Source organism: Aptenodytes patagonicus, chromosome 3 (assembly GCF_965638725.1).
Source record: "Aptenodytes patagonicus chromosome 3, bAptPat1.pri.cur, whole genome shotgun sequence".
NCBI classification, from domain to species: Eukaryota; Metazoa; Chordata; class Aves; order Sphenisciformes; family Spheniscidae; genus Aptenodytes; species Aptenodytes patagonicus.
This window is the reverse complement of record NC_134951.1, coordinates 102,767,853-102,838,282: the sequence shown is the minus strand read 5'-3', so window position 1 is coordinate 102,838,282 and position 70,430 is coordinate 102,767,853. Positions and strand designations below refer to the sequence as shown.

Below are 70,430 nucleotides of genomic sequence, written 5' to 3'. Positions count from 1 at the left end.
CTGCCATGAATAAACACAAAGCGAAAACTAACAAATTCCTTATCAGCAAGATACATTTCTTCTGCATTTTCAAGAATATCTGTAGAAGTCTGAAGGGCAGAAATCAGACCCCTGGAAAACAGTTTGCCATGGCTAGTTCTCTGAAAAAGAAAAAAAAACTCAAATGTATTTAAGAAGGCTAGGAGACTGTTAGAAGTTTTGCTGTAAGCCTCAAAGATTTAGTTTTAAGAGAATTCAGCTAAGGATTGTGCATTCTTAACAATTCTAAATAATCAGGTCCTGATGTCTGAAATCAATGATTATGAAAAATTAGACCCTAAAATTTATCCATGAGCTTTACATGAACGCCTGATATTTCCCTCTCCTTGTTTTTAATTTTATACCCAGTCCACTGTTCACATTTCTAGGCATTAGTAGACATTTGATTTTACCTCCCCTTATGTTCAGATTTTTAGGTCCTGGGCCAACCTGTGGCCTCAGCTGTGTTACTGTAAACCAAGCAACTCTATTCACTTGAGTGAGTTTCCATTAGCGAAAGCGTAAGCAAGACTTGGCTCTCACACCTGATGTGCCTTAGCACTGTAATAATCTCATGCTGGGATCTCAGAAATACTCAAGTGTTCATAACACTGTGCTAAATATGTGTCTAAGCCTATTCCTGCTCAGGCTTTTACTGAAGCACCATTTAAGAATTGTTTGGCAAAAAAAGAGCTAGATACTTTGACCTAAGTTTCTAAATTTACCATTTGACTATATTTTTCTTTAAGTGTGCTGTGACTCAGACATGCATTCACTTGCAATCTGTGTACACAGTGAATAGCTATACACATTTCGTCTGACCAGCCCTGTTTGCTTTCTGTGTAAAACAGAAGAGGTCACTGTATCTGAAACAAACCTGGACTTGAAGCTAGAGTAATAAGTAACTTGAATGCAAACAAATCAAGCAATCTCGCCCTGAAGTCGGCGTGAACCAGTTGATTTTCCTCACTGAAACCCTGCAAATGAGCTAAGTGGGAAAAAGAAAGCATCTACTTTTGGGAAGCCAAAGTGGAGTTTTTAGTCTGACACATTCAAACCTGCACAGGACCCACCCTGCCTTACCAGGTGACCCCCACTTCTCCCCCCCCAACACCGGCATGCTCCAGCAGTCTCCGAGTCCCCTCTCCCAGCTCTTGGGAAGGAGGGGAGAAGTTTGCTACGGGGAGAAAGAGTTTACAGCTTACCAGCTGCGTGAACAGACTCAGACTTATTGGGCTTCTGTGAACTGGGCTAAATCAATGAAACATCAGAGCTCAAACTTGATGCTTTATTTCCTTTGGTCTGAGGTTCTGCTCGCTATAAACGTGATCTGGAACAGCACGTGTGAGATTGTGAAGCAAAAAAGAAATGAAAACAGAATGTGATTGTACGTGAGATCAGTTCCATGCTGATGTGATAATACGTTCAAAATTCTCATTTCTGTAGAAAGCTGACCACAGGCACTTCATCAATCAGTATTTCAATTTGTAATGTGTTCCGTATGGTTCTCTGTCATTACTTAATGGGGAACATCCCCTCTGAAAACATCTGACTCGGAGCTCTGCATCGAGAGAGCTGCTCATGTTTCAACCACGTTTCCCAGAAACTGAACACTCAGCAACATATTCATTTTAGTGACAGCCACCACTAATGAGAAACAGCCATGCGTTCATTGACTCTTTTACAACCCAGAGAATTTTATATTAACAACAACAAAAAAAAATCTCAGATTCATTTACATGACAACTGAATCTCTAGAATCTCAATTTTAACATCCTAAGCTCATACTGAATTGGTGTTTGTACTTCTTCCTTACATCTTATAGTTTCTCTCACTATTTTTCATCTCTAGTTAGGCCAGTTGTTCTGACATGTGTTCTGCATATCAAAAACAGGAAGCTGGGGCATAAATTGGAGGGTTTATCAGAAGCTGAGAGATAGTGAAAAAAAAAATATCAGCAAGTCCATCAGAAGTAAAAGGCTCACACAACCCTTGTGGTTGCGTTAGAACAGAAAGGCCTGAAGAAAGCAATTAGAAAAGCTGAGGCATTTTATTGGAGAGCTAAATTATTTTCCTGCATCAGTTTTCTTTGCTCAGAACATCAGGGGATTACTAATCTCAAACCTTCTTGTTGGTTTGTTTGGGTTTTTTTTGTCTGTTTGGTTTTGTAATAAAGAAGAACAGCTATCCAAGATTTTGAATTGCCAATATATGAAACAAAAAAAAAAATTACCAGACCCACAAGGCATGCAAGTTGTGAAGAAACTAAAATTTTAGACTGCATGAAAACGACTGTTCCAGAAGACTGGAGGTAGCAAGCGCTGTACCTTTATTTAGAAAAGTCTCTACTGGTTATTCAGGGCATTACTTTGAAATGGTCATTAAAAGCAAAATAATAAAACAGCTGGACGTTCAGTATGCCACAGAGTCTAATCAGCAGGATTTCTGCAGAGAAAACCTGTGTCTTGCTAATCTGCTAAGAATTATTTAAATCTACCAACAACATGCTGACAAAGGATAATTTATTTTCATAATGAACCTGACAGAGACAAAGCAGGATACCAGGCAGGACAGAGCTATGGTAAGAATGAGAGTAGCAACTCTCCCAGCTCGAGGGCCAGGTGGTTTACTCCCTTACTCCCAGGGACTTCAGCAGGATTTGTTCCAGGAGTAAATGCTTAGAAATGGAAGGAAGAGTTTTACAACTGCTTAAATTTATGTTATGATCTTCATCAAGGCAACTTATAAAGAATTTTTTAATTTTTTTTTTTAAAAGAGTATTTTAATTAATAGTATTTTACCAGCTAATTAAGTCAAGGTCAGAGTTGAAAAGTCAACTCATATACTAAGTTCAAAGCATGATTAATTAGCACTTCTCATTTTTTAAAACACACTTCACAGGAGTGTATTATGTTTCATCTCACTAAGAAAGTTTACATTTGCCTCCTAAATTCACTGCTTTTAAGACTATGGTCCCTCAGTTTAGCTTGAATGGCTCATACTTTTCATCTTCACTATAGAAACCAATTATGATCTTGGCTGTTGGTAAAAGAAGAAAGAAATGAAATTCTAAATCCTAAACTCACAAGTGACACAAATGCCCCCTAACTTTCGTTAGATTACTTACCAGATTCAAATAGAAGAGACAGAAACTCCCTCCGTTGGGATAGTAATCACTGAAATAAAAAAATCTCTTAGAAAATACACAGTGTGAGAAGCTGAGTCTCTGAAAAAGCATGTCTAAGGCAAGGGCTGCGATAAGCAGGGTCAGAGAGTTTCAAGCACTTTGAAATACAAGAGAGAACAAAGTTAGAAATTAAAAGTCCTACTATCTGAAGCAAAGCACTTGAGATAGAAGATGAGGAAAATATTGTAACTAGAAATTAAAATAAAGTAGCTAATTCAGAGAAAGGGATTAAACAGAGCTCGAAGAATTTTGAGCAGAATTTGCAGGTTTAATAAAGGACAGTTACTGAGCTTCAAGACATGACAGGTATCCTTTTACAGAAGAAAAAATGGCAGATGATGAAAAAAAAAAAGATTAAGAGGTTTGTTGACGGATTTCTGGAAGCAAAGCCAAGGAAATAGGAATGTAGGTGTTGTAATGCATAAGCAAAGCACGCAGCACCCTGAGCCCAAGCTCTAAGCACCAAGGCCAGGTGTCAGCACAGGCAGCCCTGGCAGGAAGGAGAGTGAAGCAGCAGGGCACATGTTAAGTATTAGGCTAATCCAGGTAACTAGCTTGCAGGTGCAAAAAATAAGGTTGAAATGACGTTTTCTCAAAACAAGAAGCTGATTGGCAGCACATCTGAAAATGACTTTTAGCATGTGCCTCACTACATTGCTTATCGCTCAGATTATTCTCTTGGCCTTTTAGTTGACTTCATTCAGAAAGTGCATGTGTGTGCTTTGTTGAATTCAGTCTTTTTTATTTCATCTCATCCTTAGCTGTCACAGAATGACTTTTACACCCGGTAAAGAGCTTGTAGGCTTTATGCATGCCTTGTACCTGTGGGTTGTTTCGGTGTGTTTCCCAAAGATGTCGTCAGAGGTAAACTTCAACTACATGTGTTCAGGAGTATTTCCTCCTAAGCACTCACATGTTTATTTCTGAAAAACAAATGATGCCAGATCTGACACTGGCTAAATTTTGAACTGAAACTTTCAGAGATGATCCATTTTTCCCAATATGTTAAAGCTGTCAGGGATGCATCTACCACATTTCAGCTGTTTGGAACCCAAAAAGTGTTGCAATGGCAGCAAAAGGGCTGCTGCTACCAACGTCCTACCTGACCTGGTACAAACGTGAAGATTATCCCAATCCTCCTGCAGTGACAGGGAGCAAGGTAGAAGAGTTGGGCTATTCATACGGATAGTACTTGTCTGTCTAAGAGAAATGAACCAAACTTTAGTATACAAAAAGGTCGTAAAAGTGGGATGAATCGTGAATTATTTTAGTTACATTAATAATTGTTTAGCTAGCTTGCTCAGATGTAATCCAGCTCCCATTTCTTTTGAGAGAATTAAAAAGGCTACATATACGTATGCATGTATTTCTAAATAACAACAGCAGTAAATGGTAATCCCTTGGTACCAGAAAATGCACAAAACATGTTATTTTGCTTTTCTTTGGATTATTGCATTGATGTTAAATGTAATAATACTGCCATCCTCATAGGCATTGAACAGATTGAGACGGCCAAACTCTGGCTAGTTGCTAGTGGGCACAATTCCGGAAAACTAAACTTTGGATAGTGTACCTGTCCAAAACTGTCTTCCTGACGTTAGTAGGAGGTACAGGCCAGGACTTCATTTCTTGCAGGGAAAGCTGAAAACCTGGGTGTTGGTGCAGGTAGGCATGCTGATCCAACCAACATGAGTGGCAACAGCATCAGGCTCGATTTTGGAAAAACAGATTTCAGGGTTCTTTTTAAAAGGGATTTAAAGCTTCTTAATACAGGTGGAGAAGAAGTGCTTGGAAGCACTGCATTTTCAGTTTTACACTGAACTGAATGGGAGCTTGCCCTGCTCCTTCTGGACTTAACTGTGTCCCAGAGAGAAATTGGGACCTTACTGACAGATCGAGGATAAATAAGTGGAAAGAAGGCTTTACAGTGCCATGAATAAGCAGTGACCCCTGTTCCGTTTCAGTAGTTTACACCTCGCGCTCAGCCTGCCGAGGGGAGGAGACACGGTGGTGGTCCCACTGCGCCCCGTTTGCCAGGTACCTGCAGGGCAACCAGTCCTGGGCTCCCGCTGCTACCACGGGCTTCCCATTGCTGATAACTAATTATTTATAACTAACGAGTGCGGTCACTGTGTTCCCATTACTAATAACAACTTATTAGGATTATTGTTGTTACTACTATGCTAGCAGTAGGCTAAATCCCAAGCTCCCAACTCAGTTTTTATTCACACAGAATTATTCTCAGCAGGTAAAACCCAACTTTGGCATGATTATTTGGTCAGTGTTTCTCTTCTGTTTCCAGAGCTATGTGGCTACACCATTTACCATTTACCACTAGTAATAAACTTACCTAGTTATTTTGCAAGAACAGATGAGCTGCCACTCTCTTCCTCCACTCTGAGGGTAGGGAAAGTAATTTCTAATCATATTATTGTTTGGTTTTGGTTTGGTTTTTTTATTTAAGAGTCAGAGAGAGGGTGACTCATGTTTCTGTTTGCAATTCAGCAGCTGCCTCCTGCTGTCCCCCTGAATCATCAGTTCAGATGAAGCATTACTGCCATGGTCTTCATCGTTTGTAGAAAGGGCGTAATTAACCGACCCTTCGTTTCATAGCCTTATAAAACATTCTTGCACAATTGGGCTAGACAGCTTTTGTTTGGAAGGGATGCAGTGAAATCTGAGAATTGGATTGTGAGAGGAATTTCCAGTGTCAAAAGAAATTTAATCACAATTATTCTTTTCACCTCTTTTGGCGTTGATTTAAGAACTTGCTTTGATATGAGGTTAGTATAGGAAAGAAGAATGGTCATTTTAAAGGGATCTTTCTGCAGCCATAGCTGAACATTCTCAATAACTGCCATCTCTGACGTCAGCCTCTCAAGTTTTCTTAACTTTCACTTAATGTAGAATTTGCTCTTAATTCTGGCAGATCAGTATATATCTGCTGCGCAGAAGATTAATAGTGACATAAAAAGTAGAGATACAAACTATGAAAATTTGAAAGCTTTGAAATGACCTTTTGAAATGGAAATTGAAAACTTTGAAAATTATTTGATACAAAAATTCAGGTTTGCCCTCTTGTCACACTCTTATTTTCCATGGTGTCACCAATGAGGACTCCCTATAAACAGTTGCTGATGACGCAGATGAACCAAAACATCTGAAGTGCAGGTTCAGGTCCCATGTGCAAGACTAAAAATGTCATTCCAATCCCCTTTTCATTAAGTGTATTGGGAACAACCTCCTAAACACTTTTCGGTCCTACCATAAGCTAAACTTTTTGAATGCAGTTTTGAGTGCATAAAGTAGTTTAGGGACTTAGTAAAGGCATCCTGATTTCCAATACATTAAATGTTCACTGTGGGGATCTGAGACTTATGCCCCACTATTAAGCCTGACCTTTAGCATGCCCTGATGTTCAGCATCCTTCAGTAACTTTGAGAGGGAATTTATGCCATGCTGCTTGTCATGTGTGACTAACATAGCAATGTGGTCGATTTTCAGCTCTTGTTATGTGCCCTCTGCATAAGAAGGGCTCTACAATAACAGTTATTAGCGACAAAAATTGTAATCACCACCCTGATTTATGTTATTAGTTACGTGGAATTACAGGACATTATTTAACATCACACCTGCCCATAAAAATTATAAGTGTCCCCCCAAAATACAAATTAATTTTAATGCTTAAGGAAGGCTGCTAAGTAACAATAAAAAAATGCCATATTTATTAGGATTAACACACTTAAAAGGAATACACAATGCTTCATAAATCTTATATTGCTTATGCAATATGCAAACACTCATTTAATGAAAAATATGTGACTTGATATTAACAACCTTTTTACTGTGTCAAAGCAGATGTCTCTATTGAAGAGCAATTATTGAATATATTCCTCAAAATATGAAAAAAAAGAAAATCTTAAATTGGTAAAATACAGGCAAACGTCTTCTTGGCTATCACTGTTCTACTGATCAGACACTAATGCCAGAGTACATGAAAATTTATGGTTGCTGTAATTTCATGACATGTTATATAAATGTAATATATCAGTGATATAAGTATAGCAATAGCTATTTCTTATTTAATGTTATCATTCCATAGGCTAAGAAAAAGGCATAAAGGCAGAAAAATGTACAGATATCTTTATTTGTGCTTACAGAGGTCCGCATAAGATAACCAAGTTGTGATCAAAAGCACTATTGTACTTGATCAACATAACATCTTTTAGTATACAAGCAGTACAGTACTTCTGATGTCTTTTAATCGTTCTGTTCTCTGTTTTTAAAATACTTAGGTATTAAAAAAATGTGATGTTAGGTGCTTTAGTTAGACTGGTGTCACCTAATAAGCTTTATTAGATTTCAAAACACTGCTTTTTCATCTCTCTCTAATCATTCCCTGAGTACAACATATGAATAATTCATTACAGACAAATAAACTAAATCATTCCCTGAGATGTTGCATATTTATTCAGGACTCAAAATCCCTTCCTTTAACAACCGTAAGTATATTTCACTGAATTTGAGCTAGGGAAGTTAATGCACAAAAATCGGCATTTTCCACAGCAGCCCGTGGATGGTGTTTAGCTGAAGGCACAGCTGTTTGAACAGCTCTTTGTGCGGGTTACCAGGGAATGCCCACAGAAAGCCTGTTTGTGTGCTTTACTGGGGGAACTGGGGGGGAGGGCTTCTCTACATGCGCCGAAATGTATTTTCTACTCACGTTGTAACAATCTCCTTCCAAGTTTTGAATCTCCTGGCACATTTTTATGCTCCCTGTTGACCTCATCATCATCATATAAAACATGACTTGAAGAAAGAGAAAACAGGTGGAGGCTCAATTTTAGTGCTTCCCGTTCTGCCCTCATTGCTTCTTCCCACCTGGCTGCCCTCCCTCTCCTCCTCCCTCCCCCACTTCAGTTACCCAACAAAAAGCAACAAGTGAAAAACTAACCAAGGAAATGTTTCGCAAAAAAAATTCCATGGCACCCTCTCCCCGACACACAGACACACAAAAGGCAGCCTTAGTAATAACCACAACCATCCAGCAAATCCAAAAAAGCCTACATAATGAACATATGAAAGTGTGAACTGCTAAACTGTGTTATTCAGTTAGTTCTTGGCAGAACAGTTTTAACATAAATAGGTTTGACATTTGATTAAAAGAGACACTTTTTCTTTCTTTTTCTTTCTCTTGTCTCTTTTTCTTTCTCTTCCTCTCTTTCTTTCTCTTTTTTCTTTCTCTTTTTCTTTCTTTCTCTTTTCCTTTCTCTTTTTCTTTTTTTCTTTCTCTTTCTTCTTTTTCTTACTGGAAATGAATTATATTCAGAGCACGCTGGAGCATAGATAAATGAGAACTAACATATTTTTAACTTGATTACATTCTGAAGTGATGTATAGAGGCGCATAGCTACAGTAAGTGATTCCATGGAGAGAGAGGGGGAGGGAAGGGAAAGCCCTCCACGGATATGATAAGGAAAGCTGGGATGAATTGTGAGCTCTGTTCTCTGTTATCCAAGGGTGGCTAGCTGCTGCTGCACTAAAGGCCTTTATTCCCTGCCTGTGGGAAAGTGGTGGGCGAAGGCTGCGTTCTCAGTTACACTGCACATGCAGATTTTAATTAGCTGGATTAAAAACAAGACCGTATCATGTCCTTTAGCAGTATTCTATCTAGAAACAAAAGATTTTCTTTCCTGGCTTCTGCAAGCAGCACAGTACAGCATTAATAAAAAAAAGGTCATGGCAGTTCAAGACGAAAGGTCACACATGATAGAAACTCTATGTGAGGGGGACATCATGTTTATCTCTGTGATAAAGGAGCTCTGTCCAGGCAGGTCAGCACAACATGCCTCGGCAATAGGAAAATATAAACATATGGGGTGGATAGATGGTGGAGTGGGGAGTTTGGCAAAGCACGTCCAGTTGTGGAAGTAGAGAGGAAAAAAAAAAGAGAATTGTTAGAGAGACAATATAAGCTGAAAGGATCCAGCTTTAAAAAAGTTAAAGAGGGTCAAAAAGAGCCTGAGATGAAGCCTGGGGTGATGGCTGCATAGCACAGCTCAGAGCCTATGCAGTGTGAATAAGCATCAAGCCTGTGGTGATACCCTCTGCCAGCAGGCAGGGAATACCAGCCTGGGCCACTGGGCTACGTCCTCGCACACCACAGGCCGCTCACACATGGGCAGAGCCTGCACCCTTCTGCCCATGAAAAGACCATGGAAATACTCTTCCCTGGGTCAAACTTCAAGCCTCTGTCTAATTCCACTCCCAAACTGAGTGCTTGGTCTGAGATTGGTTTTTTTATGTTTTATTTGGGCCACTACAACTATTGTGTTGGCGTTTTGTGTGTTGGGGTTTTTTGTGTTGTTTTGATTTGGTTGGGTTTTTCAATGGGCAGCTAGGCTTTTCCCCAGTGAAGACAAAGGCACCTGCATGTACTTCCAGAGAAGCGTTAGCAGCTCTCTAACCCGCAGCCTTCAAGGCTTTGCCCTACAACGCACTGAGCACTTTCAACACTGCTGTTCTCAGCAGCAGGGAGATGCAAGACCTCCTCAGCTTCTCTCAAGATCAGACTGCAAAAATAAACACATTATGGCCTTGCAAACCTTATCTGATGCAACGGTCTCAATTGGTCTGAGTAAAGCCACTGCCATATGCAAGCATCCATGGCAGAGTGCTTCAGACTTGAGGGGCGACACGGAAAGGGAAGGGAAAGTGAGCCAAACGTAGATTAAGTCAAATGTTCCTCCTCTGCTTTGGCATGCGTCCTGCTTTTCCAAGTCCAGCTCAGAAAAAAATGATCAATTTCGATGTAAATCATTCTGGGCAACAATTCTATTCTTTTCTTCATAACATTTTCATTAAATAAGATTCACACAGCCCAGGCCAGGTATGACTATGTACATGTTGGGCTCCACAGCCTCTTTTATGAGACTGATCCATGAATAGGTCAATTAAGACACAAAGAGTCTTTTTAAGCTAAAAGGAACATTGGGTGAAAGCACACAATCAAGTTCTCATAGTCCAGCGAGGTGCTGCACATCAAATGACTGCATTAATTAACAGCACACTCTTAGCCTGTAGCAAACCTGAGGCAAAAAATATGTTAGCTTAAATGTCGTTGAAATCGGTACTTGTCAGCTTCAGTAATTCAATCATATGTCTGAGCTCTAAGAAAAGTAAAGGCTAGTGCTAGAAACCAGAAACCTTCTGGATAAAACAATATAGTTTTTCATTTCGAGCAGCAACTCACTATAATAGTTACCTACCAAACTGATAACGCAATGATTAAAATGTCCCAATTCTGCTGCTGCTGCTGAGATCATTGGAAAATCATGGTTTAATTCAATACATCTAAGTCATTTTCTGTAATCTCAGTAACACAGCATGGCCTAATATAATCATTTTGTATGATGAGCTTTTTAAACCAACTTGGCCTTCGCTGCCATTTATCTTTAGAATAGAGAAAAAAGATTATAGCATGAATCGCCTGATTCTTATTTATATTGCTGCAGGCAGAAGTATAACATAGTACTGTGAAGGACAGTGTTACATGGGTTAACGGTGGTACCAGGTACACAGAGTCAGCCCTAGAAACAGAGCACCAGCTCCCCAAACAATCACACACTATAGGACACTTCAGTCATGTCCAAACCCACCCCACTGTTCTGACTGTGAAAACATCTTGATATAGGGGTACACGCACTCGTGTCCATTTTGCAGGGTTTAAAATAAATTCCCTTCCCAGACATGTGAAAAATGTTGCCACAGAAATCAAAGGGAGTTTTATGTTCATATCAGCTTAGCGTGCTTATGTGACCTCGAGCACCTGGTGTGTTTGTGTCTCAACACCTCGCAGCTTTTTACCCTTTTATCCAAACAGGGTGCTGAGTCATAGAAGATCATAGTTACTTGCTCAAAGCCATAGGAGTTCTTCCATCATGGAAATCAGCTGAAGCTGGCTTTTCCAGAACCTCCGCTTGTGTGATAAACCTCTCGGTAGTTCAAAACTAACAAGTTTTGAGCAGGCGACAACCCAATTTTATTACTCTCTGAGATTTAAAAAATGTTTATTTGAGTACTCATTTGGTAAAAAACAGAACGAGAGAAAAAAGAATCCAAATGTTAAGGAGGTGAACAAACTAATGATTGCACTTCTCAGTGGCTTCTGGTCACTGAGGCCAATAGGGGTTTTCTGTTGACTTCTGGCAGTGTTATTGAGGTTTCATTCTGATACTAAATAAAATAAACAGGACCAACAAGGCATAGGCCTGAAACCATCCATGCTACTAAATTGGTCCCTGGCATAGTCTTGGCCCAAGCCTGCTTGTGCTCTTCCAGACAATGCCAAAGCACAGCTTGGGTATTAACCTGGGTCAGGGACCCTCTCCAATAGGTATTTTGGATGTGGCCACTGTGATTTGGAGGGTAAGAGAGTTTAGTTGTGTGAATGCAAGCTCTTTCATGCCAGTTGGCCTCCAGGAAAAGTCTCTGACTGATTTTATTTAATAGTTTAGATGTAGTTAGTGTGTCCAGGTCTTCCTTTCCTTTCCAGTCTTGCCGAAGCCAGCAGTCAGTTCTCAGTCCAAACATTGGCAGTGTGACATGGCATTCAGTAGTGTGACAGGAGTAACATGATTTGACCATGCAGCTCTCATAAATGCAACACAGTTCATTATATTTTAAAGAAAACACTGTTATTTGGGGAGTGGACTGAAGCAGACCTAGAAGCAATAAACAAACCACAACATAAAATGATACAAACAATTGAAGAATGAATAGGTCAATTTGTTTCAATTCATTAGGGGCTAGTTCTCTGTTACTATAAAGCTGTCTACACAATAAATATATATCTGGATAGTCTTTTCATAAATACAAACTGTGATAAGGTACATTGTTAAAAACATTTAAATTGGAAACTCTTACTTTAAGTATTGTAGAAAAAAAGGTGGGTTCTAGATGGAAGAAAACAAGCATTTTAAACAAAGACCTCCTTTAAGGCAATAATCATCAACATGTGGCTTATATGTAGTATGTGGCAGCTGCAACAACATTCATATCTCAATGTGCCTGGTCCTAGGCAGAGCAAGGAAAGTGCTGAAAACAGTAGCATTCCTCATGGATCTGCTCCAGATCCCACAGAAATCAGGGAGAATCTACCCTCCACGCTTGCTTTCACACTCGGGCAGCACGGCTAATGTTGAGCAAATAGACCACAACTATGTGGCTCCCAGCAAGCCAGGCACATAAGAAAAAATTTCTATCCCCTCGCTAAAGTCACAATTTTTTGGGGGGAAAGGCAGAGAGGTAGAGAGGTGGCACCACAGCCACTTGGTTCCTTCAGCAAAGTCTGTCTTGCACTAACCCTGACATCTGTAAAGGCCTTGAAGCCCCCAAGATCCATCGGATAAATAACCATGGTGGAGGTTGTTTTCTGGGGAGACAAGGGAGTATGGGTTTATTTATTATTATCCTTAATATGATGTTGCAAAACATTGTCCCTGCTAGAAATACTCGTAACAGCATATTAAATCATCACAACATGAACGTGAGTGTGGCTCAGCTGGCCTACATGTTCTGGAAAGATCATTAGTTTAAAGTTTCTGCTGCTGGGAACTGAGAAACAATGACCTCTCTCAGGAAAAAAAAAAAAATCTTTCTTTTCACCTCTGCACTGCACTCCTGATGCTTCTGCCCCACTTCAGATTATTTTATGGGGAAAGAAAAGGGAGAAGGCTAGCTGATCTCTTCTCCAAAGAACATGGCCATTGTACTGGATAAGAAGGTAAGGCCTGGCTCACAAAGAAGATAAGATCCTTCTACAGCTTCCCAGTGACAGACCAGCTGCTAAGGACTGTGAAAGGAGAGCTCTGGCAACTTAAGAGATACACCAGAGAGACATCAAAAGCACATGTGTTTTTCCATATCCTCAGTGCACATGAGCTAAAGTTCCTAAAGCAGAGCTCCGGCCGGCATAGCTGTATCTACCTAGCAGTGAAGTGGATTGCAAGTTTATCATGTTTGGCTTGCTTAGCTTTCCCACAGTAAAAATATTTTGTGTCAACATGAGTCAAGCTAAGAACACAGATCCTCATTCCTTGCTCAGATGCATTCACTCAGATATTTTCTCCTATCTGCTCTACGCTAGGAAGTCAATATGAGATAGGAAGTAGCACAGGAGACCTCCTATGGTGATACACGTCAAACTCTGAAGAAATGGTAGTCTATTGTGTGCGAACTTAAAATCACACTTTGGAGAGGTGACAGGAGGTAGACTAATTTCCAAGTAGTTTCTGAAATAACTAAATCTATCTGGTTTGTTGTTGGGTTTTTGGTTTTAAATTTGACAGCATTTTTGAGATTTAATTTCAAGTTGAGGGTGTCTGCTCCAACTAAAAATACACACAAATATGGACTCTGTAAACCTGTAACCTATATTTGATTTGAAACCCCAGGATTACCTTGGTAAATGACAAGGCACTGAAAAAAAAAACCCCCGTAACTGATATTAAATCATAAAAGTAAGGCAACAGATGAGAAACCTAAATAATTTCTCGAAAATCTGTTCTCTATGGATCAAAAATTAATAAACATTTTCTTTAGGGCCTCAGAGCTGATAGTACTCTGGCATGCACAGTGCAAACATGCTTTGCTCCCAAAGACCTGGCACCAGCATTGCTATTGTATAACACAGCTTTAAACCCGCTCTGAAGCAATGCTGTAAATCAGGACTCATTCCACCAAAGTCAATGGAGCTAAATGACCGTAAAACTGGTATGAGAGAGAAATCAGGTTGTTAACCTCTAAGTAGAGCTTGCACTTGTCTCACAACCTCTGTTTGGCCAGGCTATATTTTATTCATTCAGAGTGTGAAATGAGAGCCTCAAGCTAGGAAATGAGTATTTGATTGTAGTTGAGCTATGCTTGATATAACTTAATGATACTAAACTTTTAGCATAAACTTCTTGGCCCATATCCAATAACATTGCCTGAATTGGAATGGAGGTGTCGGATTCTAACCTCAAACAGCAACTTGGACCATCTTCTGCCCACACAGTCTAATGATATGAGAACCCAAAAGCAACTACAGGCATCCTTTCACCTAGAAGTTCCCACAACATTTCCCCAGAAACACTTAAGTATCCACCAGGGAAACAAGAGAGACGACTTACCTATCAGATAGTGGTAGCAGATAGATTCTGGTTCTTTCTTGATATTTTATGTTACACTATTATTGAAAACAGGAAACTGAGGCCAGGAACCAGAGTCTCAGAACATCTACCATCCCCTCCACTTTTAAAAAATGGGCTTTACTTGATGTTTTATTCCTCAGAAGATAATTTTTTTACCTAAATTCTCAGTGGGCTGAGGTGCATATATTGACTGTTGCCTGGCTGGAAGGGACTTCTCCCGCAGGAGCACTGAGGCACCTTCATTGCACTGTAGGATCAAAACACAGGTATGCAATTTAGGTTGTCTAAACTGCTCTGCAGAGGACAAAATCCTCTGAATTCGGGTAATGTGGCCTTATGTATCCATGGGTCAGGAGAATAACTCCTCCTTACAATGGACCTTTAAACTCCATGAAAACGTCATCCTAATGCTCAGTAGCAGTCAGACAGCACACAGGGTGCCAGGAGTCCTTTGGAAGGGAAGGGAGAACAACGCAGAGGATATCATTCTGCCATTTCATAAGTTCACGGTGAATACTGAGAACACCTCTGATCCCCTCACCTCCACGAGGGCACAGCTGAAGGAGGAGAGCCACAACAGGGTGCAACAAGGATTACCTGATGTCTAGAAAAGCTTCTCTACATGGAGAGTTTAGGTCACAGAGGATTCCTCATTTTGGAAAAAAGATGACTGATGAGTAGTTGACATAAAATTATGAAAAAAAAAATGAAGAAAGTATACAGGAAACAATTATTCAGCATTTCTCATAACATAAAAGCTAGGAAGACATACTAGGAAGACTAAGACATGCTAGACTAGGAAAACTAAGGGACACACTGTTTTGTTTTATACAGCCACACAACGTTGAAAAGGTCAAAACTATTAAAAACCCAAACAAAATACAATTAGATATACTCTTAAAAAAAGACCCACAGATGGCTACTGGACATGGAGATATGGACTCCTTCGCTTCACTTTCTTTACCTGCATTTTGAAGATCTGATCATTTCATTCCACTTAGTATATAACGTTGGATAGTCGTGAATCCTAAGGCATTTTTTACAAACTTAATGAAATGATATGGACTTTAGAATCTCTTCTAAGATAGCAGTTTTACGTATATATTCAAAGGAAAAAATATTAACTAGATGTCAAGAAACTGCCACATCCAGATCTGGACTTGAAGTTCTTCACTGTTCAGAAGCATCTGGAACATATTTAACGATTAGTGTTATTAGCTGTATGTTATGTGCTAATTTAATACAAATTGGGGAGCGTGTGCAAAAATTGTTCAGAATGCAGATCCTGATTTCTGATTTTCAGCTACATTGTAATTTTAAGGCATTTATTCATGCTGTTTGGTTTTGGCCCTTGTTTGAGTGGTGGAAAATCATGATAAAAGAGCCATCAAAAAATGTAAGGAAAAATTCCAGGAAAATACACAGTTTTGGGGGGGTTTTGGTTGTTTTTTTTTTTTTCAACCAGAGGTCCCAAAGAGCAAAGGCAACCCCAGAGTTTTTGCAGCTCCAGCTCGTAAGCCTCTGTCGCTGTGTGAAGGGGAGGAAGATGGCAGAGAGGAAAGGGAAGAAGCCCTGGCCTGGGTCAAGCGGGTGCATTTCAAGGGTTTCACTGATCTTGCACCCTGGCTGCCAGGCCACCCTGGCACCAAGTGCTCTTTCCACCCTGTTTCAGTTTCTGTTTTCTCCAGGTGGTAAGGAGCTTTCTGTTTTATCACGGGGTAAATCTGGGTTTGGCAGACAAAAAAAAAAAGAAAGTGCATTTCACTTTCTCTGGGAAATGTAAACAGCATCGCACCCAGCCAGCACTACCAGTTAGTGTAACAGCAGAGAAAGCTCCAGTTCATATCTGGATTTCGCCTTCTGAGTGGCACATACAGATAAAAAGTAAAATAATTAGTTTGAAAAGGTTCATCCATTTATCCCACTGGCACAAAGACCTTCTTTGTTTTATTTTATGGGATCTTAAGGATCTCGTTTCCCATTTTTGATTATGTAAAAAAAAAAAAAAAGATGCTGCTGTGTTAGAAAAGCAGCAAACTCTAAAAGCATTCAGAGAGGGAGCAGTAGTTTTAGCCTGCTGTTTGTGTGATTCCAATAGGTGTATTTAAATGTAAATGCTACCCTTTCACCCTTGAGCCACCTATTCTTGCAGCCAGCAGAAAGAGAGCATTCATGGTATAATGTCTTTATGAGGACAGATCTTATACTTAATTTCTCATGTGAATCAAACTCTTTTATAACACATTTTTGTGAGATTAAAAGAACAATATTAGTCTAGTGGCTCAGCAGACAGATCACTGCTCTGTCACATGGGAGACGTGGGTTCAAAGGGACGGCAGGCAACTTAGCGGGGAAGTGCATGATTGAAACTGCAGCCACGGAAAGACTCAGTCCTCCACTCTCACAGAATTGTTTAACTCTGCATTATCTCCTCCCTCGGGCCAGCCAGAGCCACCCTCCTTCCAGCTCCTTACTGGAAACTGTGTCCAGCTGCTGCTCCCTTGCAGGGACTTATTAGGAGGTGGTCTTGAAACCCCAACTCTTTAAACAACCTACATTTGCTTGCATTTGCACAGTAGGGAGGATTTTCAAGCAAGAGAAGGGGGACTTTTTGAACAGGTATTTCCAGACAAAGTCCCTTTGACTGCCCAGTTTCTCTCAGTGCCCGTGCGCTGAATCATAGCGTGTCCAGGTTACCCGTGCTCGTGGCACGTGGATGTCTGAACTGCACAGCTTGCGAGCAGGCGGCATCTGAGACTCTTATCAGAGGTATGACGTGACAATAAGATTGACAGTAGTTTGGATCCTGTTATGCCAGGGTAGAGTCTCATGGAAGCCTAGGGAGCCCTAAGTGCTCTATATTAAGGGATTTATTTCTCAAGCGGGGAAAAGCCTCAGTTCATTTTGGCTAAATAAGTTGAAAACTAAATTAGTTAAGCGTAGGCCAAGCAAATTGTTGTATCTTACTTTGCCCCCACTGAATCAAAATAAGGTGTCATGTTTTTTTTCAGAATAATTTTTTTTCCTCAGTCTGAAGCGTGGTTGCATGTTACAGACATCAGACTTCAGTTTCACGTCACCTCCACGCAACAACGAATACGATTTGGAGCGTGGCTTTAAGACGGCTGCATCGTGGACTGGTGTATATTCAGCACTGCTGATTACTAGAAGTATTATTCTTTTTGTGATGCTGCTCAGAGGAAGCAGTGATAGGGGGTCTTTGTGCAGAGTGACATTCAAATGCTTAACAATATGATATTTTTCTCCTTGGATCTTACAGCCCAAGTACAAGCCACGTTATTTTCCCATGCTTTACAAGCTGTGTGACGCAAGACAGAGAAGTCTGTGTATGTCGCAAGTGCAAGCACCAATGTCAGGCAGTCCCACTTACTTCCCTCACTTCCCCTTCCCTTGATACAGAGCATATGTCTCATTGTGGCACCAAGCACATGAAAACTGAGGGGAAATAGCCTATTATTTTAGGAGGTGCAGGACCAAGCACCTGGAACAGTGAAATACTTGGAAAGCACGTCTGTAAATGTTTTAGGCTGTAATGTATTAAACAATTAAGAGGTGTTGGTATTTCTGTGCTCGAGGGCATTTAAAACAGGGAAGTCCCCTTTAAAGGCACCAGAGCGGAATGTGTATGGTCATGCTCTTTAAGAGAAAAACTACTTCTTTTTTTTTTCCCCCCTTTCAGCAAAAAGTCCAAGTTTCAGCTGACTTGCTCTTTCAGCAGAGGAAATTAAGCCAGATTATTTTAATGCTGTTTTAAACAGCTAACTCCTCAAAAAAAGAAAAAAATAGAATTAGTTACCTTGAAAGCTGTACTCAGGTAATTTAGAAAATAGTTTTCTAATAACCTTAATGCATTGCTTGTATACCCAGGACTGTCAGCACTACAGGTTACTACACGTTAATCAGTAAATTGCTGATACCAGCTACAACCAACCCTTATGGAATCCAGCGTCTCTTACGTCTTTGCTTCTGTTTTCCTGACAACAATAAATCAGTGTCTGTGCAATATCAAATTAGTATGAAAGAATAAGAACTTAATACTGACAATTCTTAGCTGAGCACACAATCAAAATTAAGTGTAGTTAATGAGCACTCAGTTAATTCTTAGAAAGCTCTTCTTAGTGCGCTTTAAAGTATGCGAAAGTGAAATGCAAGTTCTTTTAGACAGGTAGACAGAAAGACGTGCTCACACACACAAGCCCCACGCATATGTAGTCTACATTTACAGATATGCATATAGATAAATTCCAAACAGACAAGCTCTAGGAAACTTTATAAGAGAAACAAGAAGAAAATTACCTACTGGTCTCTGTAACGCCAACAAGTGCACAAATTCTCTGGAAAAACTTTAGAATTGTCTATTCTAATATTCTGAAAGAGTATGTTAGCAATCATTTTCACCAAAATATTATTTCTGACCAAAAAAAAGAATGACTTAATAGAACCTAAAAATTATTAACAGTGGAAAATGCCTGCTTCGAGTTGCTTGTAAGAAAACAAATGCAGGAATTAGCAACTTCTGTGCAGTTTTAGCTCCGAAGTGATTATGGCAGGCTTTTGCTTTAATCACTTATCTCAGGGCAGCCCATCAGATTAACAAGAAAAAAGTATTAAAACTTAGTGAGTTACTGGAATCTTCTGGAACTGAAAACTATACAGATGGTCTGCAACATATTTGTATAGAAGATGCCCAATTGTTGATGGGTTTCCAACTATTATAGTAGCATAGTAAGAAGGCAGATACTGGGCAGTGAGCACTGAGCAACTGTTGTCACTGAGCCTTCCCCTCTTGGCTGCATCCCCACTCGCCCAACGAGCAGTTTTGGTCTCCCAGAGCAGAGACAAAGGTTGCTTTGGAGAAGCCGGGAAGCCTAAGAACACCATGTAGATTTAGGACTGGATAGGAGGTATTGTGCGGAGGCCATGCCCATTACTCATCCGCTGGCAACGGGCTCTCTTCCTTTTGTCTGGAAAGACGGTAAACTTTCAATGCCATCTGAAAACAGAAGGCCTTTCACGGAGCGCAAGAACTCTGCCATCTCAATCATGTGAAAATATTGTAAACACTTTCCCAGCCCCCATTCAGCTGTCTGAAAAGCAGAGCTAGAAAACACCAAACAAAACAGGAAGGAAAGAAAAGGGTGTGCGTTGCGCACTTCGTTTTAATTTATATTTTTACTCTGAATAGGAATTTTGCTTGGAATTTTCTTTTTTTTCCTTAATGTTAGTGAACAGGGTTAAGTAGCTATTATGGAGAAAAGGCAGTTAAAAGCCTATTCTATGTTTTATTTGGAGGGGGGGGAAAAAAAAAAAAGCCCAGTGCCCGGTAGTTTCTCTCCATCAGAGCTTCTCTCAAATTTCCTTACAGCCTCTGCAGGAACAGATTTCAAATGTGCTACGGGACATGGATTTCTCTTTCAGTGCTCAGGTTGACCCACCCCTAGGAACATTTCCCAGGAGGGTCTTCCCTCCAAACATTTAAACAACACGAGTGTTGTATTACTGACATACCTTAACATGTACAATAACATATATAGAGTGGGAAGTCGTTCACAAAGACGACTATATTCAGAGAATACCTGCATGTGTGTGTACGATATGTTTACATGTCTATCAAACATACAACATACGCAAAAGCATACATGTTGTTTGCACAAAATTCTTAAACTTGTCATTTTGCCTGATGATACCTTCTATATAGGTTGTGCTGGTGCAATAGACCATTAACTCTGGACATTTGTTTTTACAGGTGATTCCAGTGCATCATGTCATTACGTAGAAGCGACATGGTTCTTTGCTGAACAAGATGTACTCATTCTCCTGAAGTCAGTGACTACCTGAATTTTCAAACTTCAGCTACTCAAAACTTCGAACCACAGTAACACATTAGTGCCCAGATTCTTCACTATTTGAAGTACGAGGTTTTGATTTAAGTTGGTCAACTTAACACTGGAGAAGGGCAAAGAAACGTAACTATGCTGGCAGCGCGCAGGAAATAGACTTTATTCCCTTGTGTAGAAATCTTGCTCTAGAACAAGATTTCTGGTCTTGTTCTGATTTTCTGGATCAGAACTGGTCTGATCCAATTCTGAACAGAGCGGGAGGAGGTATCACAGGTAAGCCTGGAAATATTCCTGTTCCCTCAGAGGCAAACCCTCTGCTCCTGACCTAGGAAAGGGCCAGCTGTCATCAGTGACTTCCAGAGGGATGTACCACTGCTATCTTGGAGGGTATTTGTTATGAGTATTCAACAAATGGTGTGCGCTGACGGAAGTCAGTTCACAACAGACCAGTGAGAACCGACTGCTATAGGTGCACATCATATAGAGGGGAGATTCTTCCACCTGATTCCTCCTCACTATGTTGTGGCTGCAGACAGTTTACTGACTGTAAAAGAGTCTTTGTTATTTAAGCAGAGGGATGTGAGTTTGTAGACCAGTTTTGCTATCTAGGTAAAGAGCAAATGTAAAAATGCAAAACAAGTGATGCATGAGCACCCGTGTACATTCAAGCACATTCCATGCTCTGTTCCCCACCAGGCATAGCCAACTGGGCTGTCCCTTGATGTCCTTTTGCATACAGGAGTCCATGTGCACAAGAAGCGGGTAGATCTGGGAGTTCACTGTGCTCTTGGATGTTCCTCAGACCTCTCTTAAGGTTGATTTTGGTACGCTCACTTGGCATCTTAGGACTTTCTGCTCTGGATTCTGCCCTACAAGAGAAAAGACTATGCCTTTCTCTGTACTAGAGATGCACTCCTTTATGCTGGTGAAACCAGCAGCTACTCAGTAAGTTGACGTTCCTGTTCCTGATTTAAGTAGAATTCAAGGACCATAATGCACAACAATGCATGAGAAGTTATTACCAAGTAGTGCCAGATGTGGCACATTGGGAGGGCAGGTTCTCCTTACCACCTCTCAGTATACACATTGTTAAATAGGCCATACTGATGCACAGTTTTAGAAGTTCAGCACTTGAATTCCATACCCCCCAAAATAAGCATATATTAGTACACTCAGATAGTCACTTAGCCTTTCTATACACACACAGTGAAAATACACAATCATAGGTTAGAGAACAAGGAAAAGTATTTGCCAATAACTGAAGTAGGGGCTGATAAACTGACTGATGCTTTAAATTCACAAATGCATTCCTCGGGACTGCCTTGCACATGCTATCTCAATACTTCCCTCCTCCCCTCTCCATTTTATAAAAAGAAGCTGCAATAAATTAGAATTTTATGAGACTCCAAATAAAAACCTTCACTAAAATTGAAAACAAGACATGGATGTAGAAGCATATGGAAGGTTTATGAGAGCAGAGGAAAAAAAAAAATGCTCCCAAGGCCATAAAAAACCTGTCCCACTCTTTCTTGATCTTTACAAACCAAAAATTACAAGACAGATGAAGTAGTTTGCTGTACAATACAGTACCGGTACATCTTCCAGAAAAGAGACATTACAGTTTTCTTACTCATTCCTCTGATGCAAGGCAGCCTAACAAGAACTACTTTTAAGATCCATTTTCTGACTTTCTTTATAAAATACTTCAAAGTTATACATGGAAATGAGATACCTTTCTGCTTTGATCCTTAGTGTAAGGGTAACCAAGCAGAAGTGGCTTCCTGGCTTTTCATATCGTTTTCTTCGGAACTAAACACTGGGCCCTCTGAATTCTGTAACTAGCATTTTAAGCGTTTTATGGGATAAAGACAGTTTTGTTTAATTTATATTTTCATCTTTGTTCCAAACCTCAAAGTGATTAATTCTGATCACTGTATACACAGTTTTACTTCAATTTTTTTCCCCCACTATTTCTCCCATCCTCACCACTCCCCCATTCCAGAATGGTGTGGGTAGGGATTTTGTTTAGCTAAATGATAGAGTGGCTATTAAGGATTGTTTTGCTTTGTTTTTAAATACAATACTCCACATTCCAGACATTTCTACCAGACACAGTGGTTTGGAACTGAAGAACACTGCAAGCGATGAAATTTGGGTCTGGCTCTAAACTACTGCAAAATACTTGAAGAAATTTTAGATTTTTCCTCTCTAAGATGACCCAAACTTGGGGGCTAAGCTATGGGGATATTTCTTTGACATCTTAGGTTAGAAGTGATAATCCCGTAGTACGTTCTGTTCTATGAGAATAAATAGAGGTTCTGTGCTCAGTGCCCAAATAAGGCCTATGAACTGTTAATTTCCATTTATAGAGGACACAAATGATACCAACAAGTGACAGACAATATTATATTGGCTTAGAAGTATACTGATTTTACATTCCTGCTAAACTGATCAGTTGTGAAATGGTTAATAGTGGTAGCCATTAAGTTATCCTTGCTTCTGATACCCAGTTAAAAATGAATTCAAAGTGTGTGCAACGGGTGGCAAGGATTGCTCATCAGGCCCCATCCCTCAGCTGCCAAAGGCAAACAAATCCTGAAAAGAAGGTGAGAAAACAAAGGTGAAGACATCCCATATCAGAGTGGGGGAAGTGTATTTACAGAACAGAAATGCTCATGGTCTGGGGAGGTGGCATTCCTACAGAGAAGTTGCTACAAAGGCTCTGTGCTCATAAGATTCACTCCAGCTTGGAAACAAGAACGTACATAAACAACACAGAGAGAAACAGGTAAAGGACCTGGGGTTTTGCACCTTCCTTTAGATATAATCTTGCTGAAACTCAGGACACCTCTCCTGAGAGGGCTATGACTTAACCAAACACCATGGAAATGTCATTCTTCCAAAGGAAAAACAAACACAAACAAAAAATATTGTGACACATGATTCACTAAGACCCCTTGTTTGCATGGTGTCTTACAGAAGTTGAGAAGAATGAATATTCCTGGGTCTTCTATCATGAGATAGAACAGTGAAGAGAAAAGAGCTATTCAGACCTTGAACAGGATTGTGACTGACTTCTATTTTATTAGAGTTTTGAATATCCCTCGATTCCTTCTCTTTTCCTATTTTGGCCCAAATCCCTGGTTCCATGTGTGCAGTCCCAGTGACTTATTCAAGACATTCTCCTCAGGTGTCTGTAGAGATGGTGGAACATTACAGTTTTCAGGTATTGAATAAGGTATTCATAATTATTCAAAGATGGGCCATCTGAAAAACTCAGCTGTTGAACAAATATGAACTCTTCACACCTCTCTTTATGCCATAAAGGATGAACTTAAACAGGTTAGCAGGTTAATATTCTACAGGAATTCACTTTAGTTTGATGTTAGGGATTTGAAAGTAATGATAAAAAGTTTATTTTCATTTCATTTATTACAGTAGCTGTAACAAGTTCAGTGTATTCATAATAGATATTTTTTCACCTTAATTATTTTGCCACATGAAATACTCATACCTAAATACTGTCACAATGAAGAGCACTATAGAGAAGGTCAAGCAGGCCTGTGGTCTCTTAAGGTCTTCTGGATCACAATCCCAAGCAAAGATAGGAATCCTTCTGAAGCATGGTGCCTAGACAGACTTCAAACCTTTCTACAACGGTGTTAGGTGGCAATGAGTCCCTTTCCAAGGCACACAGTTCTCCTGGGTAGGGCATAAGGGACCAGCACCCCATTCAGCTCTAAGGAGTCTCCCAAAAGGAGAATGACTAGAAGTTAATCATTGTGGACCTATTCCACAATTTCCCAAAGCAAATGTTGCCTCTCTTCCTCCTCTCCACACAGTTTGGTTGCCTGCTGCCCCAAACATCTATATTTTCCCCCCCTCTGTATGAGAGATGTAAGACAAGTCTAAACACAGCTGTCAAGTTCTAAAATCAGCATCAAAGCTCGGTAAAAGCAAGAGGGAAAAACAATATGCTTTGTTAAACAATACTGCCTCAGATCTCAAAGGGTTGTACAATGAAAGTAATACCCCCTTTGAGTTCTGTATATGGCAAGCATTACCTAACATCCTCAGTCAGAACCCCACTGTTTATGAGGTGATGAAAAAAGAATACAGCTCCCTCTTGTCAGTAGGACATCTCCACTGCCCTGCATGAAATTTTTTGTTATATTTCAGATGCATTGAATCTTCTAGACATTAGAAAAGCAAAACATGCACCGTGCACTCTGGAGCCATCATCTCTTTTGGTCAGTCCATAGGCTTGCCAAGGTCACAGAAAACACTCTTTTACATCAGAAGTCTTACCTTTAGGCTGTTTTACTCCTCCACAGGAACCTGAAAGGATTTAAACAGATTTATCAAACCAGAAATGGAAATATTTATGTTTGGAAACATTGGTATTTCTAAACATTTCTTATTTCTTTCCTTCCCCACTGATACTGATTCCCAGTCTTTGAGCCATGTGAAGTGGGTTAAAAGTTACTTCTCAGGAAAAAAAGTCTGCCTGCTAAATCACCCCCACCCCTCACACATAGTTAAAGGCTTTCTGCTGCACTACTAGTATTACTACTACCATGTATGTGTATACATAATGTGTATTTATATGTTTATGCATTTTTCCCTATACAACTCAGCATTTTTTTTTAGTTTGAGAGACATCAATTTTTATGGTTAGTATGAATCCTTATGATGATCTAATATAATCTAATTAATGTAAGCTACAGAATTCACCAGTTTGTTGACACCCTGATCCCAGTATATTTCTTTAAACTGCAATAAAGATGCAGACAGGCACCTGAAAAGCTTTTACTGGAAAGTCCATTTCTTCTCTCAGTTGAGCAGCCAGGGAGGGAAACTTAGAGCTGACATCAGAAACCCCCAGCACCTGCTCTTCAGGAGTCTGGGGTGAGCCTGGTCCTCTCCAGAGCCTCCCCAAGGCTCTTCTGGAAAGGACCCTAAGCCACTGTGGTGGCACAGAGGCAACAGGTTCAAGAAAAAAAGAAAAGTTTGTTGAATGGCACAACAAGACTTTTTTTTTTTTTTAAAAAAACACCCAAACTACCAGGCAAGTTGCCCAACTTTTGGCCCTAAAGGGTCTCTGAGTGGGCAAATCAACCTCAACATTTGCTCATGTGCAGCAGGATGGATACAGCCTGAAATGTGTTTGGTAATACTGCTGCTCTTCAGCAGGGTTAGGGTCTGCTCTTCTATCACAGCCATGTATGAAACACTTTTTGCTGCCACTCCATTTCAGTTGACACCTTACTTTTTACTCGATAACAGGGTATGGAATAATCCATACTGCAAGTGTGAGCAAGGAATGGGGAATAATCTAAATGCTGAGCTACTCTTATCATATATTCTCTGGAAATGGTTTTGCAAGGATCACAACATACAGTCCTCATTTCAGATTATAAAAGAGAGAAGAGTTTTCTCCTGCAGAAAGACTACAATCACAAGAGCATAAGCTGTGCTCTTCCTGCTAGGTTACTCACCAGGAGACAAAGGCAGCAGCCATAGTATGTTATTTAGCAATAGAGAGATGGAGACCACCACCTGCTGTTCTCCCTCTGTACAATCCTTGCTTGTTTTCCTCAAATGTACAGGAAACCTTCAGCACAAGAGGATCGGCTTATCACCTAGAATCACCTGGGCCACCCTTGCACTACATGGTCTGTTAAAGATGCAGGGGGCTGGACACGGTGATAAGGAATGAGGACACACCTGAGTTATTCAGCAATAAAGGCAGCTTGATGTTCCACTGTGAACAGGTGATTCTTCGGAAACAACAGGGGAGGAGCAAGAGACGTTCTAGGGTCCAGGCAGGAAGAATATTAGTATTTTAGCTAGTCTTCAATAAAACAAAAGTGGAAGAATAAGAGGAAAAAGATCACTTTTCTCTTGGTACAAAATAACTACTGTATGGTGCCACGTTTCAAAGTCTACCCTAGGTGAGCATCCCAGGCCATCAGCCAAACAAATATGCAATTTTTGAGTATTCCAGAAATGCATACACTTTCCTTAAAATTATTCTTTCCTTTCCATTGTGAAACCCACTCCCTCCACCACAGAGGGGCTGTGCAACTATGAGCTCCCAGGGACTGTTTCCCCATCTGTGACATCATACCACAAGCAGCTTATCTTCGCAAAATGCCTGGAGGTCCGCAGAGGAAAAAAAGAAAACATACACACCGCCCTTACCTCCTCCTCCTCCTCATGCTTGGCCAGGCTTGTAGTTCTCAGCCTGGCTTTTGCTGTTATACCCAGTTTGAGCCCAAGCAAATTCCAATCCACTCCTCTTCCTGAGGCTCCCATTTATTTAAACAGGTGGGGCCAGAATTGCTGTACTTCCCAAAGTGCTGTTGCAGCTGAACCAGCTTATAAAGCAATGCTGCTACAGGTATCAATTAAGAACATGCAATTGGGAATTTCAGGCTGCAGAGGGGCAAAAGCAACACAGCAGCCGTTTCTAGAGCTTAGGTGCTGGCAAAGTCAAAAGCAATGCTCAGCTACTCTGTAACTTTCTTAACTCAAAAGACTATTAGCTGGAATTGTTGCATAAACTTAATAACAATCTTTTTCTAATTTAAGGCTCTCCCACCATTCTATTATCTGTCATTAATTTTCCATATGTTCCCCTCACCACCGCTCTTAGTCTGGGTTCGGTTTACAGAGTTGGATCAGGTTTCTTTACAAGCCAGGACATTTGCTGGCTTGCTTACTAGCTTGAGGCCAGTTATGTTTGAGTGAGGCCCAAGCAAAACAAGTGAGATTTGGTGACTTTCCAGTGGGTAGGCACCAAATCTGCATGATCCGAGGTGGTTGTTTTTTAAAAGTTTAAAATTTTTAAAGTAGAAGTTCTTTCATTATTTCAGGTTGTTTTTTTTTAAAAACAGCTGCTGGCTGATACTTGCTCAAATATTGCAGCATCCCTCGCTTACTATAAAGCATTGTTCTGTTTTCTTTACACTTAACATAAGGCAAAAGTTTCTTGGTTATCTACATTTTTAATCACAGATGGACAAACGCACTGGTATATCTGGAAAAAAGAAACTGATGAGAAGGAGATCAATGAATCATTTTGTTTCCAGTATTTGTAGTAGATAATGAAGTCTAGTGTTTGCAACTCGTTCTCTCAAAAGCATTCAGATTTCATGTGAAACCCTCCTCTAATTCAAATCCGACTTCTAGAAACATTTTCTTACACTGTCACAATCAGCGAGTCAATAAAAAATAATTAAAAGTGAAGTGTCCTTCCATCCAAGCCTTAAAAATAATATACTAAATACCTGAATAATCACTGATCCTCTAACTATATCCTGGATTATTTCATTTCTTTTTTCTCCCTGTTTTTAGCTTTATTATTCTCGGCACATCTGAAATGTATTTTAATGCTTTGGGACAAGGACTATTGTAAATTGCCAAGAATATTTGAGGGCCTTATGGAAATGCTAAAGTAGAATTTCAAAAGTAATTTGACACTGAGGGACCTCCAGACCTTTGAAAATCCCCCATTTTATACTCCCCATCGCATACGCACAGAAACTTAAGGTAGCAGAACCAGAGTACAGTCCAAACGTGAGACAAAATGAAAGTATTAGATATTGCGTTTCAGGTTTAGTCAGACACAGAGTAGCATGCTAGTAAGCAGTAGCTTGAAAGTCTCTTGAATACAAAGGCATTCTCACAAAACTATGTCTTGTCTGTCCTTAGCTGGTGCAAAGACATTCCCCTGGTTTTGCTTCATAAATTTAAGCACTGTGTTATAGATGTTGTAACAGATGGCATGTGAAAGTTATATGAATGTTGCATATAATCGTCATATTGTCCATATTGTTATTATTAGTAGCACTTATCAAGGTAACCAAGCACAAGACCCTGTAGAGCTAAGCATTTACATAAATACAGATAAATATTTTGTTCTGGACACAAGCAATGTTTAGGCCCCACAGCGCTGAAGACTGCAGCTCCTGACTGCTAGGAGTGTGCTTGCGTGCTGGCATCCAGAGTTTTGGGAAGCAGAGAACACAGACACCCCAAACAGAGGGCTGAGCAGGAGCTGCACGAATTAGCCATTAGGAAATGCGGAGGACATTGGAATTACCTTAAATTCCAAAATAAATTCCTCTCTGGAATTTAGTCGCCTATCTCAGGGCAAGAATCTCCACCCTCCTCCACTGCTATCCAAACCTCCTCCACCAAAACAGTAAGAGAAGTGGGTGCTGTCGCTGCCAGGCCTGTTTTACGCAATCACCCTACAACCTGAGCACTCCCTCAGACTGCCAGAGATTTGGGCTCAGTTCCCTCTAGGCATGAAGGGATCTGAACCTGTATTATCCAACCTGTGCTAAAAATTATCAGGCTATAGGTTATCCTGCTCTGGAAAGCTCCTCCTCTTCCTTCTAAAGCTGTTTGTTTTGGCATGCTTAGGAAATGAACCTAAGGAAATGAACCTAACTGAATATCTTATCAACTCTTTTTTTATTTTTGTCTTTCACGTTTCATCTTCTTAAAGGGACAATTTATTCACTATCTGAGGCTATTTACAAACTAACGGTAAGTACTTCCTTAAATACTGCACCATTGCCATGTCCCAAATTGCATGTGCTTCCCCACAAAGCAGATTAGAATTTGATGAAGGAAGGGTTAAATAAATAGTCCAACATAGAGAATAGAGAGGAACGACCATAGTCAACCCACTCAGGGCCTGGAAGTGTTCTGCAGAATCCAGCAGCTCATCCCACCAAACCACAGGGACATCCTTTTTCTTATGTTTGCTTTATGTTTACGACGCAGTGAGGAAGGGAAGGAGATAGGAAGACGGGGAAAGGTGGGGAAGAAAACTGAAAGACTCAGTGACAAAAGGAAGCAGATCAGATAGGGAAAGGCAGATTTGCAAGTCATTGGCAAAAATGCAGTTGTCCAGTTATTATACCCTGTGGTAGGTTGGACAGAGAGTGTAAAGGGGAGAGCCCACATACAGATCTCACTAAGAGCCCTGCAGAGATCAGAACTACTGCGGAACCACCAAGTAGCCACCAACAACCACTAAATGTGGAGCTGAAAGAGAAAACAGAAAATTAGGGGGGAAAGCTGGGAAAGAACAGTCACAGGAGTCAAGAAAGGGCAAGATTTCAAGGAGTCGATGGGGTGAACAGCATTAAGAGCAAGTGATAGGTAAAGAAAGATGAGGTTGCAGAACAGACCTGTGACTGGATCAGGAAAATCCCAGTGCGGGATTAACTACACACTACGGGTTTCTGTGCTTAGATACAAAAAGCTTTACAAACCAGATTGTTGGCAAAACTTCATGAGTCCCACACTGGAATAATTAAAATAAAAGCTGTTCACTGAAGTTATTTTTGGTGGGCATGTTTGGATCAGAGAGTGGAGTTATTGAGCACGGTATAATACATGCCAAAAGTCCTATTATGTGCCTGCCACTGTGCCCTGCCATACTTGGAAATACGTTCAAAAACTGTGGTAGAGAGTCCTTATTGGCTTCACACTTGAAGGACAAACCAGTGCTACACATTTCAGTTGGAGGTCGTAGCGCTGGTCCTGAGCCATTTCTCCCAGAGGCAGGGGCCCCCTCGGTTGAGTCCAGGCAGGGAGAGGTTCACTCTGTGGCAGACCTCGGAGTGGGCAGGGGACTACTCTAAACCAGGTATTCCTACTAAAAATTCATACATATATATTCTAGAGTGACTGGGGCGTAAAAGTCAACGAAAGGTTATACCATGCGGTGACCTTCCTATGTGATGAAATGGGGTGCTCGTACCAAAGGTACCTTTCACAGCTGAAACGGACTGCAAACCAGGTAGTAAAGCATTAAGACCCATTAGAAAAATGTCATCTCACTCAGGTATAACATTTTTGTTTTCTTGCAGTGGAATTCCTCAAAGAACCCTGCAGAGAAGCTGGGTGCTTTTCTGAATGTTCCCTCACCACAGGCTTTTTTCCCTGAAAAACCACATAGTACGAAAGTTGCTGTAAATGGAGACAAACAGAATACAAAACAAGTTCTGAAACAACAAGTGTGAGCCAGAAATTTCAGAGGAGGAGACAGAAGGCACCTTTTGATTAAGGATATATCAGGCCCAGAGCCTATCATTGCTTGTATGGAAAACTGGTAGACATCTAACCAAACTCAAACTTCTTTAAACCCAAACACTAGGTATATGGCTTGAAGTGGCTGAAGCAACCTTGAAGCACTGCAACAAACAACTGTCACTATCAATCTGCCAGGGACCATCGCCTCCTGGGAACAGAAAAGCAGAGCACATACCCAATTTGTTAACTGTTCTCCTAGTGAATCCATACCCACAGTACAACACTGCTTCTCCCCTGCAGTAGACCTATGCCAGCAACTTTTTCCTGAAGAATGTCTCCTTCCTTCAGCACAACAGCTCCTAATGACTCACAACAGGGCAAATTGCCTTCCTTTTCTCCGAAGGTTATTTTTTCCTCAACGCTGGACAATGCAGGTTGACCCTTCTTGCCGTTATGCAAATACAGCCTCCAGACAATAACTTTCCAAATCAGGCTTTTACTGAAAAAGAAAAGAAAACAATCTGAGAAGGTCTTTAAAAAGGAAAGAGCAGAGATACATATATTTATTTGTTGTTGGTTTGTTTTTTTTTTTTGAGTGGCTGGTTGTAATTTGTCAAATTCTTATTTAAGCAGCTTAGATTTTCTTAGTGTTTAACTCAGCCATGAAAGTGTTAACTAGCATATATGTGAGGCCTGAGACCAGGTTCTTGTGAACTGTTGTATTTCTGTCATCTGAAAGTTAAACACTGGGTTAGGAAAATCCAAATGGTGGCTTCATCCTTAGAATGACAGCAGAAAGAAAAATATTTGCACTTTTTCCCCTCTAAGGAGAGGATTGGAAAGGAGCAGTTCTCTCAAGACACTCTTTTATTCTCTTGACAGCAAGAGCTGGACTGCTGAGACTGTCTCCAGTCACACGTTACTAATACCCCAGCTTCTCCTGTCTGGAGCCCATACTGCAAATACTGTTCTTCCCAGAAATCACAATGTTCATTGGCTTTATTTTGTGGACACCAGACTCCCTCTGTTCCGTACCCCTACAAAAGCGCAGGCATCTTCTGTTCAACGGGTCCTCAGAAGCTAAAAAGTGAAGTTGTCAGAGCTGGGATTTGTCCAGAGTTTGCAGAGCCAAAGTCTTCCTCCAGCTGCACCTATATAGCTCTGTTACACCCTCCGTTGTCATGGATGTTATTTTGTACATCAGAAAAAATTATCATCTCAATAAACTCTACTGATCTTTTTTTTTTGTTCAACATCTGAATCTGAGACTTCTGGGGTCAATTATGACTTCCTAAATACGCAGCCTGGATTCAGACAAACTGTTTTCTCTGACACTGCTTCTCACTATTTTTAAAAAATAGATAAACATCTATAAATAGAACCACATTGCTCTCTTTCAAATCTTACCTTGAAATGCTCCCTTTCTGCAATACCCATTTAAAACCTTAACTGCAGTGCGATTACTGCTGCACTTAGGCTGTGCTGATCAATATCACTGCGTTTGTACTCCCTCCTCTTGTCTGTCTCCATCTCCTGACTGTTGTATGTTTAGACTGTGAGCTCTTTAGCTCTTTAGTGCAGAGATTGTTTTTAAGTTCTCAGTTTGGACAGGAACTAGCACCATCAACCTAAGCACTAAGCTAATATAAGGATCAACAGGGAAGACAGCTTTGCTTTGTTTATGAACGACTGGTCTCTTCATGACATGCTGGAGTTCATTGTGCACAGATAGGAAGAATATATTTATACAAGAGACATTAGACATCAATCTGAATTTTAATCTACAATGTTCAAAATCAGAAATTATTGTGAATACTTCGACCTCTTGCTAAAATTTGGGACATCTTAAGAATAATCTTCTTTAAATGCTTTTGACATAATGTATGCCATAAATACCACTTCCAAATAAATCTTTTTGATTTCTCTCTTCTCGACTTCTTCTGCCTGGAAAGAAGTATTGATTTTGAAAGCTTCAGGGGCCCCAGACTCAGGGCCAGATTCTGTTCTCCTTAGCAGGTCTGTAACACCACAGCAAGTCCACTGACCAAAGCTGAGCTCCAGGGAGGGAAAACAGTATTTAACACTTTTATTGGTCCTATGCTTTGTTATATTCTCACCTCCCTCCACAACCTCTTTAAAACACAACCCCAAAATACCTAGCAGTATCTGCTATCCTGTGCATTGTGAACAGCTGACGCCTACATCGGCTCATGAGCAGCATGGAGCCATGTGGGACCACCCATGCTGATCAGGGGCTCCCTCATGCTACCAAAGGGCTGTCAACAGAAATGGCACAGCAGCTCAGATACTGGGCCTGTCTGACTTGGTAAAGTTGCCAGAGACAGACTCTCTGCTGCCTTATTTATTTTCATGCTGCAGAAATATGAGTTACTGTGGTAAAAGTTTCCATCGAGTGGGAGATTCCCAAGCTGGGTCTTCGGAGGTTTTCACTTCTTGCTAACAGGGCCTGGGTGCAGTTTACACAGACTGGCTGATGGGCTCCCACACTGAAACCAGTCAGCCAGTTTGCACAAGTCTCTCATTCTAAAATATGTGTAATTTATTAGAGCTGATAGAGAGGATAAGAATCAACTGTCTGTTTCCCAGTTAATAAAAAACATACAATGAGAGCAGAGCTCTGCCAGCATATCTTGTTTACCCAAAAACGTTTGGCATTAAATGTGAAATCGGAAATGAACTCATTATCTGATTATTTTCATTTTGAAGAATTAACTGCTTTGGGGGAAAGGCTTGTCTTAAACAGTCCCCTCGTATGGATGACTAATTGCAAATACATATCTCTGAAGAATACAGCAAATGCTCGTGACTCCCCGGGTAGGACGTAGCACTATCAATTTGGACAAGAACATTAGGAATATCCTCTCACGTGACTTATTTCAAAACAGAAGGAAATCCATTTAAGCTAGCAGCATCATGCCCATACAGGTGAAAAGAGTTTCAAAAAAGGCCATGCTCTGTAATTCTTATCCAGGCAATACGGATAAGAAGTGCTTAACAATTACTTGTAGTGGATTTGCCCCTTCTCCTCTTAAAAGATAATTATATAGCAGTATGGATAGTTATAACTTTCTGGATGTAAAACTATGTTGAAAACAGGATCCCTCAGTGGTATAAATGAGTGTACCTCAGTGAAAATTAAGAAAATGGAATCAGATACCCATTCAGAGCTAATAATGTTTTAGGAAAACTTCCCATTCTAGCACCAAACCCAGGTCACTCTGGATTAAGAGAGAACTGCATTCAAGACAGCCCATTGGGCTGCATCCTTGTTTGTCTCCTGCTGCTTCTTTGCTCCATTCTCATAAGTTTGATCTCAGCTTTCAGTGTTTTCTGATTAGCCCTCTCTGTAGCTGACTCAACAGCTGCTGTTCCTTCTAGGGTTGCTGAGTGCCTCCTCTGTACTCAAATGCTGCTTTCTTTTCCTATTGGGGCCTAGAGTGACTTTCAAAAAAGGGTACTGTGGAGCCCTCCACGGTGTGTCAGCACAGCGCAAGTTAAACAAGTGTTTCCTCCACTGAACATCTGGCTCTTCCTTTTTTACTCCAGCTGAAGTACCCCCATCCTCACATGCCCTGTGAACCTATCTGCGATATCACAGCGTGCATGGCTTAAACTTCCCCTTCCTCTTAGCTACATTTGAATTTTGTTGGGTTTTTTTTTTGGCTGGCCCAGCAATCCAGAGCCAAAAGTACATTGAGTGGTGTTCAGGAAGGCATCAAACATCCCAGGATGATTGTGGGCTGCCCAGCAAGCCAACACACTGCTTCGCAGGCTTCCTGCAGCCCACAGACTGTGTGTAGCACAGGCAGGGATAGCCCAAATGCCCTCCTTCCAACTCAGCCAGTACAGAGAGCAGGTATCCAACAATTAGTCAGCTGAATCACTACACACTTGGTCCCTATCACTCAGTTCAGATCTCTTTACAGAGCAGATCCAGTTGGGAATGAGAAGTTACCCTGTCTGGGTGAATAGCATTAGGGTCCCCAAAATGCTGCAACTACCATTTGTGACTCTTCCTTAGTCCAAGTTCTCCCTTAGTTAGGGTGGACGGGGAGAAACCAACTCCCCAGAGCATGCCTTTAAACTTCTTAAGTAATTTTAAAGGACAGAGCCCATCAACTGCAATATTTACTCTCTGTGACCATGTAAGAATGACACAGTATTTTGCAGGAAAATGCACAAATACAGGTAGAATTCTAGGGGAAAAAAAGTATCATTGAAAGAACATTATGAAAAAAACCCTGAAAACATTACATTCCCACCAGCAAAGATACACATTCCCAGCCTAATGCTGATGTGACAATTTCCATGTACTCTTGTTTCTTCTCTTTCACGTAGCAGTGCACACACCAGTGCTTGCCTTCTCTCCAACAGCTGGTCTAAGGCAGTGAAGGGTCACCAGTACTGTTCTGTTTCAGTTCCTGGAGGCTCCCTGCTCTGGCAAAATGCCATACTTCCTGAGCAACTCTGTCTTGCCCCAGAAGCTGAAGAAATATTCCCTATTTGAACTGTTAAACTTTCATTTCCTATCTGATGTTCTCTCAGCATGAACAGCATTTTAGAGTCTATTTCGGTGTTTGCTCTGTTTTCTTCAAATCTCTGAAAGATCCTATTTTGGACTGAAAGGTACAATTGAGCGTGAAGTTTGTGAGTTCTTTGGTATGGCAAATGTAAGCTTTTAAAACAAAGTATTTGAGGTTTTCTTTCCATTAAACTATAGAAAGTAATTAACCAGGAAGTGTAAACAGTTAGCAAATGTGAACACAACAGAATAGGCTGTTTGACTCTCTTTTCATTTCAAATGAAATGGAAAAGAGGAGGAGTAGTAACTTTCTCAAAGGAATTTGTCACATGTGTTGTTTGCGCATATTTTTCACATCTTGTTCTTTCACAGCCTATTAGACGCTGGAGTTCAAGCTGCATTCTTCAACTTCCTTCTGTAATCCAGACCAAACTGTGTCACCCATAGCTATGTTTTTATCTCCATTAAATACTAAGGTTTTCACTGGGTTTTTTTAATTATTATTAATATGGTGTCTAAAATAATTTCTAAAAAGTTGAAAGTTACATCTGCTCCCCACGTTAGTGAAAACGTACAATGATGCTGGTTTCCATCACTCTTGACTGTTATTGACACCTTTCAACACTTGTAACAGTGCTAAGGGTTTATCTCATTAAAGAAGTGCAGTCAAAAAAAAAAAGACAATCACCTCATGACCATCGCCATTGCTGATTAAAGAAAGCAGCTTGTTGATCAATGTTCATGCACAGAGAAGAGCAAACTTGTCCTAATATTTCCCTGGACACAACATCACCTGGAGTCTTTTCCTACAGTTTCTGCTTTTGAAATTATTTCTCTCAAATTCATTTGCTTTAATCCAATTTTGGGTTGGGAGAGAGATTGCTACTTTGAGATGGTCCTGTCACCTGCTCCCTTCACCGACGGAGAACATGCAACGGAAGACCCAGCGTGGCTTCTGCCAGCGTTAACCAAAGACCTCTAGTTAACTTCAGCCCTCAGCAAACCAGTTCATTTATTTCTAACACACCGTACTGTGTCACGTAAGCATATGTAGTGCAAGACCATTTCCTTCCCTTGCCTAGCCCTGTAGCTGAATGGGTGGGGATGTAAACAGCAGGTGGGAGGAGGCTATGGTCTTCCTGAGGAATAACTGGTTGATCGGCCTTACAGCAGCTACCATAAAAGACACTAGGCAGATATACAGCCAACCACAGGGAATTAGGGACTCACTAATTGGTGAGTTTTAGCTGTAATGTAAAAATTTAGTTTGGAGTGTTGAATGAAGCTATATTGAGCTGAAGTCTCTACACTATGTGTGTATTTTCATCTGTAAGTCTTGTATGTTTTTCAAATGGCTTCAGCTTGTCCTAAATGGTACTGCTACCTATCAATCAAGGCTTTCTCTTACTCCCTTTCAAACTCATATAAGATTAACATGAGAGGGAAAGGCAGAAATGAGAAGTTAACATTGTCTTTGGGAAGGGATCTACAGATCTAGCAGTTCAACAAGCTGCGCACCCATTACTGTTTCAGTCTGTCTTCAAGGAGTAATGAAGAGGAAAGGTAACAACTGTCAGTCCTCTCTGTTAAAGACTGATTTATTCGCAGCACACTGTGTTATCGGCTTTGTTTTTCATGATTTCGTGATTCTCAAATACTGCATTTTGTTTTCCTGATAAAAATACGCTCAAGAGTATTGTTTGTTAGCACCTGGCATATTCAGTGGACAGATTCCAAATATACTTGTGTACGGGAGTGGTTTTGTTTGTTGTACTTTTGGGATAGGGATAATTGTATGAATCAGCTTTTCCATCAATAGAATTTCCCACATCTTCTGGAACCACTCAGTAAGTGCGGGTACATGGGTTGATTTCCACACTGCTGCTATTGTTGTTCAGGTTTTCTGTGATTCTGTATACTCACAACTGAATGTCACATGCCCAGAGAAGGATGGGAAGACATTGAAACAGAGATCAGGCACACATGCCATCTCTCACAAAATTTTTCAATTTTTTCAGTTGATTTTTTCTCTGTCATGTTGCATGCTGAGGTGTGCCATTGACTTTTTTTTGCACATAGGGTATTGTCTGGTCTTAGTTAACCAGCTCCCTAGTGACTCAGGTTTATTCAAAATATAAAGCAGACACTACTATGATAGCCAAATACATTGTCTCAGAGAAGTAGCAAATTAACAGATCCCATTTGTCTTCAGGTTAATTTGGAAGATGAGGATATGTAACAGAAAACACATCAAGTCCTATTGCAGGCTCTTGGGAAAGTTATGTTACGTTAACCCAACCCCATCTGCAGCTCTGGAACTTGAGAGCAGCCGCAGAAATGGCCAAGTAGCTTCCAGCTGAGTAAGCACACATTTTATACAGCAGCTTGTTTTAATAAAGCATTGTTCTCTGTTATATTGAGGGTCCAAGCACTGTAAGCAGCACAAAATCAAAAAAGCCTATGGAAAGTTTAAGACTCAAGCAGAAGAATCATATTTATTACTGTCAGAATTTACCAACAGTGCCTGCAAAGGCACTTAAAATGGAAATCTGTATGTCTCATGTTGAAGCATCACAAATGAAGCAAAATACCAAGCAACTTTTCAGGCTAAAAGACCTGCTCATTCCACCCCCTAGCCCATCTCTGAGGATAGTACTAAATAGTGAATGAATTCAGACTACTGCTGAGGTGCAAGGTTAAGGACATATGAAAAAGATGTGATTTAAGATGAGTACCATTATTTTATGACACTTGAGTGCCCTATGCTTTTCAGAGCAGTAAAGGGCATGTAGCTTCTTCTCAAAAGAGATTATAATCCATATTTGCAGATGATTAAATAACTGTAAATGGAAGTGAAGGGAAAAAAAAGGTAGGGTTAACATGAATACAGAAAATTGTTAATTAAGAGAAAAGCCCATACACAGGGCAAATTAATAATTTCTTCTGTATTTCCATAAGAAACATAAATGAAAAGTTGAAAAAAACAACTTCAGAAAATCTGCTGAAAAATATCCACATGCAGGGAAGATTGCAACCATATGAGATGTGGGCATTGCCGTAAGTCAAGGACGCTTCTGAACACATGTAATGGCTATTCTCATTAGCCTTGATGAGATGAAGTGTATCAGAGAAGTTTGCATTAGCAGTCCTAGCACAGTGGCATGTGTGTCGCACAGATGAGAGCTGTCATAAGATGAAGTTCAGTTTTGTGAAAGTCATGTTTTGTAAACCCTCTTAGCATTAGACCAAATGATAGCGGGCTCCAGCCCAGGTGGCTGGCTGCAGTGGTATGGACACATTTAAAAAATTGGCTTAGCCTGTACGTCACATGTTCATTTTTCCATTTTCCACGTCCTTGTGCTACAGGACATAGGAGGTTGATACCCTCAGCCCTTTTTGGTACCATCCAGTCTGAATTTACAGCTGCAGTAGACCAATCCACTTGATGCCTTGTTTCCAAGACACGCTGTCTCTATCTGTCCATGTTTCTGTTTAAATAGCAAAAGCTTTGCATGGATCTTTGTATACTGGTAATTCTTAACATTTTTAAGCCTACCTGCCTCTATTTGCCCCCAAGTGAACTACAGAAATGACAGTGTGACTCTTCTGCAGAAAGCCGCACAGAGATGCGAGATACGCTGACTTCAAGAGATACTTCTACCAAAGCGCAGTCTTTGACAAAGTGTTGCCGCTCGCACTGTATCGCAATGACTGTTCCTCTCATTGATGCCTTAAAGCATTTGGGTTCCCATGCCAGATATGAAAATGAATAACCATTATTTCTTCTGCAGGGTAGCTGCAATGCTAGAATGGCATAAATACTATATTGTAGCCATCCTAGCCCAAACTGGGGCCTCCCGTCAGATTTTATGAACAGAAGAGGGTTGGGTCTGGCTGATAATTTGGGAAGGAGATGAGAGGGGAAACCCCCAGCACGGCAGGAACTGGTGCTAGTGAAACAATAGCTGGAACTCTGAATCATTGCTGAAGCAACGTCCAAACATGAGCATCAGAGGACAGACTGTACTGCAGAAAGAGCCAGCTTCTGGATAAGTTGCACACAAGGAGACCTAAAAAATGTTTAATTTTGAAAAAGTTAAAAATCCCTCTACGTATTTTTCAAGAGTGAGATCAATATCCCCCAGGTGGTTTTAAATTTGGTAACTACATTTTGCCAGACTCCAGCAATTTTAATTGGATTTTAGCCTGTTCTTTGCTTTTCTGTCTTCTACAGTGGTAGAGTACTGCACCTTAAGCAGTGTTAACTAGTAATTCTCTGTATTCACTTACCATATAGCAAATGAGTGCTTTAAAAGTATTTCCTGACTTAAGCCTTACAATCTTGCAGAAAGTTTGAAAAGTCTGGTAAAGACAAGGAAACAGAGTCCAAGAGCTCTTGGATTTGTTGAAATGCCATAAAGGAATGCTCTGTTTGGGGCAGGCAGACGGTCTGATTATGTGCGTAGTATGATCACAAAGCCAGGAGGAAAGAGAGAAAAAACTGAGCTCACATGTCTGCCTAAGGCCAATCTTTTTGTTTTTCAATGCAGCTCTTGCTCTCACTACCTGAATGAAATCATACTTGGAGAGAGCGTGTCCTTTAGGTCAGAGCTGCAGTCACAAGACTGCCTTTTCTCTCTTGCCACAGAAGGTTTTGCATTTCAGGAGTTGATGAAATAATCCCTGCATAAGGTAAACAGGACTCAGTTCAGCTGAATATAATAGATTTACCCAAGATTTCAAGTGAACACTGAGAACTGCAAAGCACTTTAGGTGAAAAGCTCAGTTTCAGGGGGAGATATTATTCACTGCAGATTTTTAAGAATGAAAACACCAGCTGAGTCAAACTATTCTAAAGCCAGAATATTTTATGTATGATCAGCTTAATAAATGGAAAAATGTGTAAATCCGCTGCTTCTAGAGCATTATAAAAATGGCATTACATAGGAGATTGATTTCCAGAGCTCCCAGGGGTACGCTCTCTTTTCCTGATGCACATGCCTAAGCACCATTAACACTGTTACCAGGGGGACAATATACATGTCAGTATAAACTACATGATCAGAACCTTCTGAATTACAACTCCCTAATTAGCGTCCCTATGTCAATTATCCCATTCAGGATGTCAAATATTTCACGAGGATTAAATTTCAAAATACACAGACTCTCTGTTTGATACATAAAATCCCAAATGGCTGCTCAACATGTATCGATGTTATTATATCACATACAGCAGGTAAAAGATTAAACAGTCTTTCACATACCTCTACAATTTTAAAGCTACCATGCTTTTGATAGTATTTAATTTGGCACCACAGTTGCATCCATATATTTTTACTTGTGGGGATACTTACTGTGGAAAACAGGAGAAAAAAAAGGTTTCACGTTTTCACCCAGCATTTTCCTTTCCAAAATAGTGACAACATTGTAATTCAATACCCAAACTGAACCTCTCTGACCCCTGAATCCAAAACTGAAAGGTAGGGGAAAGAAGGAAAGGAAGAAGAAATGGGCTCTGCAATGCCAACGTCAGAGAAATCTTTGCCTCATTGCATGTTCTTCACTGCCAGGGAGTAAAGAATGTGCATGTGAGCAGCCGGGATGTAAGTGTATCCAATTGGAAGTGTTTTGGCTTTCAGATTAAATAAAGCTTCCCCTGAGAAAGCTGGCTTTCTTGATATACATTATTATTCAAGTTATAAAACAAACTTGGCCTCCGTCTATTAGAGGAAGTAGATCTCCAGGTGAGCAAAGTAACACTGGGCTGATTCAGCAGGGCAGAGGCACACACCTAAATTAAAATATCTGTGTAGTCCCCAAACTGAAGTGTTTCCAGAATGAAGATGAACCGGTGAATCAAGATCTGAATTATTTTACACCTAGGACAGCTTTAACGCTTCACAAATTGGAATCTTTTAAAGTTTAATGTTTGGTTTAACTTGTTAACCTTTCCCTTAGTTATCGCTTTTTCACTGTCACTTTTCCACAGATGTCTCGATCAAAAAGTGGTTACATAAAAACGCTCTAATGAGCAAATTTACTGACTGAAACCAGGACAAAGAATCTTAATTGACCTATTGAAGAAAATGCACAGAAAGCAACTTTTGAGTTTATAATTGTAAATATTGTGTCAGAAACTCAGCCCTCACAATGACACTTTTCTGTTTTAGATTGAAGCAAGTACTAGCAAGCCTAATCTGCTCAAATGTTGTCATTAGACCACACAATAGACTACTCTTGAGCAAGCAACAACCCAAAAATTAGTCCCAGAAATAATTAAGGAAATCGTTTAAAATATCAAAGGAAAAAGGATCATGTTTGGCTACAAAGAGGCAAAATATAGCAAATAAGTTGCCTATTACAAAGAAATATCCAGAGTCCTAACCAAGGGCTTCTCGTACTTCATTTGTGCTGTAATAGCATATGGAGTGTGCTAAAGGTAAGATATTAAAAAGAGCCAAATGTTATTAAAATACAAAGGTCTAAACTATAGAGCCTTTTAAGACATCAGGCCATCCTTGAGAAGAGGGGGGAGAAAAAAGAAAAAAGAAAACAACAGAAAAATCTGAATGAAACCAAAATGCCTAGAACAGCTTTACACATTCAGAAACTACGTTTTGCCAAGTAATCTCAAGGACATTTTCAACGTCTTGCAGTTAAGCTCCTGCCCTCGATGCTCTCTGTAAGTGGGAACTCCCACAACACCCCTGTGGGAGCTGCGAACCACTGAAGACGGGGAATCTTTTATCAGACACATGCAGAGTGAAAAGTGCAGTGTGGCTCCTCCCTGTGCTCTCATCTCAAAGCAGGCACTGAACACGACTCCAATACAAATACTACCAACAACCATTGACAACAACAAAACATTTTCCCATTAAAATGGATCCCTTTTCCAAGTTACCTTTTTCTTACATTTGCTATTTCACACCAACTCTATTAATTAAAGCTAGTATCATTTTTCACCCTGTACTATCCTTTTTAGTGGTGCCTAAATTCACTGATTCATCAGTGTATACTAGTCTTTAATAAGCCAAGGTCAATCTAATTTCCTCCTCCTGGTGCTTTCTCCCCCACAACTACTTCTTCACGTGTTTCAGCTTTACTTTGAAGTGACTTCCTTGCCTGGCATGCTAAAACCCAGAAACAGAGTGCCTATCATTATGACTACAGTTCATGCCCTGACTAGTCACAGCAGAAGGAGAATTAAACTATAATCGCCTAAACAATGTAGAATCTGTAAATCAAAACCAACCAGCTCTTTTTGGCATGTAGATCAATGAACCGGTGTAGGGGTATGAAAATCCAAGCAACTTTTCTAAGGTAAAGTCAACCTCAGCGTATGGATTTGTTCAGCTCGCATTTCTTCTCGCCGCTGCCCTTCACCCCCCACAAGCAAGTCTTCAGAAAACAGTTTTTATTGCAGCCTGAAAAACAGCAGCTTCTGCTGGACCAGAGGGCAAAATAGGCACACACAAACATAAGCTTAGAATACAGGCAGTACAGAGATTAAAAACAACCTACCTTCAGTACTACCCCACCTAGCCTTCTTGATGGTAAGGATGTTTGCATTTCTTTGCTCTAAATATAAAAACAAACAAAGGTGGCTGCTCTAATCAAAGGAGTAATAACATGTTGCCAAAAAAATTTACAATGCATCAAAACATTTATACAGACTCTAAAGTTGTTTCACTGAAGAAACACAAACTACCCATAGCCACATACAGAAAATATTCAGAGTCAGAGGAATGGAGTTGCGCCTGATGGAGTAACATAAAGTTTCTTGGCACGGAGCAATAATTTCCATAACAGAGTGCATGAGGGGTTTCTACTTGCAGAAATGAAGCCCTATCATGCTGACTGTCATCATACACACAATTTAACTGGGATAGCCCAAGTCCCACTGGAAGTCACTGATGCTTTATATTGTAAGTTACTTGAAACCTCACAGGTGTACAGCGAGCTCTCTTCCAGTAACGCAAGCGGGCCTAAATATAATCCTCCAAAGAAGTGCCCATAAGATCAAGTTGTTCCTTATCTGTCCTAATGAAAAAATGTCAAATCGAAGGCTTATGGGAAAGACTTTTGAAGTAGAATTTTTTCTCTCTAGTCCTCTTTGGTTTCTCAGCTTTGATGTCTGCCAGGTTCATCATATTTTCTGGGTTTTGTTCCTTAATGGCTGCAATTCTCCGTGAAAGGGGGAAGGTGGCAGAGACCACTCTGCTGACCACATACACCTAATATGTGCTTCCTCTTAGTGACATTTCTGAAGTGGAAAGTTAACAACTATCGTAAACAAAAAATCTGTAATCCTAACTCCTCCTTCCACTCAATTTTTCATGCCAATGTGGACCAGTGTGGAAAGAGAGGGCCTCCGGAGTATCGGCTTTAGTAGATGGGGACATGCAGGATAGTGTGAAACAGTTGGAAGTCCAGGTTTAAACATGTAACCTGAAACACTGGAAACTAGAACTCACAGCAGAGCTTAGCAACAAAATCAACAATATAGGCAGCGCATGACATGTGATCACCAAAGCAGAAGCAAGGTTGCTTAAATATAGCCTCTGTAGGTATTAGAATATTTCTGAGAAGTACACATCAAGCACGAGACAGATGCTACTAATAAGCAGAGCTTTAGACATTTATTTTTATATTTAAATATCCAGCTATATTTATCTGAAAGACTTAACCATACCATTCTTGACAGAAAGGTATGCCAGTTACTTACTGCTGTCTAGACAAAAAGATTTAAAACTGGAAAAGATAAAACCTTTGTAAGGGAACATGGAAAAGTGCTTTAAGAGTCCATGAGAAGGGCAGTATCTCTGCACTTGAGTCCCCAGAGCTCTGGCTTTAAGAGCTTTGTCTGTTGGGGAATTTAGTATATTAATTATTTCGTAAACAGTTTCCTAATGCTTGTTCTTGAACCTAAATTGTTTGGGTTTGGGGGGAGAGGTTAGTAAGTAATGAAAACTCTAGAAAGCTGGAAAAATCAATCAGTCTTACAGGCAGGAGTGATGTCTGATGATCATCTGACACTTCTGGAGTTGTGACCACGGTGTGGTGAACCACTTCAAACTAGGACATAAAGATATGAATCATCTACAGTGAGTAAGCTGTCCCACTTCCAAATTTCCTGCAAAAAAATAATAACAAATCCAGACTATCTGAACACTCACCCTAAGTGTTTGGACAGCTTTAAATGATCCTGTGATCTCAGTGAAGAAATTGTTCTTGAAATGAGTTACATATTTCACCTCTATTTTTAGCATAACCATAAACCAGACCTGCTAAACAGAGGTTTCCCAATCTCTGCTACAGTAATTTGGTACCATGTGGTACATAAAGCTGGAAGGAAGGAGCATACAAAAGAGTTACCACAGACTTCAAGAAGCACAAAGGTATGAAGAGTTTCACAAGCTTCCCTAAATATTCAGAAATATATATATTTTTTGGATAGGGCAAATATTTCTGCACCACTACAACCTTTAAGCATTTCATCACCAGCCTAAACAAATGACAGACTGAGAGCAGCGCTCAAGCAACACTTCAGAACGTCAGGTTCCTATCAAAAGAGAGAGCTTCAGATAGACACGAGAACTAAATTGATACAGTTAATTCCTTGGCCCCTTGATCGCCCCATTTGCATCGCACAAAAGATGCCCTGGAGGAATAACCGAAGACAAAGTCCGGGTGATAAAAAGTCCGTGCATTGGCTTTATGCAACTCATTTCTCCTGTTCTGCTGGGAGCGACGTTGAGGTTCGGGTCATGGACACTGTGCACAGTACCAAAGTACGCAGTGCTCTGTGTGGGTCTCTTACAGCCACGAGCTCCTGAGACAGCTGCAGCCTGAAACAGCAGGAGTATACATAAAGGTGGCGTAAGTCAGTCACCTTTCTTTTCCCAGAACTTTCCATGGGCCACTGAGTAAGAATTAATTTTACTGAATACTCACCCTTATTCCCTAAAGTAGAACAAATCACTTCGGAAGTTACAATTTATTTTATTATACTTGTACTAACCTGAAATACTGATCTTAAAATACTTTCAGGTATAAGTCAATATAAGTTTAACAAAACAATTCACATGGCAAGAATGTTAAGCAATAACTTCACCAAATCTAGTTCTTGTAAGCGGGTAAGTATTGCTCTTGTTGACTACGAATTTTTCCTGTGACTCAATAAATCTCCTCATGGAATTAGGTGCTATTTGAGATAAGCAGAGCTGCAAAACCTATTCCTGTCTTGATATAAAATTATAGGAAGTAGAGCTGGAAAGGACTTTAAAAGGTCATCTGGTTTGTCCTCAAGGCAGAATCAATATTCGTGTCACTTGTGACAGATGTATGTTCTTAATGATGGTGACTTCACCACCTCCCCAGGCTTCGCTATGTTTATGTTTAGAAAGATTTTCCTAACAACTTTTCTGACTCTCCTCTGGTGTAATTTAGCTTGTTATTTCTTATTATGTCTGCCATGAACAAAAAGGACGTATTACTCCCTTCCCCTTTACAACAGTGGGTTTTTTTTACATCTTAATTATTGCCCTGACCCTTCCATCTTCTTTTTGAGTGCTTAATAGCTCCAATTTTTCAAGTTCTCCTTGGCTACAGTGCTCCAAGCTGAGTCCTTACCGGTATAAAATACTAGAAGATTACTTCTGCAGGCTGCATTCTGGTTTTCATATACATACTAGCTGGTCACTTACCTCTTCAATAATTCATCAACTTGTGTTTAATTTGATTCACTTTCATTCCCAGATCTTTTCCAGAGAACTGCTGTCTATTGTGTTACCCCATCCTGTATTTGTGCAATTGATTATTTCTGCCTAACACTTTGCATTTGTCCCTAGTGAACTTAATCCTATTTTTTTCAGATGAGCTCTCCAATTTGTCAAGATCATTTGGGATTCTAATTCTGCTTTCCACATGTTCAGAACCCCCCCCCCCCCATCTCCTATCATATGCAAATTTACTGCATATAATATTATTCCCTCTTCAGATCATTCATGAGAATATTTAACAATATTTAATCAAGAACAACTCCCTGTAGAAACTTCTCAGTATATTTCAATTAAACAATAAAATTAGGTAAGTGTTCTCCGAGTTTCACTTTTCATTCAGCTTTGCGTTTACTCTCAAGACTATGTTTCCTTAGCTTTCTGATGAGAATATCATTCAAGAGAGTGCCAAAACTTAAGTAACGTAGGAGCAGGAGACTTAGGCTGTCCCCTGTACCTGTGGACCTGTTACCTCATCATAGCAGGAAGTTAGTTTGCTTTGTCATAATTTGCTCTTGACAAATTATTAGCTATTCCCTCTCTCCATGCTGTGTTCTTGTTGCTTATGAATGTTTAGGACATTCATTGCACAATTTTTTCTGAGAGATTTTGGTGATTTTGTCATCGAGTATGCAACTGACAATCAAGTACCAGCACGCAATACCATGCAAATTAATTTTATGCAAAAATCAAAAGGACTTCTGAATTCTTTTTCATCAAAACATATTCTTCAAATATTCACTGTTAAAGGGGGCAGCATCTGTAAGAGGTCTTAAGTAAGTATAGAACCATGCATCTCACATATAAATGATGTATCTCATTGATCAGCACTAGTAGAAACATCCCCCTATGCTGATTTATGTCTCAATGCAGCGTTCATTGGAATAAAGGCCTCCACAAAGTATATGGATATCATGTGGTAGTGAATCAATTATGCTCATTCGGATCATACTCAAAGCACTTATGTCATATTGTTGACTCTTCAACCACCTGCTCTTGTCAAGGAGGTCTGGCACACAGTCTTCGAAGCATTCTTGATTTGCTCCAGTCATGCTCTATTCTGATTATTAAAAAATCACCACAATTTTCATATCGATACCTTTTGAATAGCCACCACTATCTGTACATGTGCATAAATGAGAAGGAAAAGGTGCAGAATATACTTGGTCTCTTTGGAGGAATACATGTTTTGTGCATCAGTCAGATGATATAGGCTATCTAAGTACACATCTGTCAAATTAAAATCCAGTTAAAAATGAAGTGGCACAACATCCCTGACCAGATTTACTACTAAAAGAGATGATTTACTTTTTATCTGAAGTCATGTGAAAGACCAGGAGACCTGGTAAGAATCCAATAGAATTACCCTTGAAAATAAAGATGTTGAATTATTAGACTTTATGCAAAATAACATACAAATGCACATTATACCAAAGCAAACAACTCTTGCTTCAACTCTGTACATAACAATTAAAACAAAAAAAACACTAATCCTAACAACAGTCACTACAGTCACTCTATGTCTAGGTGTGGGGTTTGTCTGCATTAATGGGGAAAAAAAACCCATAAAAATGAACTTTTCGTAATGAGTCACATGAGAATAAGAATCAATTTGTATATCAGTTTTTCCAGAAATCAATTATATTTGATCAACGTTACTGAAGTTTCCTGTTCACATAAGACTTTGTGCAAAACTTATTGCTGGAAGAGCATCTTCACTTTTGAAAGTATGCTAAAAAAAGTTGGAAAGTAGAATTTCACAAGTTGTTTAGGGACAAATTTTCTCTCAGGTAATATAATTTTAAATTGAGTTATTTCAGATTTACATTAAATAGTTCAAGTGAAAAAAATAATCTTGGCTTTCATACATAGCACATGAGGCCTTTGCTGGCCTTTCACTTCTGGTGTTACTTTATGATGTCTCTGCAAGGAATTAGATGTTTACGGGGTTCTCTCCTTGCAAATTTATCCAGAGTTTCAATTGCTAGATTTCTTTCACCCTACAATCTCATCCATTCGGGATTAAATGTACTTTATGTAAAAATATAACCTTTTCTTCCTGCATTTGCAGGAGCACGAAAAGATTAAAAAAACCCTAACAAACAAAAAAACAGAGTTAGAGAAAATATACTTGAGGCTGGAGTATGAGACCAAACACGTCCACCTGCAGGACTGTTTTATTGGACATGTATGAATTTCTAAATTCAATAAACATGGAACAGGAGACAGTAAATTCTCAAACCACAAATCAAAACTACAGAGGTCTTTAAGGAATGTTCAAGTTACACGTGGCCTTCAGGACTGTCAGCTGTTCAATTCCAGAGCAGGAGGAGTTGTCCTGTCAGGAACAGTAATGGCACAAAAGGAAAACAATCTCAGGACAATTACCAGTCCTGAGGATAAGAGGCAAATGTCTTTTCATGTAGCTATGATTAATCAATATTAATAAGGCTAATATTCCAGTCTGTCTAATAAAATTTAGCAACTAGCAAAACTAGAAAATTGTAACCAGGTGATTTATTACCATCCCTTCACTCTTTTTACCCTATTACTGAGTACCTGTGAAAGGATGAGATGCAGTGGCCTGCATGAACTTCCTGAAGATGCCATCCTACTGAACGATAACTGAAAAAGAACTGACAGATAAGAAAATCGCATACCTGCTTCTTACTAAGTAACTGTCTACAGCTGTAGTGGAATAGGGCAACTGCTTTCTTCCCTCGCCCCCACCCCACATCAAACCAACCCTTGAAGGCAATTTCCTGAAATGGCACTTTTCGCTAATGGGAAAGCATATTATAGGACACAGAGAGAAACTATAAATGGTAACAAGGCTAAATTCCCCGGCTCTGGACCCCCATAAACTGTTGTTAATCCAGTCACTCTGAGGAAATGGTGGTATGATGATAATTACTTTTCAGTTCCTCCAAAGGAAGTGCTACATGGTATACTTTAAATAGAAGGAAAGAATATTATCTTTTTTGTATTTTCATTGTGCATTGCTAAGCCACCGCATTCCTGTGCTGCATCCCACTGTGATGAAGCCAAGGGTAGTGTCTACCTGATGAATTTTAAGTGGGCAGCAATTTACAATGCATGTGATTGATGAAATTTATCCCAATATGGGTACCACCGGTTCCTGCTATATGCCAAATACTTGTAACAAGAACAAATGCAGCAATCAATCAGAAAAATATCAGAACTGCAAAGAACTTTCCAAGACACTGATGAAATGGGGCTCTTTCCATTGATTTCAGCAGGCAATGGGAGAGGATCTAGGTGACATTATTAAACAGCAAAATTTCACATATGCATGCTTCTGAAAAAGCATTTCATTAGCAGGAGAAAATTTCAAAAGTTTCACCAAGAGCAGAAAAGGAAGAACCACATAAAAGAGGGCTACAGCGGACTTCAGGTCATGACATGCACTTGACCCATGCTGCATCAAAAGACATTGAAATTCACTGCTTGCAGCCCCACCTCATGTTCTCCCTTCTCTCAACAGGATATGAACCAAACAACATGCCTTTTAAGTGTAACTCTATTGAAAGCTTTCAGCCACGCTGAAACATTTTAAGCACCTTTCTTTTTAAAATGAACGAAAATATTAAATATGTGGACAAAAGGACTGTTAATGTAGGCCAGGATAGGCCTATATTAACTAGGATGCATATTCCGAATACAGCCAGCAGTCACAGTGTCAGAAATGCACCAAACACAAGTCTTGTGTGTTTTAGAATTATTTTTTTCCATTATAGAAAGAGCTGTGAATGGGTCATACGAGTCTTGAACAACAACAAATCATGGTGTAACAAGGAGGCTACACTTTGGTTTCTGCATATACCTTGAGCTATTCAAATTTGGCTATGGTGAGAGCATGGCATGGTGTGTCAGAAGACTAGAAAAGCTTTACTTCACAAGCATCTACACAGTGGAAGATTTTATTGCCTTCAGTGCATATGCGGTTCGTAAGCACAAATCCCTTTGCCCACTGTTCTGTGAAGACACCTGCAGACAATGAGGTGAAAACAATACAAGGATCCTCAGGTCACAAAGTGCACACAGATGCCTACGCTTTGCCTGCCTTCCAGTGGGGTGACCCAAGTCCTCTCCGTGGTGAGTCTCTGAGTCATGTCTAGAATCTTTTGTTTGTTCTGGAAGATCATACCTTACCCTTAGCCAAACTTCTTCAAGCATTTTTAGTCCAGAGGGTGAATTGCAAATCCTGGAAGATCAAAGTTACTCTTAAGATTTGTGGTGCTTCTTATTTCTTCCTGTAAGTCAAAAAAATGGAAAGTGCTTCATTCCTCCTTTTGCTCCTGTAAATTTGCTTCTTCCCACAGATGAGGTGGCAGCAGATGGAATTAGAAAGTCAAATGTTTTGAATGTGGCTCGTGCAGTCAGCTGCGCTCTCAGGAATCCAGAGCAGCTAATCTTGAAAGGAAAATGAGCACGTCCTTCAAAACCAAATACCTGGCGTCAGATGTGCAGTTTAGGCTATCAGCCATTAGTTCCAGCCTTAATAAACTAATCTAGAAAACAACTTGCTTTCCCATACTCGTTTCTTCCCTCAATCTTTTCAGTTGAATAGTTGTAACAAGTAGTGGGGACATAATTGTGGATTCGTCATAGATTTGGGAGACAGGAATTTCTAAACCCTGAATTTTAATCTTGGTAACTGACACTGTGTGTATTTTTCTGCAAAGTACTTAGCTTCATTATGTCTTACAGTTGTACAAACATCACATACCTTATTAAAAATAACAGAGAGACCCTGTGCTTAAGAGGTTGCCTGCAGGTGGTTATCATGTGAGCAATAGATGCATTATTGAAGCAATTCCTTTTTGCGCATCTATGCCAGAACAACAACCATTAGAATAATTAGATCCTTTTGTTGGCCGAAGAGCTCTGAGGTATCCATCCCTCCAGTTGCTGGCCTTTAGTGAAGACGAGTTGCTGTTTTTTAAAACTTTGATGGGCTACACGCTGACTGTCAGGACAAATAGTTCCTTTCTCAGGTCAGAATCAAAACCTGTTGTATTAAATTATACTTGCTGTTGCCATGCCAACATGCTTTCTTTGCTCACACTTCATTTTGCACTCTGAATGGCACGCCTAATAAAAAATCAGGACTTTCCATTTTAGCCATCTCAAATGTACATCTGGACTCCATCCCAGACTGTAGGTTCCTTTAGGAAATATTCTAACTCCAGTTAAAAATACAGTTCTTAACCATTTAAAGGTGGCTAGGTGTAATCTCCCAGCAGGACTGAATTTTAACACAAAGCGCTTTGATAGAGAACTATTCAGATTTTCTGATATTACGGAATTTGGTAGATCAGCAAGGCAGAACATGAAGTTGTTTTCCATCATGCAGGGTGCCTCTGGAAATTTTGGGAAAAAAATGTGAAAAAAGAAAGAAACCTGTGTCTAGCAAAGAATCTATAGACGAAGATGAGCTGTGGAGAGAGCATGGATACATTGCTTCCATGTAAAAATGACTGAAGTTTGCCTTGGATGATAGTTTAAAAAGTTATCCAGCTAATCTTCATCATGCCACCAGGACAGCCTGTAACAGTGTCTTACTGCAGAAGCAGCCTTGGTTCTTCTGTTCCCAGTTCATGCTTGGTGTAGGGAGCAGGGCTGAGTTGCAGAAACGTTCTCCCTGCTGCCTGGGGCATTCCAGTGGGCAGGGGACGCACTTTGCTTTGTGCCTCATCAAGCTTTACCCCGACCAAAGAAAACAAACAGCAGGTTTTGAAGACACTGTAAACTTTGCCCTCACAGCTGGAGGCAGAGGGAAGCAGTGGCAGCCAGCAATAAGGGACAGGCGAGAAGAAAACAGAAAGTGATGGAGAGAGACAGCTGCGGCACAAAGAGTTCATTCTGTGCCTCTATTAAGAAGTCCGAGAGTCCCCTACTGGGGAAAAGAAACCATTAAAATGTTCATTAGAAAGAATATCACCTTGGGCATTTATTATTTATTGCAAATCTTTATAAGCCATTACTCTTCAGATGTATTCCAACAAGTCCTCATGTACTCCCTGTCCTGCTCCAGTCTGTTAGCAGACCAAACATCCCGCAGCAAGTGCCGGTGCTGCAGTGCTGCTCTGCGGCAGTGGGACATTCGGTTTACAAGGAGGTTTCTGATACATGCACAGCTAGGATTGATTTACAATTTGAGCTTTTGTAGCTGAATCCACAGAGTATTTAATTTTAGATTATCCAAAGGAAGAAAGTTGTAACAATCAAAAATAAAGCTGAGTCTACTCTACGCAGTTTGTTCAGCAGTGCCAGTGGTTTTAAGAAGGATGAAACAACATTGGAAGCACTGGTCATGCACACAGCACCCAGCCCACCGCTCCAGCTGCGTGTCTGCGTTAGCTTCTCAGCCCTGTAACATGAAATCCTCCACATGGTTTTCCTCTAGCATTTGGCTGTTTTGCTTTTCTCTTCTCTAGAATGTGCCTGTAACACAGTTCTTCATTCACCATTTGAAACACAGAGCAGGTTGAGACTATACAAACTACACAAACTGCATATTAAGGTTATATATTTCTACCCGCACAGCATGAAAGGCAAACACAGAAGACGACTAGGAGACTTGGTATGTAGCTACTTTCTCATTTCTTACTGGAAGTAGATGCCAACTGACAGCGTACAAAATTTCCTTTGGTATATTGATTTTTGGGTTTTTTAAGACGGACTCCCAACCAAATGTTTTCCCCATATCCACCCAGAGCCTACTGTAGGGCACATGGCCTGCTAGAACATGACCTTTCCAAAGATCCACAGCACACTTTCCTCCTGCTCTAGCACACATCACTAAGATGCCATAGATGCTGGGTCTACCATTAGGTATAGGTCCAGGGTTGTATCCATGATGATTCTCCAGCTACAGTATATAATCACAGGTCTGCCACACTGCTACAGCTGATTCTGCTATTAGCTGATGCAGACTCCCTTAGATAGCAAATGCTGTCAGAGTGCACAAGAAAAATGTAACACTACAGGCCTGTGAACCAGAACGTAAAGAGCTTTAGAAATTTCTCACCCCTATTTATTATGTCACCCTGCAATTACAGAAGTATTCCTACTAGTTGGTGTTCATTCGCATAAGGACTCAGAGTCAAGATAACTCACAGAGGTGAAAAATAACTTTATATTCTCTAAAGAAGAAATATAGAACTTTCCAAAGACTTTTAAATTGGTCACACCATCACACTTGACATGATCATTTTTAGAAAGTTAGGTTTGACCACTTACTAGACTCTACAAACCTGCTGGGCACCAACAGACTACTTCAACTCTAAAGACATTTGGGGAGCAGTGAACTGCTTAGTGAGATTAAATCCATAGTGAGCCTGAATCTAAAGCACTTCTCACAAAATTCCAATGCATTTGATAACTAGATCTTCCTAAATTAAGAAAACTGGAGACAAGATATATGAGACACAATAGTTCACATAGATCAAATCTCCTCTACTGATCTAATTCCATTACTTTCCCAGAAGTACTCCTGCACTCGGGAATACTTTTAATTATGGGAATAAGAACTAGGCTGCCCAAACACGTCATGTACCCTTAATGATACACAATGAACAAGCAATAAACAAAATGTTAAACCCCTCTTTCATTCTTGGCCAGTCAACAGAGAGTTAAACCTAGCAATGATTCTTTTTCAAAGCTCTTCTCAGTTCCCTATTTTACGATGTCATTGCTCGACATTGTTAACGTCAAGGAAATATTGATATGATAAGATCTATTTCCATGTCTTCAGTCACTTACAATATTAGTACAGGGAATAAAGAAAAGATGTGCCAAAGTATGGAATGATGAGACATGTCAATAGTAAGAAGTCAGTATGTTCTTCCTTTACCCATATGCTACATGGTAGATTCTAGATACACTTTTTCTCAGGGTGCTTTGGGCAGAAAATGAAGAGGCTTACAACCATACCATTTCACTCAGTGTGTCTTGTACTTGGGCACACTTAGTCATAACTGTCAACTTGACAAAATTTATTATTTTCCTTGAAACAAGAAGAACTGCTTTCAACATTGCAAAATAGAATGTTACTGGATTTTCTTTCACAGCACTGAACATGAGCACAATGTCCTAGGCACACATACAAAAAGGATTGCAATTACCTGGCAATATGGCATCAATTAAGAGAAAGGAGTAAAATTTATTTTCACTTTCATTATAGAATTGTGTTGTTAAGGTTTAGCTTGCGGGGGGAGGGGAGGAGAAGTTGGTTCTTTTTGTCGTCTCTTTCTTACAGAAGAAATTACTCTAAAGATAGTTTTCTAACTTCCTTTTTAATGAATGTGCACTTTATAAAAGACAGAAATTCTATATTTTTTTCATGTTCAAAATGCATGAAGATTTAGTCTGGGTTAAGAGTTATAAAAATATCAAACTCAAGAGACTGGAGAGAAAGAGAATACTTTCCATTATTTAATCTTCATCATCTGACAGAACACAATTCCTTTAAGAGACCTAATTTCTGGTGCTCTGTCCCCTCCACATGCGTAGGTGCTGTCAGTCAGCCAGGCGCAGTTAGAGTATAAGAATTACCCCTGACGTACGTTAAATGATCTCTGTGTCTAAGAACCTAAGGATATGATATACACTTATGGTACATGGAAACCAGAGTCAACGTAATATAATACTGTAATGAATAAAATCAAAGAATTTCTGTTCAGAGTGTGGTTCTGTAAGTTACTATTTATAACTTGTCCGCTGTTAGAAACTGGCTTTCCAGCCGCTTTCCCATGTTTGTTAAAAAGAGGCTTGACTGCACAAAGGTCTTCCCACTCTCTGATAAGGATAAGCATCAAGAGCAGAAGTCTTGTGAATACCTAAAGCCAAGGCGACACACTTGTTCAAACTCTGCAGAAAAGTAAAAACCAAAGTCTTACCATGTTTTTGGCAATTCATATAGCTACAGTTCTTCTCTGTATTAAACACAATGTATTTTTGGATATATGGAAGAGGGGAGAGGAGAGAAGAGGGAGAGAGAGAAGTAGTAGTAGTAGTAGGTAAAATGGGTAAAGCAGACCTTCAAGGAGCAGAACTTCATCACAGATCACTGTGACCCACATTAAAAATCTTTGTCAACACTGGACAAGTGGGCTTACAATTTTACCACATTGAATGTTTGTTCAGATGAACAGATAAATTAGGATGAATTTGTAACAGTTTATAACCTTTCTACTTTTCCAGACGCAGAAGAGTAATATGAATGCACAACTGCAATAATCCCATGGCATTCACAGATTTAATAATTTGTGAAATATCAGTTATATAGTAGATATCCAACACTTGTGTGTCACAGGACTCGTTGGCTAGAGACAGCTGTCTTCTCTGCGTGTTTTCAATAGATTTCCTCTATTACACCTCCTGAAGTTACTTGAAAGAATTTAATATTCTCACTTCCTCCTAGGTAAATCACTCCTGTGTTTTTCCTCCTGGAGTTTATTGTCTTTTTCTGTATTGTGTTTAGATTGAGGTCAACAGTTCTGGTCTCTGTTTCCTCGCCAGCTACCCCAGCCCACTGCCTCTTTTCCAGGCAGGAAAACCCAAGTGACGGTCAGCAGCGAAGTGAAGGTCAGAGATTTCCTTGGCTGGCCTTCGACACCTTCCCGCAGCAGCCCGAGTCAGCAGCGCTCCTCACAGATCAGATCTGCCTGGTCTCTTGAGGCCACTCAAAAGAACAAAACTTCATGACTGATGTCTCCTTCATGAGAAATCCAGTCATTTCTAATCCAGTTCTTAACCCTAGCGGAAAGCTCTTCTTCACAAAGTGTTAAGCAGTTTTCTGTTAAATCTGGTTCACATCCTACCCCAGGTGTCTGTCAAACTACTGAAGCAGGCCTAAACAGAAATTTACATCCATTTAACTTTCGTTGAATGTCTATTTAGTTAGCAAGTAAGTAGAATTTTATGCACTTTTAATAAGTTTTTTCTTTAATGTTTTAGCACGTCCTAAAAACATTTGAGTTAATCCACATTTCACAACAGTTCCTGTTATCAAAATATATCATTCTTATACAGAGTTTTTAATTAACACTCCCTCCTTACCATGCACATAAAATATTGTGCTGGAAGTGGGAAGATTTATTTTAAAACTGTAAATCTAAACTTTAAAAACTGAGTATTGATTCTCATTTCTGATTATTCAACACAAGCCAGTTTACAGCCTTCAAAAAAGTGGGTATTCAATATTCTCTGATATCCTACGGAGTTACTAGTACCAACAGTATATAAGCTTTGACCAAAGGAGCATTCTTAGTTCAAAGTCCATCTTGAAGCAGTTGCTTGATGAACACCCAGGCAGAAAATATGAAATGCAAATATTTCTCAAATATAAGGGCAAGACTGGCTGACAAGACAAGTAAAATGCAGAGAAGTGCTGCAACAGGTAGATAATTCTCATGCAGAGTCGATAGATGGAGAATGTGAAGGTCTCTGCAGCATTTTTTCAGGAATTTAGTTGTTTGCTAGCACAAGTTCTGCTGAGACGGACAAGAACATCTTCACTCAAAGCACCACTTTTTATTTACAGCAACGTGATCTACCCTGGAGCAGCCAGCCAGCCACATGCTCAAGGCATTACCTGAGGACACCGGACACCTGCCTTCAATTTCCTTGGGTCAATGCTGCTTGCATCTTCAGTGCGACTCTCATATGGTGATGTTATGCTCACTTCTGCTGCAGGGGCCCAGCTCCCAGAGCAGACTGTGTAGTCTCAGCCCAGGTAGCAACTCCTATGTGATCACGAAGCACTTACATGCATGGCAATGGGATTCCCAGCAGCCAGAGGCCTCAGTTGGTCAAGCTGCTGAAGGAAATGCCAAATGGAGAAGTGTGTCTGGAATCCCTCGTTTCTCTACATCGCAGAACTTCTTTAAACTCACTGCTGATCATAGGAATTACTCATTAACCCCTCCTGTATTCAGGGGCCTCACACATCCCTTTAGGTGAGGATGACTAGATCAAAATCAATCTTTTGTTTCAAGCAGCCAGTGTTAATATCACCATTCACCTTAAGCTATAGTGCAGAGGACAGAAGACTTCTGCAGGAAACAGGCAACCAGGACCCTACACCCACAGCACCCTTAGGACCCTAAATCCACATATCCCCTACTCAGCAGAAAACCCCAGAGTGCTTCCATGTTGAACATGGAAGTAGGATTTGAACAGCTACTCAGTTGTTCTTATCTGAGGTGAAGGATACAGCTTTGAACATTTGGGTGGGATCTCTGACACACAGCTCGGCGTTTCACCACCAGCACTATCCACGCTCCTGAATGGAAGCAGCCACAGCTGCTCACTTTTGTGCCCAAACCACTGCTGTCACCACGAGCAGACCTACCAAACCCAACCTTTCAGGAGATGTCAAATCAGAGAAACCTGTTTTGTGACTTCTGATGGTGCTTTCACCATGCCAGGACACTCAGTCTTGCCAAAATGGTATTACTTCTGAATAAAGGCAGTGCTACTTAAGGAATTTGTCAGCAAAACTGTGTCTCTGAGCTTTCAGAAACCACGATGACTGCAGATGGCCTTATGAAGTCTCAATCTGAACTGAAATTTAGGCACCTGAGACTCACTTAAGGGGCTTGAGTCCTCCCTTCGACCAGTACAGACGGGTCTGTCTATGGCTAAGATCTGCACATATATTGGTAGATTAAGCAACGTCAAATGCCTTTCCTGTTAAAGTGGTGGAGCGGCCCTGACACGGTTTCAGTCTGGGTCAGCTAGCATTTGGGAGAGTGCCAGGTTACAGCTAATTCCTAGCCACAGCTCAGGAGTTAGTGTAAGCCAGAGACTGCTCCCAAAAGTCAGTGTGGGGTTTTTTCAGTGTAGGAGGGTTCAATATTATGGACACAGGTCCCTCCAGTTGCAAATACATTTAGAGCTAAACTCGCTAACATGGCAGCGAAGGCCAGACACAGAAATCCTTTTGTGTCTCAGCAATTAAATTCCACAGTCGAAGACAGCAAAGTAAACAGAAGAAAATATGTAAGATTACATGAAGAGGGTTTGTCCTATGTTGGGAACTTTCTGTTCTTGGAGACAAAAAAAAATAATTCTGCTAACGACAAGACATACCGTATTCTTACATTGTAGAGTTGCACTTGTAAAATGGAAACACAGGCTCACAGCTGATAAATAGCCAGAGAGAGCATTCACCAGGCTGATTATAAATATGTGCTCAGATAGCTCAGGGACTCTGAGGATTGAAATCATGAGATACTCTACATGGCAACGTGGTTATTTAAATACCTCCTCTTCAACCGGGAGTTCAGCCATTATTCAAAGAGAGGAAGCATATTCATTCCTGAGTGCTCCAGACATGGGACAGTTATGAAAAGCTTTCTGCACAAATGAAGCAAATGTGGTATCCCACAGGGAGACTGAACAACAGCTTCTGTCACAGCCTCAAAACCGACTGTACCTGAATGAATGGAGGCTGGAAGGTAGCTGGGTTCATAGACAGCAGTGTTTGTTGAAGTCTGTCACTCCCTCTTGAGGATTACTTACATGGGCTTAAAACTTTATACAATTGCGATAGATACAGCTGACAGCATGAAAACAATTAGATTAACATATAAAGATTTGAGGCTATAATGCTATTAAAATGGACGTTCAAGGAAACTGTAGCCATTTCTACAGCTGTTTTGGAAAGTCTCGCTTTGGCAGAACATGCTGGATTGTCATTCTAAATGCCTGTGCTTCCCATGCTGGTTTCCTGAGGAAGGATTTGTGGATGGACTTGTTTGTTTATTACTTTTTTTTTTTACCCCTCTTAGCTGTAGCTGTGGATTCCCCAGCCTTGTGAAAGTAACCATTAGTTGCCTTGTTTGGCCAGGAGAAATCTGTAAAGAAACCGGCTCTTGTCCACAGAGTTCCTGGAATTTTCTCCCAACCTTGTGTAAGAGCTTAATAAAATCAAATTTAATTTTATGTAAGATTTGTTACAAGGCCATAGGTGTTTCGTGAGAGCAAAGAGCAAAAGAACTGAAATTATGTTTGTTCTTCTGAAGTAAATCATACCAAATGAAGTTCAGATGGGACTTGCTAAAGTGATCAACCCTCCAACTGGAGCAAGACCACAAGGATCAGATCCTGTCATCTTAAATGAGAACTGAAGGAAATCAGTATCACCTACATCCACACACCCTGAGGCTACTTTGAAGGCAAGTTCCTTGGCTGTGCCAGCCTAAAGCTGCAAATAAACTCCCACAAAAACAATGGACAATCGCAGCATTTATGACCTTCTGTCCCTCAAGTGTTTACCTTTTTTCCTCTGGGAAACAGAAAGCAACCTGTTCTTATATGTTTTTAAAACAAACACTCCATTGGAAATGCCTCCCCCTTTGGAGAAAGGCATACAGAACAAACACCTAACGGATTTTAGTCACGTTATTTAATACGCTGTTAGAAGAGGAACAGATGCTACAGCAAAAAGTGCATTATGAAGCCAGCATAACAGTATAAAACATAATAAAATACTACCTCTTCAGAAGACATTTATGCACTTGGCACTGAACATGTGAAGCTTAACAAAATACTACCTTAGATAGAGTGCAAGTCCTATTTATAGAAGTTATGTCCCTGACAACAGTATCCATCATTTTCTGAAGTCTGCAGTTCTGTGGTAATTTTCTGCCACATCCATAATGTCGACAGTCAGTCACGCGTACAGAGTGCTGCATGCAGCACAACCACCTGAACACCATTGTTCCGATCATTGATTATAGAGTTCTCCTGTATTATTACATACTTACTGGGTGAGAGCAACCCAAAGTACTATTTCTAGTTTCAGCTGGCTGGAAGGACTTACCCATTCGAGACAACCATCTGTCCTGACTAAATTACAACCCCTCCTCATGCTTCAGGATATCACTACCTATGGAAAGGTTGTGAAGAAGCTTTCTGCTGGCTGGAGAGCACCTCCTGCTTGCCCACCTTCTCAAGAAACCAGAATGACGAGCTGACATCAGCCCGCCACTGCTTGCTGTGGTATGCTCACGCACTGCCTGATACCAGATTCAAGATCCTGTTCTTCAGTGCAGATCAAGGACTGGGCCTTGTACATCTGATGTACTACCTTGCTTGACAGCTTACCATGACCTAGCATGACAGCTGTGGTCATCGGTAATCACTGCCAAAAGGGAGGATCATAGGAGTGGGTGGAAAGGAAATCAGACATTCCTGGCAGCTGGCCCACAGCTCTGAAGCTTCCTTTCACCAAACATCAGACTGAAAACAGATCTCCGCTTGCTGAAGAGAAAAGTATGGGCTTCCACTTTTCAATCACTTTTCCTTAGTGCAGCATACAAATGGTTTCCTTTCCCCGAAGAGAAAAGGAGAGAAGAGAAAAGGCAAAGGGAAAAACACATGTGTTCACCTAGCAGAGTGAAAACAAAGGACCAGAGAAGGCTGTTCCTCCCTGGTTCGTTACTGTCATTTTTGTCAGCAACAGTAGATTAGGCAGGCAGGGAATGATGGCCCTTGGAAAGCAAAACAGAGAAGTGTTTACCGTATAAACAGAGATTTAAAGAGTTACACAACACAGAGAAGTTTTAACTTGGTTTTTGATGAGCACACTACACAGAAAAGGATATATTACAGCAGCATTTAATATGTGCTTTTACTGTTAAATTTTCATGAATTCAGTGAATTCCCTTCAAGGTTCCCTTCAAGGGCTCAGCAGGATTGTCTCTACTTCCAAGGACAATGAAACAATTTTTTTCTCATAAATAACCCATCCAAACCCAATGAAATTCTATGGTGTTTAGTCCTATAAACATTTCTCTTAGAAATGTGGAAGAGGTTCTGCTTGGTTGGCTAAGATTACATCTTTTTTAGGGCAGATGGAAGAGAAAGTAAAAAAGAGGAACAACCACCAACAGGGATTGTGAAATAACATGGTCTACAAACCCATCGATTTGAAAACAAATAAGTAAGATTTAGTGGCTATGTCCACCATGGTAAAACCCCAAAATCTGAGAATTTCCCTGGCTTCTGGGCCTGCCGATAATTTCAGAATGGTATTGTGAAATCCTCCAGCTATTCGCTCCAGCTGAGCCTGCTTAATGAGAATTCCTCAGCACTTAGACATATTTCCTTAACAGCAAATCATACAAATAATCACTTCAGGAGACAGCAGAATATATAACATGGGCTCTTCTTTTTAAAAAAATATTATTATAAAACTGAAAGACAAAAGCAATAACGACAGCTCCCCAACAGATTTTTGTCAAACCAAACATGATCAAAACCATCCCAAAGTTTCTGAGGTTGTACACACTGGCAGTTTAAAACCCTCTCTCTAACCCCATCGCCACGACTCTTTCAAGTGAACAAACATGCAAAGACATTTCAAGCACCATGGCAATGTTGACTCGGAGCATTGTTAACTCCTACCAAAAGGCTGTGGGAAGCACAGTAAAAGGATAGAAGGTTTCGTTTATTAATCTGTGATGAAAACCAGGCTTCTGTTGATGGAGGGGGCAGGGGGAAGGGTAAAGATAGGCTTGTCTGTTTAATGCTTGGCCCAGATATATATTTTTTTTAAAAGCAAGCAGCTGAGCGCATTGCTTCTGGCTGTGTCTTTCTGTAGGTTGCCGGTTGCCAGCATTCACAAAGCACGAGTTATGTAATGCACTCCTATCAGGAATCCGAGTTCAAAAACATTTCATGAAGTCCCATGCTGTTCTTGCTGGAGTAATTGTTTCTGATAATGAAAAGTCTGTAGCACCCTGATTCAGCTGTCTCGGCCCTCTCCAATGGCAGCACTTTGTGCTTTCCCTCAATCTCTTCTCCCTCCCTCCCTCCATCACAACAATCTCTGCTCATTTCTTAAGGAGACTGCTCTCTTCCCTAACCCCCTTCACTGGCTATTGCCAGAGGAAAAGAAAAATAAAGAAGGGCACATGTAGTTTTGCCCCTCCTGTGCCTCTGAAACAGGCTGTTTTTCCTTGCTCATCATTTGGAAAATTCTCGTTTCTTTGGTAAGTGCAAAAGAAACACTGGATTTACAATCGAAAGTATATTCATCACATTGCAGTATTGACAGAATAGCTTTTCTGACCTAATTTTGAGAGTAAAGACCTAAATTTCAGAGCAATCTGCCTCCTAGAAATGTGCTTATTCCTGATGGAATCATTTGAGGCACTTCTCAGGAAAATTCTGCAACTTTCCACAGAAACAATTATTGGATGACTTGTTCAGTGAGGAATTTCATTTGCAGTCACTCTGCCACTTTGATATCATTAAAATCAATCAGGCACATAGATAAAAGCATGTAATTATTGAAGGTATCTAAATTAGAGTGCATAAAGAGGAAATCATGCAGGACAGCTCCCTCTTTCAATCTGTATTCAATGTTTTTATGCCAGTACATGAATGTGTAAATATTAGTCAATATATTTCAGCATGTAAATAACAGCAATCTGCTTCCTTGGTAAAATTTAAATAGAAGAAATAAAAGTTAAAAAAATAAAATTGCAATAAGAGACAGAATTAGTATATAATGCCCTTATCAAATATCTCATCAAAATACAGGCTTAAACTCTAAACACTGTTAAACTGTGCTTCCTTATAATTCTGTTTCCAGCGTAGTTGCGAATACAGTTAACAAACAGCTCATTCTTTAAAGAAGAGTGAAATTTGATTCATATCATTGTGTCTAAGTAAATATGAAATTTAGGCCAAAGTATCTTTGGGAGGTTTGATCCATGACAGTCAGTCAAAGGATTCCCATTTCTTTCCGCAGACTTCAACGCAGATGCTTGGAGCAAGGATATCTGGGAAAGATGTGTTTAATGTTAAAGTAATGATTTACAAGGTACTGGAAAAGTGTACTGATAGAAACCTTCAAAGCGCAATTAGATAGATTGACAGATAAAACATCCGTATGTAAATCTCCATGTATTTCATCATGCGTGTTGAAATAAAGGAGATGAAAGACGAAGAATATAAAAGTTATTTCTAAAACAGCAACAGAATTTTTTTATTATTCTTTCAGACACAGTTACATTTTAAATAACTTAATTATCTTAAATTTATGAGAAATTTTTTCTTCAAGTATTTAATCTTAAATTTCAGGGATTTGGTTTGTTTATTCGTCCCTACTAGTTTCCTTTACAGTTAAAAGTGATGATTCCTAGAAAGAAGGGAATAGAAAGTTGTCAGGCACAGTTTATCTTGAATTCAGTCTTCAATTCTTAGAAAAAGCTCACAAGGACTTCTGTTCCATTAATCTGTGGTCTAACAAGCCTCAAGCCGTATACATGGAGGAAAACCACCCTTTGTTTCGATAAAAGGAACGTTTGAAATTATTACTATTAAACACAGAAGGGTAAGAATTAATCGAAATTCTTTTCACTTTATTTTAGCCACTCCAAACATCATTTAATCCTTGCAGTGAAGCTGACAGAGATTAATTTATACCTCTCTGAGGCACAGAAGTGTTGACCATCTTCCCAAGTCAATGAGAGAACCAGCAACAGAACTCAAGTGCTGCAGGTTCAAGTTCCTAGTTATAAAAAATACCTTAAAAATGAAACAAAACACAACAACAAGAACTGCCTACAGTCACTCAGACCTCAAATCCTACAACCACTTCAAAACATCGTGAGTCCTACTTCCACGAGTTTCCGGTGAAATGCAGGCAATACTGCTTAACTGACCGTAGGACACAAGGCTATACAAGACCTGCTTCAGTTTTCATAACTATAAAATAGGGCTAACGGTACCAACCTCTTTTTAAAATGCCTTGAATTTTTTCAGATCAAAACAGCACAAAGATATACTGATGTTGGACCTATGCCTACAGAAATCAAACATAGTTCACAGATTCAAACATTGTTCATAGACTATGTCATCCCAAGCTAGAGCTCTGAGAAAAATGAATAAAAAACATGGCAAGTGTCAGCTTGCTGCCTCATGCATTGTGACTGAAACATGTAAAAGCAGCAGCTGCATAAACAAAGAATAGAAATTCTGATTTGTATGGCTTACAGTCTTTGTATATCACAACATAAGCAAAATAAAATATTTATTGCTACAAGGGTTTATCTAATTTGGTTTCTTTTCTCTTTTCAGTGTATTGAACTTTGAAATCTTAATGACTCATTTATGTTGCACATGCTTTGTAAAATAATGCCAATTGCCTATGAATTACACAAAACAGCAATTTGTTAAAGATTTTGTTGGCTTTGCAAGGCAAAAGCAAACACACAAACTCAGTTAAGGTATATGCTGGAAAGCACCAACAAATTCTTCAAGTCCTAAATACCAGTTCTGGAGTACGTTTTGAACAAATTGTTGATTAGCTGCAAGAGTTCTAATACAATGTTAGCTAATACTTGAAAACTTGCCTGGTATGCTTGAATTAGCCTGAATTTAAAAAAAAGGCATATAATAACGTACCTGGGCCTACTGGTGTTCACACTACTACCAAACAGAAGTCACTTCAGTATTGATCTGGAGTAAGAGGAGAATGAGGCCACCCATGCTTTTAATACATTGCTATGGAAAACAGAAATTAACCACCTTAGATACTGACACGAGTAAGAAAGCAAGTTATGACCATATAAACCAGCGTGAAAAACCCAGTCCTGGAATGAACCCTTTGCAATAAACCACTTTCTGACTGGTACCATCGACTACAGCAGCAGTCATAAAGGTATAGGAACCTGGACATTTTCAAAATCATTACTGAAGGAAGAGAATTTATTTTAGTATCTAATCTTCAAAACATGATTACAACATGTGCATAAGGTCCAACCTCAATTTCAGAAAACACAGACTACTTGCCTTACAGCCAAAATACACAATGGATTTAGGAAAGCTGGGTGACTGGTGGAAAGCACTGTAGTAAAAAATAGCTATTTTCACTAGTTTGCTCCACTCAGTTTCTCAGCATCCTCATGTTAAGGCTCACTACAAGGATTTTCATCAGAACAGAGCATGGCAAACTCTCATTCCCTGGTAAAGTTTCAGTCCTGCTTTCTGAAACAGAAGATTTTCACTAGAATGTCTTCTTCTAAACTGAAGCTTCTGTGCACTCAGAAAGTAGCAATACAGAACTATCACAAGTTTTGTAAGCCATTTTACATTCCAAGTTAATTACATTAATTTTGTGCAACTAGTCAATGAATTATAATGTACTGTTGTGTTTGTACTTATGTTGAATAGAGAAGACTCCTTTTTCATTCAGGACCATACTTTCACTAAATCCCCCTATATTTTTCAGAAATATGTGCCAAACAGCATTTTGGTGATGTATGTCAGTTCCTTCTTCTTCGAATCTCACTCCATTTTAGAGTGTGAGAAGGTACTTGAAGTAGTAGAGTTTACGTTTGTTTGAATGCTATGGCTGTCTTTGCCGGCAAGATTCATCCCATCTGCTTTTACTTGTGTAAAAGTTGGGTACCTCCTCTAAACCTCATCTAGGATTCCTCCACAATATTCAACAGAGAAATTAAGGACTACCAGAGAGCAATCATATCATCCTAATTTTAGGTGGTGTACATAGTTCAGATGAATCACCCTCTGGACATAGGCCTTTTTCTATTAATGGTTTAAAAAAAAAAAAAGGAAAAAAATAAATTACTCATGTGCCTCTAAAGCCAAATTTAGACCATTAAATGTAGGTGAAATGCATTTTACCTTTACTGATTGGCATCCACTTTGGATCGGGCTATCTTAGACTTACACCATGGACTTTCCTAGGCTATGGTGGGAAAACCCACACAATCTCCACCCACTAGTGAGAAACAACTTATGGATGCCAGTGACTTCTATTCAAAACATTAACTATACCAGTCCCTACGGCACAGTGATTCATGAAATTACATTGTTTACAGCATCTCAAATAAAGGAAAATCTGTAGTCTCCAAAATAAACATCAAAGAAGTGCTATATTAGAGAAGTTTATAAGATTCCAAGTAGTTAATAATAAACAGGACAAAACCAACATGCCCATATGCTGGCAGAAGAACACCTCATGAATCATGTACCTACTGTGATCAAATATTTGTTGGAGGGGTTCATTGGGGTTTTTTGATGTGTCACACTGCATTCATAGGATGACATCTGAGAAGAGAAGATGAGCAATGAAAGAATGAATGTTTTGGGTTATAGTAATAGCCATTTTTTAACCTTTGGCTAGACCTGCTCCAAGACCTTCCAGTAGTACTCCTGCCTAGTGGTAGTCCCATCACAGAGCCATCAGAAAAATAAGAGAATGAACTCAAAGCAGAATAATTATGTATCCCAATGAACTGGCAATTTAAGCTAATGATGTATGAGCTGACAAACGCATAGTGATCTCAACACATGACAGAGAATTTTATGGCTAGTATCGGCCTCACTAATTGTCTTCCTAGATAATCTAATGATCTTGTGATCAGCGCAGGAGAGGCACAAGCATTGTCAGATGAAAGACTTGAGACAACTATCTGACTGTTGGCCAAAATCTCCCCCTCCTCCTCCCCCCCATAGCATTCAAAGTATTTTAACTCTCTGCAATGAGGGTATGTGATCCCAAAAAGACCTGACACAAATGAAACAGCTCTCTCAGATGCTGGACACACCAGATCTCCCAAATAATTTTTTTCCCCTCCATTCCATGCTACTATTGGCAGCAAAATGCTACAGAAGACACATAACGTTTTTAATTTTAAAAAATTATATTAAAATATCATATTATTCTATATTGTCTAATATAGTATATATTTAAATTACTTAATGAAAATAATAAAACATAAAAATAACTTTTAACACAACAATGCTGCAAATATTGTCACAGCTTTCTCTGACAAGGTTGGAAACGCTGTAATAAAATCATCAGTAGGCAAAGAACTTTTTTGCTTAACACCATGTCTGAAGCAGAAATGGTGGTAATAACAGTGGGAATTTGGGGAAGAAAAGGCTATTGCAGACATGGCCTGGGAAGGCTGTGCACACCCAACACCAGGGAAGGATCTTACTCTCAGGACTCTTGCTGGCCATTCCTCACTGTGTTCCACCCCAAATACAGCATTCACTGCCTGTAAAGCCAGTGAACGGGCACAGTATTGCAGGCAAATGGAGAGGGCAGCACAAATCTCAGAGTATATTTTGAGTAGTAATTATTTCATCTTCAAGACAGAGAAAAGAAACAGTTGATTCAGTGGCTGAGAAAATCATGAATGCTTCAGGAGGAGCTCCAGTTAAGACAAAGAAAAGGCTACAAACTCCCTACTGGTGTTGTGGACTCACGGTGCCTTCCAGGACACGTCTACACTGAGGCACCCACTTCTGGCAACCACAAGATAGGTACATTGAACAGCATGATTTCAATCTCTTTCCTAGACATTTTGGCTAAACAGTCGCTGAAATCACGGAGAAAGAGAGAGACGAATTAGTTCTGTGCTACAGGACAATAGTTCTTCCTAAAGGATGTGGGAGAAGTGGAAACTTATGCTTTCCAAAGACACTACTGAGCAAAAAAGAGGCATGGCCACTAGAAGACTACACAAACAGTTGAATCCATCTGGAAGACGACATCCTCACGTATGTCCACAATCAGATGAAAAAACTCAAGGAATGAAGAACAAAGGACACCTAGGAGTGATTGCAGACAGCCAGTTATACAACAGCTTGCAACGCAGCTGCAAAGATCAATACAACTTTATGTTGCACGCACATATGCATCTTGAGATAGTGCAGACTGGACATTTTAACGGTCCAATTTTATACAGTTGCCATATGATCCTACATGGAATACTACAGTCAGTTGAGCATCAGATTACCAGAACCATATGATGAAAACTAGGGAAGTTTCTGAGCTGAGCAATGCTTTGTAATAGATTGTTATTTAATTTTCTGTATAAACACATTTATAGCACATCTAAGAGCTCTCAGAGAAAGGACTGTAAACAGCAGTCTGGTAGTATTTGCGATGTAAACACCAAGAATGGAGGGAACAAATTATAACTGTAGACACACGAAAAGTAATGCATCTATTGAGAAAAAAAAATTCTTGAACAAAAAGTATCAGGCTTTGGAATAATGTCTTAAAAATACAAGGGAATCTTCATTGCATGAAAACCCATTAGTAGAACAGAAGACCAGATGACTTTAATAGGTCATTTCAAAAATACACTGTTCAGATCCTACCCTGTACTAGAATTTTCTAACTATTGATTGGCACGAGGTGAAACCTAAAGAAATTAAGGGCACTCACAAACACATGAGAGAGAGTCATGAGGAACGTGTCTATATTTTTCTGTATGGACTCCTTTGAGGCTTTGCTTGCCAGAAGAGTGCAGAGACCTGAACTCCTGGCAGGAGGTGCAGGGCTAGCCTGAGGACCCCGCAACAAAGCTGCATTAACCAGATATTCTGCAGCTTCTTCAGGCAAATAAGGAACTTCCTAGCTTTGGATTTTTCTTTTTTTTTAACTGCTTGAATTCCAATTTGTCATTGTTTTGCATCCTGCGAGTAAGAATTTCTCCAAGATCTATTTCTTTCCCTGTCCTAGGTGGATGCAGCCTTAAGAAACACAGTAAGTCCCACAGAGACGTCAGAAGCAGCGGGTGGAAATCAATCACGCAGTCCCTGCCTTCAGCACATCAGCTGACTAACTGTACCTGAAGAACCGACTTATCCAGTGCAGAGATTTATGGACTCTGTGTTATAACTTAACTGTTGGCACAGCAAAATATGTTGCGTTATCCACTTCATCTTCTGCAAAGACATGTTTCTGCAAAGGCAAAGAGATGCATTTACCTCTCGTCCATCTGCACGGCTCTACTGTTTGCAGCAATTACTGCTTGCCTGCAGACTTCTCTAATCACTGAGAGAAAAGAATTCTTCTAATTGCTGAGTGGTTTTAGTTTCCCAAAATAGTTGACCTTCTTCCTTTTTGAAGAAAAAACTTTCCCCTGCCTCTCTGCCTGCCTCCCCACCCCCTTCCTGCTGGCAGACATGAGAAGAGAGCTGTGTTTGTTTTCATGGTAAATGGGAGGCCAGGGCAGCAACAAGGCTGATCTCACAGTTTCCAGCTGTAATATTTGATTTCTTTACAACTGCACATATGCAGAACTCAGAAACTAAATTAGTCCAAGTAAGAGCAATATGCGTAAAAATCTCACGGGGGGGGGGGGGGGGGGGGGGGGGGAGGTTTGAGCGGCAACAGCACGGTTCTTGACATGAAAGCAAATACTCCAGCTAAGAGACAAGGGTTATTTGGGCCGAAACTGCTGAACACTGCAGCTGAGCCCCTACATCCACATATAGGGACATGTTGGATTTTCAAGCGTTGAAGGTCCAGGATTTTATAGTGAAACTAGACAAAGCTAGGCATTTGTAGGTCACGTGAAACTGTCCCTATAGGGCTCAGGAAAATAACTTCAAGACCCACTTAGAAAGAAGAGAAAAAACAAACTATCATTAAAAACTTTCCTTATCTCACACTAACAGAGACGACCATGTATCAGTCACCGTGACAAAGCTGGTTTGCTGCTTTGAAGTTCATGTAATTTTAATATACAGAATTCTTGTCTTCAGCTTTATATTAACATTACTGATATTAAGTATTTACATTGATCACTTTCATACATTAGAGGGGTTTTTCTACTTAGTTTTTCTTTTTTTTTTTTTTAATTGGACAATGAGAAGAATGACAAATATTTTTCAACAGATAGAATAAATATCAAACTAGATAGACAGGATTTTCAAAAGTGAACAGTTAATTTTTTAAAGTAACATTTTTTAAGAACCCTAAAAAATGTGTGATCTTCTGCTAGAGAATCTCAAAACTTCTCCAAATGGAAAAGCTGAAGTTTGAGGAGGAAATGGGTTAAATATCGATCATTACTAGAATGTTTTTTACACGATTGTCCAAAGTGTTCAGATTACGGACATCCAGAGGTAAAAAGCTGACATGATACTCCCAGCCCTGGCATTAACTTCATTATCTTTGCAGTCTTTATTAATTATATGTTCAAGGCAGGAGGATTAATTTATTTATTTTTATTTTATTTTAATGGAAATGTTTCCCTCGCGTACAGATTTTCAAACTGAGATTCACCAAGTAGTGCATGCTTCTGGAAGACTGTGAAATCCTTTCTTTTGTTCTTTAGCTCAGCGGCTGCGAGCCCAGCTATCCTGGGACCCCAAAAAGCTGAGCCCAAGCCCGCAGACTCGCCGATGCAGACCTGGAAGCCCAGAGACCTCCTGGCTCCAAGAGAGGCGCCCAGGTCCTTAACTATGGCAACTCCTAAGCAGACTGGCGCAAGGCAGGCTGTGTTGCAGACAATTAAAAGGGTTTCCTTAAAAAGAGGCACATTTCCTCAGCAAGCCTTTTTCACTTCTATTGGCAGGTCAAAGCTGACACTGCAGTACACTCTTGTTTCATCCTGTTCAGCTTTCTAACAGAAGACGTTTTGTGGGGAAAGGCTCTGGACAGCTCTAGCTGTCCATGTATTCTTACCTTAAAAACAACTTTTTGTTTGTATTTCAAGATCAGTGACATGGAAAGGATCGCTTGTGAACAGCATTGTAACTAGTGTGGTGAACCCTACCGTTACTCTGCAAGTTATCAGGCAAACCTGAGTTTTGTTGGTGGGTGGTCCAAAACCTACTGATGAGAAGGTTCAGATGGCAGATATTAAGAGCTAGACCACTGCTGCGGACCTGGTGACCTGGGTATTTCCGGCCCTGGCATTAACTTTTCTGGAGACTTTATTCACCATGCACTTCAAGTCAGTGGAGCTATTTCCACCT

The 70,430-nt window shown here is 40.0% G+C and overlaps 1 long non-coding RNA gene across 1 annotated transcript; it reads right to left on the bottom strand.

Moving 5' to 3' along the window:
• Positions 1 to 11,257: 11,257 nt before the first annotated feature.
• Positions 11,258 to 42,590, bottom strand: LOC143158475 (uncharacterized). Its single transcript, XR_012995005.1, has 4 exons — positions 42,379 to 42,590; positions 24,567 to 24,596; positions 15,362 to 15,584; positions 11,258 to 11,928 (listed from the first exon to the last, which is right to left on the bottom strand). It is a non-coding gene; the product is annotated as an uncharacterized LOC143158475 (long non-coding RNA).
• Positions 42,591 to 70,430: the final 27,840 nt, after the last annotated feature.